This window comes from Protomyctophum parallelum (assembly GCF_964188405.1).
Source record: "Protomyctophum parallelum genome assembly, chromosome: 4".
Lineage (NCBI taxonomy): Eukaryota > Metazoa > Chordata > Actinopteri > Myctophiformes > Myctophidae > Protomyctophum > Protomyctophum parallelum.
Window position 1 is genome coordinate 57,824,318 of NC_139700.1, and position 72,089 is coordinate 57,896,406.

The 72,089-nt window shown below is 44.0% G+C and overlaps 3 protein-coding genes across 3 annotated transcripts; all 3 read left to right on the forward strand.

Annotated features, from left to right (window-relative positions):
- The first annotated feature begins 13,793 nt into the window (after positions 1 to 13,793).
- LOC310857308 (uncharacterized protein) lies at positions 13,794 to 18,317 on the forward strand. Its single transcript, XM_083762920.1, has 10 exons — positions 13,794 to 13,856; positions 13,948 to 14,208; positions 14,709 to 14,969; positions 15,109 to 15,401; positions 15,529 to 15,761; positions 15,993 to 16,059; positions 16,780 to 16,860; positions 17,279 to 17,322; positions 17,822 to 18,082; positions 18,222 to 18,317. The coding sequence occupies exons 2-6, from the start codon at positions 14,037 to 14,039 to the stop codon at positions 16,018 to 16,020; spliced, it is 987 nt and encodes a 328-aa protein (XP_083619046.1). The 5' UTR covers positions 13,794 to 13,856; positions 13,948 to 14,036; the 3' UTR covers positions 16,021 to 16,059; positions 16,780 to 16,860; positions 17,279 to 17,322; positions 17,822 to 18,082; positions 18,222 to 18,317.
- Positions 18,318 to 19,119: 802 nt separating this feature from the next.
- LOC310857709 (utrophin-like) lies at positions 19,120 to 34,305 on the forward strand. The gene is made up of 5 exons (XM_083763511.1): positions 19,120 to 19,187; positions 19,909 to 19,989; positions 20,469 to 20,537; positions 22,452 to 22,574; positions 34,152 to 34,305. Exons 1-4 carry the CDS (start codon positions 19,164 to 19,166, stop codon positions 22,518 to 22,520), a joined length of 243 nt encoding a protein of 80 aa, XP_083619637.1. The 5' UTR covers positions 19,120 to 19,163; the 3' UTR covers positions 22,521 to 22,574; positions 34,152 to 34,305.
- LOC310857309 (H(+)/Cl(-) exchange transporter 4-like) lies at positions 23,701 to 32,942 on the forward strand (the record flags this gene model as incomplete). The annotated part of the gene is made up of 6 exons (XM_083762921.1): positions 23,701 to 23,709; positions 26,389 to 26,511; positions 28,229 to 28,309; positions 31,470 to 31,606; positions 31,697 to 31,816; positions 32,645 to 32,942. The coding sequence occupies 6 exons, from the start codon at positions 23,701 to 23,703 to the stop codon at positions 32,940 to 32,942; spliced, it is 768 nt and encodes a 255-aa protein (XP_083619047.1).
- Positions 34,306 to 72,089: the final 37,784 nt, after the last annotated feature.

The window sequence follows — 72,089 nt, forward strand, 5'->3', positions numbered from 1 at the left end:
AGAGTCTGGGACGTGTGGAGCGTTGTCCAGGGTGTTTTAGAGAAGGGAGAAGAGTCTGGGATGTGTGGAGCGTTGTCCAGGGTGTTTTAGAGAAGGGTGAAGAGTCTAGGACGTGTGGAGCGTTGTCCAGGGTGTTTTAGAGAAGTGAGAAGAGTAGAGAGGACGTAGATCAAGGCAAGAAATAAATAAGAAGCTCGTTCCACACAGGTTTCTCTTAGTGGGTCTCTCTAATCTTATTACAATACAAATAAGGGTTTTGCAGATGTATACAAGCTTGTTTCACAAACGTGCTGAATTTGAAGTTTTTCCAGAAAACTTAGTTCAGTTTTTAGAAGGCGTTTTTAGAATTGGCCTCAGTCCAAAATGTGTTAAGTTAAATTCATATTTTTTTGTTTTATTTCATGGCCTTCCTGCCCTCAAAGAATGACATGATGAGATCTGCTATTTTCGGTAATTCGAAAGAGTATTTGAAGTGATCAAACTAGCAATAGAATACAAGTTTAGAAGCATCTTCCACAAACACGAATGGTCTCACCGTCCCCGGGACCGCATGGGGGGGCGGGTCTCTGGACCGTTGAGGCAATGCAATTCAGTGTGTCTGGATTTATTTGAGACAATGTCGCACAGTTGATGGTCAGTGTCCGTGCGCGCCAGCCATCAAGCACACCGTCATCAGGAGGATTAAAGTGTGTTATGTAAGTGTACCCGGGTGCGCTGTTGAATCTCGGGTAATGTGAATCATGGCCATCGGGGACCAGGCAACCGTATTCGGAAACGGTTCCAATGAAACGGATTCAGAATTTGAGCTACGGACCACCATTTGAGGACATTTAGCCTCTCAGACCCGAAACTAAACAATATTTTGTTATCGTTGGATAAGATGTTATCCACAATTCCAACTCACAGGTCCTGCACTGCACCTGGTGAGAGCAGGAGTGGACCTGGCGAGACGTAGGAGGGGCCCAGACAGGAGACATCCCACAGATTCTAGTCCTTCCACAGGCCAGACCTCCCAGTCCTGGCAGAGTGAGTAGTTCGGGAGCAGCGGAATGTGTGACCCTGTCTTTCCCTAATGGGACTGATCGAGGGTAGCTACTGGGACGTAAGTTGGGACTTGATCACCCCGGCTGGGTCACCTGAGTGATGTTGGGAGACCAGAAACCCTGATGACCTTGGGACACATCAATGAGCATACGTCCCAGGTGCATCCATGCCATGTTTTTTAGTCCATGCAGTATTGATGTTGGTACCATTAGGAGAGATAACAGGCAAATGTTGATCAAAATAATTATTCTACATTCTCTAATTGTTTAGACTTTCTGTAGAATTGTGTAAATTAACTCATGCAGATGTTTGACAATTTAACTCTTGAGAGCATCAAGTGAAACCAAATGGATCCGTACGGGTCCATTTGGTTTCATTTTATGGTCTTAAGAGTTAAATATCTAGTCCATTTTGTTAGCAACTATCCATCATTTAGCATGGAGACCACCTGGAACCCACCCAAGGACCACTGGTGGTCCCCGGACCACTGGTTGAAAACCACTGTCTTAGAGTAATTACTGTTTCTGTCTCACTCTAGTTATAATCTCACTAATAACTGTTAGGGTCTCTATCATGCAAAGGCTCAATTTATGTAACTAAGATAGCATTTTATGTAGACAATAGACATAGCACTATATTTATATGCATAGTTTCATTAGATAGATAATTCACTGTTAGGCTGGAACCAGCTGGAGAGAACAGCTCAAGACAGAGATGCTTGGAGATCGCTTGTTGACGGCCTATGCCCCAGAAGGGGCAGAAGGCGTAAGTAAGTAAGTCACTGTTAGGTTCTTAGCTTGTACTTATGGTTCATGTATGTGATGTATTACCATGATTGTGTTGTTGTTGTTGCTTACTGTGAATCGTTCTGGATTAAGAGCGTGATGAATGACGTGATGAATGACTAAATTGTCTCTCTGTCTCCCTCCCCAGGTGGACCCCAGCTTTACCTACGCCTACACTCTGCTCTGACACAAGTTTGTTTTGACGGAGGAGTTGGACAAAGCCTTATCCTGCTGCAGGAACGCTATTAGTCAACAGTAGACACTACAATGCCTGGTAATTATTATAATTATTATTAGAGTCCACATTAGACACTGTCTCCTATGGTAGGTACCCTCACATGTTCTCCCCGTGTCCCCTAGGGTAGGTACCCTCACATGTTCTCCCCGTGTCCCCTAGGGTAGGTACCCTCACATGTTCTCCCCGTGTCCCCTAGGGTAGGTACCCTCACATGTTCTCCCCGTGTCCCCTAGGGTAGGTACCCTCACATGTTATCCCCGTGTCCCCTAGGGTAGGTACCCTCACATGTTCTCCCCGTGTCCCCTAGGGTAGGTACCCTCACATGTTCTCCCCGTGTCCCCTAGGGTAGGTACCCTCACATGTTCTCCCCGTGTCCCCTAGGGTAGGTACCCTCACATGTTCTCCCCGTGTCCCCTAGACACGGGGAGACACGGGGACACTCATGGGGCGCTCTTATCATCGTACATCATCATGACGTAACATGTCGATTTGCTCAGACACACATGATGTAAATTCTCCTTTCTTTGTCAAGGGTTGTCAATGGCAAATGTGACACGAGTTGGGACATAAAGCAGTATATAGGAGGGGCTAGCACCCCTCAAAAACACGCAGTAAGAATTCTGTATTCTGTACTGCCTCCCCCTGGCCCGCCGGGATGCCTGATGGAGGGGAAAGGAACTGGTTGGAATAACGTGTTCCCTCCACACGCTACGTCCAACTGGGGAAACTCCCTGCTGTCGGGTGAAAAGAAGCGGCCTGCTCACTCATCATGCATTGAAGGAAGCATGATGGTAAATATGTCCACAAATGCCATAGCCTACTGAATACACTATTACACTGTGTGTGTGTCTCTCTTCTCTCTCTCTCTCTCTCTCTCTCTCTCTCTCTCTCGATCTCGCTCGCGCTCGCGCGCTCGCTCTCTCGCGCGCTCACTCTCTCGCGCTCTCGCGCTCTCGCTCGCTCTCTCTCGCTCTCTCTCGCTCTCTCTCGCTCGCTCTCGCTCGCTCTCTCTCGCTCGCTCTCGCTCGCTCTCTCTCTCTCTCTCTCTCTCTCTCTCTCTCTCTCTCTCTCTCTCTCTCTCTCTCTGTGTGTGTGATCTCTTCAGCTGGTCAGACTAAAACATCATTACATCTTTAGATTTAGTTAGTTATTCCATTTTCCATTCGGTTACCCCATAGCTTAATTAACGGTTGCTGATTTTATTTATTTTCTTTTAACCCAAAATGTATGTAATCTATCTAGTGTTCTCTTGGACATAGAAATATCTCTTGCACCTCCCTGAGTGTTTAGAATGATGACATCTCTCCATAACTAAATAACACCATCAGGAACATACATTTATTACTTTTAAAGTTAACCGTGAAGCCCATAAGTATATTCAGATTTGTTTTAACGGCTCTCCGGTTAGCCATTGACATCCCTAAGTGTGTATCGTCTATTTTCAGCATAGAGGGAAGAAAGAGCAGACCACGTACCAATAGTAGTATACAGGTCAATACAAAATCTACTGCTACGACGATAAAACCAGAAAAAACACTTGTTTACATCAGTGTTGATTTCGTTGACTCATACTCAGACTCATACTCCTATTTTACCGCTGTTTCGGCGCTGTAGTGCCGAAATGATTTCGACTCGTCAGAAATTTTCAGTAGCACCGAAGAGCCGACTTTAGGACGGTACCCGCCCCCCCCCCCCCCCCCCCCCCCCCGAACCTCAAATGAAGTCACATTGTAGGCTCTACAGAGCCCAATGATGTCACATTGTAGGCTCTACAAAGCCCAATGACGTCACATTGTAGGCTCTACAGCGCCGAACCGACTTTTATTCGGCTCTAAAATAGGAGTATGAATCGGCCCTAAGACGAAAAATGTTCATCGACTACCTTTTTTCACTGACGAAAACTAAATTAAAACTAAGCTATGATTACTAAAACTGATGACTATATACTAACAATTTTGTCAACAGATAAAAACTTTTAAATGCTATAGGAAGAGATCCAGTATTAGTCATTTTACACTTGATTGCATGCTGAAAATAGCTGAGATCTACAAACTTGTGTGTCGCAGCGCAACACGTGAACTTGTAGATCAGCTATTTTCAGCAAGTGTAAAATCAGTCATTACGACGGCATCACGGCTCACCAAAGTACATTTTAGTCTACTAAATCAACTGGATTTAGTCGACTAAAATCTTATGATATTTAGTCAACTAAAACTAGACTAACACTAAAACATTCCAGGTGACTACAATGTGCCTGAAACTAAATTAAAACTATTGAGAGAGTAAGAGACTTTGACTAAAACTAAAATCTGCTGCCAAAAACAACACTGGTTAACATCAGGGTCCATTGCAGCTGTCCATAGGTGCTCTTTTTGAGAGCGGGTTTGAAGGAGTCTAGGGATTCACACTTAACTTTATATGGCATAGGAGTGAAATGCATCACAGTTTTACAAGTAAAAAAAATGGGTGAAGTTTGTTTTTGTGCATAGTTCCAACATTGTCTGTCCACCTATCATTATTAATTAATTCATTTAAATTAAACAATTATGAATAATTCATATTATATTTTTAATGCTTATGACATATTCATAAGCATTAAAAATATAATATGACTATTTCTAGGCTATGTATTTTATGTATTACAATGTGTTGTTCTTGCATAATGTAAATCACTGGATAAAGCCTGATAAATGGATTCATGCCTGATAAATGCCTACATTGTAATATAAATACTAGTTTTGGTTTAAAGTTAAAGTAATATAAACTACTAGTTGTAGTTATATAGAATTTAACATACTAGTTTAATTCACAAACATTAATTTAAAGTTTGTAAATGCTGTCATTAAAATGCTTACTATAAAAATATACTAAAACAGCTAAAATACTAACATTCATGGTCATAAGCTCATAAAACAATGCATAGTGATTCCATGATTCATAATAAAGTAACAGAGCAGGCTCTGAATGAGAAGAGCCGCCGGGCGAATCCCCGTCATTAAGAACGGACGCAGAACGGATCGTTCACGGAAGTGACCGGATCGGTTTCGTTCACCAAAAAGAACTAGTTATTTTGATTCGTTCGTTCATGACCGACTCATCTCTGACTACACTCGACCATTGATTGATTGATTGAACACAGCTGGTGCAAACAATTCGTCTCACTCAGGAGTCTGTACACTACTATAATATATTACTACATTATCTACATAGCCTACATAGTTGCTGTACTATACTATAACTACACTTGCAGCTTATATTGTCAGTGTTTAGTTATTAATTAAATAATTATTATTATTATATTTCGCGGTGCTGTAGTGTGGAGCCATGGAAGGACAGACGCTCCAACATTCTGAGAACTTCAACAACTCCAGAAGAACAGAACGGGGTTTTCCACAACAAGAAGTAAATGTAAAGAACGAGAGGCCAAACGGGTAATAATAACAATAATAGCGGTCAACGTAACGAGGTATTTTATTTCAGAGTTCTCTGTGTTGTGTTTACTCTGACGAGTTCAGCTGCGCATTTCTATTTTCTATTTACATGTATGTGTGTTTGGTCAGTCTAATATTGGACCGTTCAGCTGCGCATTATTTCTACGTGTTTTTCTACTGTATCATACAGTAGAAGAGCCTATTAGCCTAATATACTGACATACATACAGTCTGTATGTATGTCAGTAATATTGGGCGCGTTCTGAAATGAGCAACAATACAAACTAATAGGCGAGTTAATGCTTTAGCTCCGAGAGGAGGGTCCGTGTCAGGATATCCCTGAGCAGGTAGAAATGGAGTCGAGCCGTACTTAACCAGTGGGTTAAATATCGTTTCCCTAAAGTAAAGGTATCAGAACCTGAAGTAAAGGTATCAGAACTAAAGTAAAGGTATCAGAACCGGGGATGAAACAACCTAACAAAGCTCATGAAGACAAACAGGACCATGTTTTCACAATGCAATCTTACGGAAGCAGAACTGCGCATGCGGACGAGGGTTGACTGGACTACATTTTCATTTAAGTCTGATTTAAGCGCTTGTTTCACCCCTGACTTAATATTTTACATTCCTGTGTGAAGTTTACCAACTCTATCTCTGTTCTGATATGTTTACTTTTAGATAACGATAATGTGAACCAGGTTTAATCCATTGTTTGTGGACGGCTCGACTACAGGAACCTCATCTCGGCTCGACTGTGTGTGTGTGTGTGTGTGTGTGTGTGTGTGTGTGTGTGTTTGCGCGTGCCTACACGTGCGCAGATGATAAGGTACAGTGTAAGAAAAGAGAGAAGTACTGTCACTTAATTTCAGCTCCATTTACAACATATAGAAGAAAATATAGGCTTTGCTGCCACCTAGTGGTGACAATGGACAATCACAGAATGATACATCAAGTGATGTATGCGGTCTGCAGATTGTGTGTATGGTCCTGAATAATTATGTTACATTTCAGCAATGAGAAATTCAGATCCTTCCTTCTTAGGATATCATCTTAAAGTGTACATTTTATCCTCAATAACAACACTCCCCCCACCTATCTCTCTCCCCAGCCCTGTGTGCCCCAGTGAGTGTTAGTGCCAGTCTGGTTTGTTCCAACTCAGCCAATGTGAACTGGCAAAGAAGTCCCAGTGCCACATCTTACAATGTGACTGCAGTGGGTCAGGATGGACACATACATGGCTGCTCCACCAACAGTACCAGCTGTCAGATACCCAACATGCACTGTGGCCAGAACTATACCATCACAGTGACACCATATACTGACTCATGTGCTGGGAATCCCAGCATTCCTCTTCACTTCAGTGCAGGTACACAGGGAGAACAAAATATGTACTAACTAGAAAGGTGTAATTTTGGGAAATTGAAAGTGTGGTTGCATTGACACAAGTCACGAGGAATCCACTGGGAACTGAATTCTGTCTTACCATTATATATTTAATACATAATATAATATTATATATTGCGATATCATGTGAAGCATGACAACAGTGACAACAGTCAGTGTGTGAAACATGAAAAAGAATTCCGGACCGAGAACAATAGTGTGTTTCCTCTAGCAACCACACTAATGCGACTAAAGACTATGTACTAATATGAACAGTCTCCAACAGACTAATTTGATAGACTAATTAAGATGCTCAGCATACGTTTTGTACTTTTGTTTGATCAATTGAAGCACAAATTAAAGAGAATAATCATTCTTTCTCTCCACTTCTTCCCTCCATCTCTCCAGGTCCCTGCGCCCCCAGTAATGTTTCTGTTTCTGCATCATGTGGGGCTAGCACAGTGTCCTGGTCCCCTGTTTCAGGGGCCAACATGCACATAGCAACAGCAACGGACACGAACACACCTGTAACTCAAGCACTGCAAACACCTGCTCTTTCACTGATTTACACTGTGGTGGAAACTACTCTGTCAGTGTTGTAGCTGTTGACAGAGGTTGTCACAGTGAACCAAGTTCAGCTGTGGAACTGAAATCAGGTGAGAAGATGTTCACGAAAAACACTAATGCTGCTTTTGACCTGTTAGGTTTATTCATGTTCTCTTCCGAAAGATTTATTTGGAATGAATGGATTCGAACCTAGGTTGGACTTAGTGACTTGATTGCTAAATTAATAAACAAATACATATTATAGTAGAACATTTGACTTGAAAACGTTTCTGAAAGTGTGTGATTTCCTTTCGAAATTCATTTAATTCCTTGAACATCATTATGATATAACAACATGTCAACATTGTGTTTTGCCTTTGTCTCTTTTCAGTTCCGTGTGCCCCAGTGAGTGTTAGTGCCAGTCTGGTTTGTTCCAACTCAGCCAATGTGAACTGGCAAAGAAGTCCCAGTGCCACATCTTACAATGTGACTGCAGTGGGTCAGGATGGACACATACATGGCTGCTCCACTAACAGTACCAGCTGTCAGATACCCAACATGCACTGTGGCCAGAACTATACCATCACAGTGACACCATATACTGACTCATGTGCTGGGAATCCCAGCATTCCTCTTCACTTCATTGCAGGTATTCAGAGAGAACAAGATTTAAAATCTTAAAGCTATGCATCTGAACAGTCTTCAACAGACTTTTGGAACATTGTTTTTAATCAGTTTTTTCTCTCCACTTCTTCCCTCCATCTCTCCAGGTCCCTGCCCCCCCAGTAATGTTCATGTTTCTACAGAATGTGGGGTTAGCACAGTGTCCTGGTCCAATGTTTCAGGAGCAGATATGTACATAGCAACAGCAGCAGCACATAATGGACACGAACACACCTGTAACTCAAGCGTTGGAACCTCCTGCTCTTTCACTGATCTACACTGTGGTGAAAATTACTCTGTCAGTGTTGTAGCTGTTGACAGAGGTTGTCACACAGAACCAAGTTCAGCTGTGGAACTAAAAACAGGTTAGAAGATGTTCACCACAAAACACTGCAGTGCTGCTTTTTACCTGTTGGGTCGTTTTAATTAGGTGTCGATTACATTATATTAAATGGCTTCAAATCTAGATATAGATGAATGCATGAAATTAAATGATTAAGTGGAGGAAGTCAAAAATAAATTAACTACCACACAATGTAAATTCATTTAAAATTATGTTTCCACTCAGAAAACAATCTTTTATTTTATAACACATTGCCATGTTTCCCCTTAATAATTTGCAGGTTCAAATCTTAATTTACAATTGTCTTAATGGTAGTCTGGAGCCCTGCTACATTTATTTTCTTGTTACTTCATTATTAATGCTGCTGTACAATGTTTAACTCTGTAGCCGTCCTCTCTTTGCAGTGCCATGTGTTCCTAACAACGTCTCAGTAGCACCTGACTGTATCAGGAACACTGATGTTGTGTCCTGGTCTGCCAGCAAGGGGGCAGTACAGTACTCTGTGTCTGCCTGGAGTAGTCAAGGCCATGCCTCGAATACCACCTGCATGTCCTCTGATCTCAACTGTACTCTTACAAACATCACCTGTGGCTCCAACTACACTGTAGATGTAAAGGCTATTGATGGAAACTGCTCCAGTGACCCGAGTCAGACCCTGACATTCAGCTCAGGTAAGACATGGAGAACATATACTGTATGTATGCACAACAAAGGCCAAAGGCAACGTAATGCTGCTTTTGGATAGTCTCCACTTAAGAAAGATTTAAGTCGAATCAATGGAAGTGAATGAATGAATGAATAATTATGTTACATTTCAGCAATGAGAAATTCAGATCCTTCCTCCTTAGGATATCATCTTAAAGTGTACATTTTATCCTCAATAACAACACTCCCCCCACCTATCTCTCTCCCCAGCCCTGTGTGCCCCAGTGAGTGTTAGTGCCAGTCTGGTTTGTTCCAACTCAGCCAATGTGAACTGGCAAAGAAGTCCCAGTGCCACATCTTACAATGTGACAGCAGTGGGTCAGGATGGACACATACATGGCTGCTCCACCAACAGTACCAGCTGTCAGATACCCAACATGCACTGTGGCCAGAATTGACACCATATGCTGACTCATGTGCTGGGAATCCCAGCATTCCTCTTCACTTCAGTGCAGGTACACAGGGAGAACAAAATATGTACTAACTAGAAAGGTGTAATTTTGGGAAATTGAAAGTGTGGTTGCATTGACACAAGTCACGAGGAATCCACTGGGAACTGAATTCTGTCTTACCATTATATATTTAATACATAATATTATATTATATATTGCGATATCATGTGAAGCATGACAACAGTGACAACAGTCAGTGTGTGAAACATGAAAAAGAATTTCTATGTACTAATATGAACAGTCTCCAACACTAATTTGATAGACTAATTAAGATGCTCAGCATACGTTTTGTACTTTTGTTTGATCAATTGAAGCACAAATTAAAGAGAATAATCGTTCTTTCTCTCCACTTCTTCCCTCCATCTCTCCAGGTCCCTGCGCCCCCAGTAATGTTTCTGTTTCTGCATCATGTGGGGCTAGCACAGTGTCCTGGTCCCCTGTTTCAGGGGCCAACATGCACATAGCAACAGCAACGGACACAAATGATGGACACGAACACACCTGTAACTCAAGCACTGCAAACACCTGCTCTTTCACTGATCTACACTGTGGTGGAAACTACTCTGTCAGTGTTGTAGCTGTTGACAGAGGTTGTCACAGTGAACCAAGTTCAGCTGTGGAACTGAAATCAGGTGAGAAGATGTTCACGAAAAACACTAATGCTGCTTTTGACCTGTTAGGTTTATTCATATTCTCTTCCGAAAGATTTATTTGGAATGAATGGATTCGAACCTAGGTTGGACTTAGTGACTTGATTGCTAAATGAATAAACAAATACATAATATAGTAGACCATTTTACTTGAAAACGTTTCTGAAAGTGTGTGATTTCCTTTCGAAATTAATTTAATTCCTTGAACATCATTATGATATAACAACATGTCAACATTGTGTTTTGCCTTTGTCTCTTCTCAGTTCCGTGTGCCCCAGTGAATGTTAATGCCAGTCTGGCGTGTCCCAACTCAGCCCATGTGACCTGGGTAGGAAGCTCCAGTGCCACATCTTACAATGTGACGGCAGTGGCTCAGGATGGACACATACATTACTGCTCCACTAACAGTACCGGCTGTCAGATACCCAACAACATGCACTGTGGCCAGAACTATACCATCACAGTGACACCATATACTGACTCATGTGCTGGGAATCCCAGCACTCATCATCACTTCATTGCAGGTATTCAGAGAGAACAAGATTTAAAATCTTAAAGCTATGCATCTGAACAGTCTTCAACAGACTTTTGGAACATTGTTTTTAATCAGTTTTTTCTCTCCACTTCTTCCCTCCATCTCTCCAGGTCCCTGCCCCCCCAGTAATGTTCATGTTTCTACAGAATGTGGGGTTAGCACAGTGTCCTGGTCCAATGTTTCAGGAGCAGATATGTACATAGCAACAGCAGCAGCACATAATGGACACGAACACACCTGTAACTCAAGCGTTGGAACCTCCTGCTCTTTCACTGATCTACACTGTGGTGAAAATTACTCTGTCAGTGTTGTAGCTGTTGACAGAGGTTGTCACACAGAACCAAGTTCAGCTGTGGAACTAAAAACAGGTTAGAAGATGTTCACCACAAAACACTGCAGTGCTGCTTTTTACCTGTTGGGTCGTTTTAATTAGGTGTCGATTACTTTATATTAAATGGCTTCAAATCTAGATATAGATGAATGCATGAAATTAAATGATTAAGTGGAGGAAGTCAAAAATAAATTAACTACCACACAATGTAAATTCATTTAAAATTATGTTTCCACTCAGAAAACAATCTTTTATTTTATAACACATTGCCATGTTTCCCCTTAATAATTTGCAGGTTCAAATCTTAATTTACAATTGTCTTAATGGTAGTCTGGAGCCCTGCTACATTTATTTTCTTGTTACTTCATTATTAATGCTGCTGTACAATGTTTAACTCTGTAGCCGTCCTCTCTTTGCAGTGCCATGTGTTCCTAACAACGTCTCAGTAGCACCTGACTGTATCAGGAACACTGATGTTGTGTCCTGGTCTGCCAGCAAGGGGGCAGTACAGTACTCTGCCTGGAGTAGTCAAGGCCATGCCTCGAATACCACCTGCATGTCCTCTGATCTCAACTGTACTCTTACAAACATCACCTGTGGCTCCAACTACACTGTAGATGTAAAGGCTATTGATGGAAACTGCTCCAGTGACCCGAGTCAGACCCTGACATTCAGCTCAGGTAAGACATGGAGAACATATACTGTATGTATGCACAACAAAGGCCAAAGGCAACGTAATGCTGCTTTTGGATAGTCTCCACTTAAGAAAGATTTAAGTCGAATCAATGGAAGTGAATGAATGAATGAATAATTATGTTACATTTCAGCAATGAGAAATTCAGATCCTTCCTCCTTAGGATATCATCTTAAAGTGTACATTTTATCCTCAATAACAACACTCCCCCCACCTATCTCTCTCCCCAGCCCTGTGTGCCCCAGTGAGTGTTAGTGCCAGTCTGGTTTGTTCCAACTCAGCCAATGTGAACTGGCAAAGAAGTCCCAGTGCCACATCTTACAATGTGACAGCAGTGGGTCAGGATGGACACATACATGGCTGCTCCACCAACAGTACCAGCTGTCAGATACCCAACATGCACTGTGGCCAGAATTGACACCATATGCTGACTCATGTGCTGGGAATCCCAGCATTCCTCTTCACTTCAGTGCAGGTACACAGGGAGAACAAAATATGTACTAACTAGAAAGGTGTAATTTTGGGAAATTGAAAGTGTGGTTGCATTGACACAAGTCACGAGGAATCCACTGGGAACTGAATTCTGTCTTACCATTATATATTTAATACATAATATTATATTATATATTGCGATATCATGTGAAGCATGACAACAGTGACAACAGTCAGTGTGTGAAACATGAAAAAGAATTTCTATGTACTAATATGAACAGTCTCCAACACTAATTTGATAGACTAATTAAGATGCTCAGCATACGTTTTGTACTTTTGTTTGATCAATTGAAGCACAAATTAAAGAGAATAATCGTTCTTTCTCTCCACTTCTTCCCTCCATCTCTCCAGGTCCCTGCGCCCCCAGTAATGTTTCTGTTTCTGCATCATGTGGGGCTAGCACAGTGTCCTGGTCCCCTGTTTCAGGGGCCAACATGCACATAGCAACAGCAACGGACACGAATGATGGACACGAACACACCTGTAACTCAAGCACTGCAAACACCTGCTCTTTCACTGATCTACACTGTGGTGTTGTAGCTGTTGACAGAGGTTGTCACAGTGAACCAAGTTCAGCTGTGGAACTTGAAACAGGTGAGACACTCACCAAAGACACTGATATTTAGCATATATCTCTGGGAGATTACTTGGGCTACAATCTAGACATGGATGAGTGTAAGAAACGAGTAAAGGGGGAGGAATGAATCATTTAGCCACCCCACAATGCAATCTCATGAGAACTCAAAATAAACAACATACTGTACGTATAGCATGTCCACTCATCATAATACTGATTTTAGATCTTAATTGTTACAATTAGTTACATTTCTTTCTTGTTCCGATCAGTTCTAATCATTTACTATACAGAATATCTTTGAGCCCAGTTATATTGTGTAATGTTTAACGCTGTATTCCATCGTCTCTTTGCAGTGCCATGTGTTCCTACCAGCGTCTCGGTAGCTCCTGACTGTATCAGGAACACTGCTGTTGTGTCCTGGTCTGCCAGCAGGGGGGCAGTACAGTACTCTGTGTCTGCCTGGAGTAGTCCTATGAATGCCACCTGCCTGTCCTCTGAACTCAACTGTACCCTTAGAAACTTCACGTGTGGCACCAACTACACTGTAGCTGTCAAGGCTATTAACGGCAACTCCTCCAGTGATCCGAGTCAGACCCTGACATTCAGCTCGGGTAAGAGATGGAGAATTTACGTGCACGAGAACACTTTTACTCTATACACTGACTGACTGCATGCTGCCACCTGTAGATTATTCATCTAATTAAAACAATCCATCATTTTCCCCAGTCCCTTGCCCGCCCCAGAATATAAGCGCCAGGGTCAACTGTTCCTCTAACACCGCGGCCATCTCCTGGAATCCCAGCACCGATGCCCTCAACTACACAGCTTTCGTCACTGGTGGTGACGGAACAGTTCTCCCGTGCACGTCTTCCGACAATACGTGTTCCGTCGAGGGTCTGCCCTGCGGAATTACCTTCTCTGTTCAAGTCAGGGCTCACAAAGCATACTGTGACAGCCAGCTCAGTCCACCAGTCAACATCTCATCAGGTACTGTATGGGTGGCCAACAACAACAACTTGCATTTCTTAAACCCTCGATCATCCGACCAACCAAATTCCCTCTCATGTGTATTCTCCAGCTCCATGCGAACCCCAAGGCATCAACGGCTCCTTGGACTGTCTGTCCAATGAAGCAACCATATCGTGGAACGCAACGTTAGGGGCAGAGATGTACACGGTGACGGCGGTGGGTGGAGGCCACGCGACAAACTGCACTGCTTCCACCAGCACCACGTGTATGGTGGATGACCTTGCCTGTGGCGTCCTCTATACGTTCTCTGTCACCGCCGCCAACAGCCTGTGTGACAGTCGTCCCAGCGCCACCATCCAGTTGCAAACAGGTAACGCATGTTTAAAAACGCAGCTCAGAGACACAGAAACACATGTACACGTATTTTTTTCCCCTGTAATGTCTGTGCGAACCCCGGGGTCTGTTGAGGGGTTTCTTTAAAACATAAAAATTTAAGTTGGTCACAAAAATTAAAAACATGTACACATACAAGCACCAATACAATGCTTTCTTTACTATCCTCAACCTACGTTTTAACAGCGGGCGAACAGCGGCGACTCTGGGTGATACAAATCTCCTAGAGGGAGTTCCGTATCACCATTCATGGAGGGTAAACAAAGAAACATTATTTTCATGTTTTCGAATGACGTTCCACCGCCCACTTTTCGACTATCGCTGGGTCCCATAGACAAATAACGCACTTCCGGAAAATACGCCAGGCTGTGTCACCTGCTGTTAGAACGTACCGTTAGCTTTATAATGTAGAATGCCCATTTAAGTGCTTCACTCAGAAAAGCATCTTCAAAACTCTGAATCCCCCAACCCCTTAAGCCCCATGCCGACCAGTCGACCTCTCAGTTGAGTACAACTGTGCCAACCAGTCGGCACTGCTGTCCTGGACTCCCGCCAGTGGTGCAGTGGAATACTTCGGCTGCGCCCAGGACGACAGTGGCGCCAGGCTGTGCTGTGACAGCTTGGACACAAACTGCACCATAGAGGGCCTTCGGTGTGGAGTCCAGTACAACGTCACTGTACTGGCCTCAGATGGGACATGCAACAGTTCTGTCAGTGACACAGTACGCATTGGAGCTGGTAAGAAATCTCACAGTTGTTACAAGAAACGGATGTTTTGCGATTATTTAAAACCTATTCTATACGATAGTTTCTGTATTCACGTCGCACCACAATGACAGTTGATGTATTAATGACCAGTCCAACTCTCTCCTTTTAGCTCCCTGTGCTCCAGACAACGTGCAGGTTCGGCTGTTGCCGCAACACACAACACGCAGCACAACACGAACACGCCAGGTGTTGCGTTTCAGCTGGACACAGGTCCCCTGTTCACATGTCCAGTACATGCTGACCATGACGGGTAGTCTCCTCGGGGACAACCAGACCTTGTTCGACCTCTCTCGACTGCCTACGAGATGCCCCTGCCCTGTGGTTCATCTTACGTCGCCAGTGTGGAAAGCAGGAACTGTGGTGGAAGCAGTGGCCAATCAGTGGCTCGCAGTGGAAATACAGGTACACTGAGACTGAGACTGATATATATTGTTCAAAAGTCACGTTGGTGCATGTATGTGATTGTGCCGTTCGGGCAGTTCTTATCACAATCAATACTAACGATAAACCCTCCCCTCCACCTCCACAGCTCCTTGTCCTCCCAACAGGAGTGACGTACAGCGGTGTCTTCTCCTCGGCCACAGTCTCATGGAATGCTTCCGTACATGCCGTCACGTACACAGTGTATGACGACAGCGTCTCGCCAAAGTCCCAGGTGTGCAGCACAGGCAGCCTGTCCTGCTCCGTAGTCAACGTCCAGTCACCTGGTCGTCACAGCCAGCAACGAAGGAGGGGAGAGTGGAGAAACACGTGTCACATCAGGTACGCGCTTCAGTGCACATTGATGTTAAGAATGCTTCATAGCACTGGCCCTCTAGTCCTGCATGGGGGCCCGGACAATTGCTAGTTTTCTGGTTTGCCATCTAGAGTACCAGGTCTGAATTAGTCCCTGAGCAGACAGAGGAGATCAGCTGCTTCACAACATATAATTTAAACAAAATCATAGATAGCAAATAGCAAAACTTACGTGTTGCTTTTTCCTTTACACTCAAGGATGAAGGAGATGTCACTTGAGAAATGACTGTTGACGTTGGCCATGGACATCACCTGTAAATCTCAGGTACTGACTGTGGAAGGAAAGAGCTTCATCATCACTGACCTGAACCCAGGAACCTACTTCAATACTTAACGTGTTAGGGGGGGTCTGGAGATCATCTCTGTAGAATAGGAGACCCGCAGACACTAGTTGGACAGGATCATTTCTTTCAGTTTTGCACTGTCTCTGTCAAACATGGCATGGCACTGAACAGCAGGTCTGTAATATGATATAAACTGCTTTTATTTTATATTCTTTGAGAAAACAGATGTCAACGACGCATTTGTTACTCTGAACATTCACTGCGTGTCAGTTGATTTTAATCTTTATCAATGCATAAACGAAAGCACACAACACAATACATCTTCACTTGGTAGTGACTACGTATGTGTTGTGATCTAATTGTTTAAGTATGTATAGGCAGGCCAATTAATTTGTTATTAAAAATGATAAGTCAACAACCTTTTTATGGTTACAAATAAATGCTTCTACATAATATTTCATATTGCCTTTTGAATGCAGACGTGAGCCGATGCTGATTTAAAAAAATGCCAGTTATCTCTCTATTAGTCCATCTCTGTCTTATCTTATCTCTATTAGTCCATCTCTGTCTTATCTTATCTCTCTATTAGTCATCTTAGTATATATATATACATATATCGTACATTAGTCTCTATTAGACCATCTCTGTCTTATATTGAATTAATCTTCTTATGTTGTTTTGTTTGTTTTTCCCCCAATAAGACGGGGAAGACATCAATCAGCGACATGTTTTCTGACCTGAGGGACGGACGCAAGCTGGAGGGACTAACAGGCAGCACCCTGGTAAGAGAGAGTGTGTGTGTGTGTGTGTGTGTGTGTGTGTGTGTGCGTGTGTGTGTGTGTGTGTGTGGGTGTGCGCGTGTGCGTGCGTGCGTGCGTGCGTGTATTATTTCATAATACATTTCGATTTCAGCTCTGACATTACTTTTATATTCAGACATGCTCTAGAATGTGAAGAGTCTGCCTGTGCTATTAACTCATTTTGGCTTAAAAAAATCATGAAAATGTGTGCAAATCATTGAATATATATTTTCTTTGACACCGAACGCTTTTAACTTAAATCTTTGCTTCTGGAGGTCCTTGGAATAACATATTTTCGGCGGCCACTAAATCGAAACATAGGTTTCTCAGAAAACTCATGATTTAGAAAGCATTTTGTAAAATCTGGTCTCAGTCCTAAATGGTTTTACGCCGCCAACAGCCTGTGTGACAGTCGTCCCAGCGCCACCATCCAGTTGCAAACAGGTAACGCATATTTAAAAACGCAGCTCAGAGACACAGAAACACATGTACACGTATTTTTTCCCCTGTAATGTCTGTGCGAACCCCGGGGTCTGTTGAGGGGTTTCTTTAAAACATAAAATTTTAAGTTGGTCACAAAAATGAAAAACATGTACACATACAAGCACCAATACAATGCTTTCTTTACTATCCTCAACCTACGTTTTAACAGCGGGCGAACAGCGGCGACTCTGGGTGATACAAATCTCCTAGAGGGAGTTCCGTATCACCATTCATGGAGGGTAAACAAAGAAACATTATTTTCATGTTTTCGAATGACGTTCCACCGCCCACTTTTCGACTATCGCTGGGTCCCATAGACAAATAACGCACTTCCGGAAAATACGCCAGGCTGTGTCACCTGCTGTTAGAACGTACCGTTAGCTTTATAATGTAGAATGCCCATTTAAGTGCTTCACTCAGAAAAGCATCTTCAAAACTCTGAATCCCCCAACCCCTTAAGCCCCATGCCGACCAGTCGACCTCTCAGTTGAGTACAACTGTGCCAACCAGTCGGCACTGCTGTCCTGGACTCCCGCCAGTGGTGCAGTGGAATACTTCGGCTGCGCCCAGGACGACAGTGGCGCCAGGCTGTGCTGTGACAGCTTGGACACAAACTGCACCATAGAGGGCCTTCGGTGTGGAGTCCAGTACAACGTCACTGTACTGGCCTCAGATGGGACATGCAACAGTTCTGTCAGTGACACAGTACGCATTGGAGCTGGTAAGAAATCTCACAGTTGTTACAAGAAACGGATGTTTTGCGATTATTTAAAACCTATTCTATACGATAGTTTCTGTATTCACGTCGCACCACGATGACAGTTGATGTATTAATGACCAGTCCAACTCTCTCCTTTTAGCTCCCTGTGCTCCAGACAACGTGCAGGTTCGGCTGTTGCCGCAACACACAACACGCAGCACAACACGAACACGCCAGGTGTTGCGTTTCAGCTGGACACAGGTCCCCTGTTCACATGTCCAGTACATGCTGACCATGACGGGTAGTCTCCTCGGGGACAACCAGACCTTGTTCGACCTCTCTCTTGGACAAACTCGACTGCCTACGAGATGCCCCTGCCCTGTGGTTCATCTTACGTCGCCAGTGTGGAAAGCAGGAACTGTGGTGGAAGCAGTGGCCAATCAGTGGCTCGCAGTGGAAATACAGGTACACTGAGACTGATACATATTGTTCAAAAGTCACGTTGGTGTATGTATGTGATTGTGCCGTTCGGGCAGTTCTTATCACAATCAATACTAACGATAAACCCTCCCCTCCACCTCCACAGCTCCTTGTCCTCCCAACAGGAGTGACGTACAGCGGTGTCTTCTCCTCGGCCACAGTCTCATGGAATGCTTCCGTACATGCCGTCACGACGGTCACGTACACAGTGTATGACGACAGCGTCTCGCCAAAGTCCCAGGTGTGCAGCACAGGCAGCCTGTCCTGCTCCGTAGTCAACGTCCAGTCACCTGGTCGTCACAGCCAGCAACGAAGGAGGGGAGAGTGGAGAAACACGTGTCACATCAGGTACGCGCTTCAGTGCACATTGATGTTAAGAATGCTTCATAGCACTGGCCCTCTAGTCCTGCATGGGGGCCCGGACAATTGCTAGTTTTCTGGTTTGCCATCTAGAGTACCAGGTCTGAATTAGTCCCTGAGCAGACAGAGGAGATCAGCTGCTTCACAACATATAATTTAAACAAAATCATAGATAGCAAATAGCAAAACTTACGTGTTGCTTTTTCCTTTACACTCAAGGATGAAGGAGATGTCACTTGAGAAATGACTGTTGACGTTTGCCATGGACATCACCTGTAAATCTCAGGTACTGACTGTGGAAGGAAAGAGCTTCATCATCACTGACCTGAACCCAGGAACCTACTTCAATACTTTAACGTGTTAGGGGGGGTCTGGAGATCATCTCTGTAGAATAGGAGACCCGCAGACACTAGTTGGACAGGATCATTTCTTTCAGTTTTGCACTGTCTCTGTCAAACATGGCATGGCACTGAACAGCAGGTCTGTAATATGATATAAACTGCTTTTATTTTATATTCTTTGAGAAAACAGATGTCAACGACGCATTTGTTACTCTGAACATTCACTGCGTGTCAGTTGATTTTAATCTTTATCAATGCATAAACGAAAGCACACAACACAATACATCTTCACTTGGTAGTGACTACGTATGTGTTGTGATCTAATTGTTTAAGTATGTATAGGCAGGCCAATTAATTTGTTATTAAAAATGATAAGTCAACAACCTTTTTATGGTTACAAATAAATGCTTCTACATAATATTTCATATTGCCTTTTGAATGCAGACGTGAGCCGATGCTGATTTAAAAAAATGCCAGTTATCTCTCTATTAGTCCATCTCTGTCTTATCTTATCTCTATTAGTCCATCTCTGTCTTATCTTATCTCTCTATTAGTCATCTTAGTATATATATATACATATATCATACATTAGTCTCTATTAGTCCATCTCTGTCTTATATTGAATTAATCTTCTTATGTTGTTTTGTTTGTTTTTCCCCCAATAAGACGGGGAAGACATCAATCAGCGACATGTTTTCTGACCTGAGGGACGGACGCAAGCTGGAGGGACTAACAGGCAGCACCCTGGTAAGAGAGAGTGTGTGTGTGTGTGTGTGTGTGTGTGTGTGTGTGTGTGTGGGTGTGTGGGTGTGCGCGTGTGCGTGCGTGCGTGCGTGTATTATTTCATAATACATTTCGATTTCAGCTCTGACATTACTTTTATATTCAGACATGCTCTAGAATGTGAAGAGTCTGCCTGTGCTATTAACTCATTTTGGCTTAAAAAAATCATGAAAATGTGTGCAAATCATTGAATATATATTTTCTTTGACACCGAACGCTTTTAACTTAAATCTTTGCTTCTGGAGGTCCCTGGAATAACATATTTTCGGCGGCCACTAAATCGAAACATAGGTTTCTCAGAAAACTCATGATTTAGAAGGCATTTTGTAAAATCTGGTCTCAGTCCTAAATGGTTTTACCGCCATTTGCTGCTATCCTTCTGCATACAAGTAATTTCCTTCCAAAATGCAAAAGCTAAAATTGTCCTTTCCCTTTCTCCACAGACCAAAGAGCGCGGCTCCACCAGAGTTCACGCTCTGAACAACATCAACAAAGTCCTGCATCAAAACAACGTGAGTGCACTGATCACATCTCTGGCCTGTTTGTTTCATCTTCTGTCTCATTTCATTCAGTCAACAGATGCTGTAATCTAATTTATATGTTATTAACATATGCTGGATTCAGCACGCACGCACGCACACACACATTTACTTTGTAGATTTTGATTATTATTGCAAAACATACCTTTACCACTTCAGCACTATACACATTTTGGCCATTTGCAAATAGCCGATCTACAAGTTCACAATGCATCGCGATGCGACGCTTTCTCCACCAGCGATATTGGGCTGCTGGTGTTTAAGAGGGAAGAGTATTATTTTGGGTTAGGGTTATTTAGGGTTTTTAAATCACACCCGTGTGAAGTGAGGGGCGCTCTTATCATACGTCATCATACATCATCTCATTCTGACCAATCACAATTTGCGTCCTCAGTTTTGTCATCAAGGTTTTTGTTGAGTGCACAGGGGTTAGGGTTACACACACAGGCTAAACACTAAAAAATAGTCATAGGAAACAGTAGCAAAACAATGTGTGTGTTTTCACAAACCCTCATAGACATAGAAGGGGCTAGCGCCCCTCAAACCTAAATATTGATGGGATATTTGGTGTGTGTGCCAGCCTTCCAGGAATTGATGACCTTTTCCCTAAGCTCCTTGCACAGAGAGCCTTTTCAGCCCTTGAAAAACAAAGGTCCATTTGACTCGTGGCAAACGGAAGATCTATTTACATTTCTCTCCTCTGTTTAAGAGTTTAATTAAATTCAACGTTTCTATCAGATAAATGGAAAAGATGATGAAATCTGTGTCGTTTTCAGAATACCATGGATTGAGATTTAGTTCAAGGAGCAAGCTGGGTGGCTCCTTTCAATGATTGTTGGATGAAGGTTAAAAAAAAGTTGTTCCAAGCCCACAGCACTTGGAGTACATCAACGTTTTAGGTTTATGGCAAACAAGGCCTCCCCAGGCTCCGTTCAGCTTGCTTGGATAATACTACTTCCGATAGACTGGAAATGTGGCTTTTCAAAATAAGAACTCTAGCGCTGTAAGTGTTAATACAACTTGAATCTGACCTCGCAAGTGGAAAAGTAATGTTTACATTGACAGATGATTGCCTGGACTAATGGTGGATGACTATGAGTCATCACACACTCACTTCACAGCTGTCTAAAGAGTATACTTTTTTTCTTTAAGATGGCGTCGGCTCCTGAGTGGAGCCATCTGGTGGTGGTACATTTTATTCAACCAAATCAACTAACAGACTAATAATCTCATGACATTTAGTCGACTCGACACACAAACATTTCAGGTGACTAAAAAGTGCAAAAAGTGACATTTTGTGAGCTTGTAGATCTGCTGTTTTCACTAGTTTGGGTACCAGGCAAACAATGACTTTCTCTTTTGCGACTTGAGCTAAAACGCTTTCGGAATGCATATTTATAAAAGTCATTCATCCTGACAGGTTACATGATTTATCCCCCCTCCCCAATGCAACACAGTGATGGTATTTTGCACGCACACAGACAAGTGCTTGACTTAAACATGGACCAACGAGTCTTGCTCAAATGTAGAAATGAGATGGCATAGTTGTCTGAATCTAGAACTCGAGATATTTTTTTTTATTTAGTTTGCAGCATTGCCCATCCCTACTCTCTTAACCCATTCTGACCGGGCACCCATTTTGGTGTCAGCATCATGTTATGCTTTAGCTATTGAAAAATAGCAGATCTACAAGCTCGTATCGCGCCACCGAGTGGCGCGATACGAGCTTGTAGGTCTGCTATTTTTTGAAAAATCGAAGAGCGACTGACATTTTTTAGAATCTGATCTCAGGTCAGAATGGGTTCATCAGACCAGTGTGTGTCCGGCGGAAACCTCGTATGAATCTGATCTCAGGTCAGAATGGGTTAACTCTCAACCTCCCCCCAGGCCCCCATGATGGAGCTGACAGCACACCAGAGCAGCGTGGGTAATGTGCTGCAAGCAGGGAACAGCTGATGGCCCAGGGCAACCTCACAGAGGAGGAGGGAGAGGCATGGACCGACAGGCCAGGTACACGCACACACACACGCACACACACACACGCACACACGCACACACACAGAGCGTCAAGTGGCTGCTGGCTGATCTGCTGTTTGTGCTCCGAAAACAGCTGATCTGCACCAGGTTTCAAAATGAACCCCAAAAACATGGTAATTGTGCTTACCAATGCTTACCAATGTCTCTGTGAGCTTGCTGGCTGCAGTGTAGCTTGTTCGTTAGCTGTCACTCGTTCATTAATTTGTTTCACCTGTGTACTCTCAGAAGCGCATTGAAGTGAAGTGGGCATAGTGTGTGTGTGTCACTGTGTTAGTCTCTTCTGCCGTCATGCAGGACTTTCAAATTATTGTAGACACAACATGTGTGTGTGTGTGTGTGTGTGTGTGTGTGTGTGTGTGTGTGTGTGTGTGTGTGTGTGTGTGTGTGTGTGTGTGTGTGTGTGTGTGTGTGTGTGTGTGTGTGTGTGTGTGTGTGTGTGTGTGTGTGTGTGTGTGTGTGTGTGTGTGTGTGTGTGTGTGTGTGTGTGTGTGTGTGTGTGTGTATGCCTCAGAATATTTTGATAGTACTTTGGAATGCATCAGTGTCACTTGCACTATACTTGCCGTGTTCTTGTTCAGTCTACAGTACACCAAGTCGCTTCAACAAATATAGCAAATCTACAAGCTCACAACGCGTCAGAATTTGTTATTTTTGGTGATTGTTCCTCCCAAAATAGTGACTGTTTACTGCTGTAGGCCTAGTTTATGACTTTCAGCACCAGAGACAGCTCCCCCATGGCTGTGGGACTAGTTTATGACTTTCAGCACCAGAGACAGCTCCCCCATGGCTGTGGGACTAGTTTATGACTTTCAGCACCAGAGACAGCTCCCCCATGGCTGTGGGACTAGTTTATGACTTTCAGCACCAGAGACAGCTCCCCCATGGCTGTGGGACTAGTTTATGACTCTCAGCACCAGAGACAGATCCCCCATGGCTGTGGGACTAGTTTATGACTTTCAGCACCAGAGACAGCTCCCCCATGGCTGTGGGACTAGTTTATGACTTTCAGCACCAGAGACAGCTCCCCCATGGCTGTGGGACTAGTTTATGACTTTCAGCACCAGAGACAGATCCCCCATGGCTGTGGGACTACTAGATTATGCAGACTGTGAGACTAGTTTATGACTTCAGGACCACAGACAGCTCCCCTCACTGCTGTGGCATTAGGCTCTATTTGTAAATAACTCTTCATACTTATCCGGGCCTCTTCCGACTTCCTTCACAGGCCAGATTAACCCTTTGTGGTGCCCGGTATTACGACCAGGGCTTGGCGCTTAGCATTTTTCCAAGTAGCACGTGTGCGACTAAGTTGAAAAATCTAGTAGCACACAAATTATTTTAGGAGCACGATGAAAAGTTATCAAATAATGTGTTTTTGAGGGGCGCTAGCCCCTCATATGTATACCGGTATACCTAGCTTTAGTCCCCACACATCTCATGATTTGCCATTGACGATAAACTAAATATGACGTAAATTAAACATCAAAACATTAAATGCCATTGACATTGAAAGGAAAATGTACATAATATGCAAACCAGCTATTAAACCAATCACAGCTAGGTATTCTGATGTACGAGATGATTCATGATGATGTATGATGATAAAGAGTGTCCCTCACTTCACCCAGGTGTGATTTTTATTAAGTGGTGCAAACCACTTCTACATCCAGCTTACAATGCCCGGTACGTGTTTGTGTGTGTCTGTGTGACGTGTTTGTGTGTGTGTCTGTGTGAGCATGGAACGAGAGGAGTATGTGACATGGCTGCCACCTGCTGGACGCACGGGAGTTGCACCACTTGGTTCACACTGGTGTGATTTTTCTTTAATAAAGTGATATGAGGTAGGGACGGGCAATATGGCAAAATATTATATCACAATATCTTTTCAGCAATTATCAAAATATTGATATTCATCAGGATATAATTTTTATGTTTATTTTTATACAATCTATATAACCAATTTGTTTTTATGCTGATAGACTTTTTTTTAATGCAGATAGATAGATAGATAGATTAATTTAATTAAATTATTATCTATAGCTATCTATCTATGTTGCTCATGGATGCATGGATGGATAGACAGACTATCCGTTTTTATCCTGCTGTTCTATCATGTGATATTCGATGCTGGGCAAGATGATCGATTGTGAATTAAATTGTAACATTCTCCTTGGCTTTGACTGCTTCAGACAGAACATCTGACACACAGCTACGGTAGACTATTAATTTACTAAGCTGGTAACTTACTCGGCTGCCTACCGCTGCTCGTTAAGCAGGTTACACAATGGATGGACCACTGATATTTATCCAGCCAGGTCGGTGATTACTAATATCATTCATGCTGTGCAACACATGCTTTTGTAAGCTAAGGATTGTTTTGACCGATAATAATCCGTCATGTGCGTGCGCACGTGCACTCTTTATTTGTGCGTGCAGCCGTGAACAGTGTTTCTCCCGCATTTGGTTAAAAGTTGGCGTTCGAACTTTACAAATAAGTTTAGTATTAAACGTGTCGGGGATGCTATCATGCTGCGTTCACTCTGACGCTCTAGTCTGTGCTGCCTGCGAGGGAACAACAGACACACACGGCATATGAGCACAGAGTGCTAAAAGGGGGAGGGCCGAGGGCGGTGCGGTAGAAGCAAGGGGAACAGATCTTCAAGCTAAAATGCATCGAGCCTCGACACGTTGTTAGCTTGTAGATCTGCTCTTTTTGGCGAACGACACCGCCGTACTACAAATATAAATGTAGGTATAGAACTGAACCAGCTCAGTGGCCTTGTGGTTAGAGTGTCCGTCCTGAGACTGGGAGGTCGGGGTTTAATCCCCGGCCGGGTCATACCAAAGACTCTAAAAATGGGACCCAGTGCCTCCCTGCTTGACACTCAAGGGTCTGATTGGGGGGGGTTAGTCCCTGCTTGACACTCAAGGGTCTGATTGGGGGGGGTTAGTCCCTGCTTGACACTCAAGGGTTGGATTGGGGGGTCAGTCCCTGCTTGACACTCAAGGGTTGGATTGGGGGGTCAGTCCCTGCTTGACGCTCAGCATCAAGGGCTGGATTGGGCGGTCAGTCCCTGCTTGACGCTCAGCATCAAGGGTTGGATTGGGGGGTCAGTCCCTGCTTGACACTCAGCATCAAGGGTTGGATTGGGGGGTCAGTCCCTGCTTGACGCTCAGCATCAAGGGCTGGATTGGGCGGTCAGTCCCTGCTTGACGCTCAGCATCAAGGGTTGGATTGGGGGGTCAGTCCCTGCTTGACACTCAGCATCAAGGGTTGGATTGGGGGGTCAGTCCCTGCTTGACGCTCAGCATCAAGGGTTGGATTGGGGGGGGTTAGTCCCTGCGACATACTAGCGTCATGTCCAGAAGGTAAGCTAACCCAGCTCGCAGCAACACAGTCAGCAGCATTCTGTACCCACATGTTTGGGAGTTTAAGCCATTTTGGGGCGGGAACCCCTTTTGGTGTTTATAGCATTATGTTATGCTTTAGCTATTGAAAAAAATAGCAGATCTACAAGCTTGTAGTTCTGCTATTTTTTTAAAATCTTGGAAACGTGGAACAAATCTTTGAATATATATTCTTTCAGGGCGAATGTTTTTAACTCAAATCTTTGCTTCTGGTGGTGGGGGGGGGGGTCCCTGGAACTACATGTTTTCAGATGGGGCGTCATAACCATAACCCCCCCCTGGTGGGGGGGGGGGTCCCTGGAACTACATGTTTTCAGATGGGGGGTCATAACCATAACCATAACCACATCATTCTGTATTCTGTATCTTCCTCCTCCAGGGAGCCGGGTCGTACCTCCTCAACTACTTCCTGTACATCCTGTGGGCTCTGCTGTTCTCCTTCCTGGCCGTGTCCTTAGTGAGAGTGTTCGCTCCGTACGCCTGTGGCTCCGGGATCCCTGAGGTGAGCAGAGGTCCAGACGGGTCACTGGTGAACTGGGTTTCTGACCTGCCCACAGCCCTCCTATGAGACACAGACTGGTTTCTGACCTGCCCACAGCCCTCCTATGAGACACAGACTGGTTTCTGACCTGCCCACAGCCCTCCTATGAGACACAGACTGGTTTCTGACCTGCCCACAGCCCTCCTATGAGACACAGACTGGTTTCTGTCCTGCCCACAGCCCTCCTATGAGACACAGACTGGTTTCTGACCTGCCCACAGCCCTCCTATGAGACACAGACTGGTTTCTGACCTGCCCACAGCCCTCCTATGAGACACAGACTGGTTTCTGACCTGCCCACAGCCCTCCTATGAGACACAGACTGGTTTCTGACCTGCCCACAGCCCTCCTATGAGACACAGACTGGTTTCTGACCTGCCCACAGCCCTCCTATGAGACACAGACTGGTTTCTGTCCTGCCCACAGCCCTCCTATGAGACACAGACTGGTTTCTGACCTGCCCACAGCCCTCCTATGAGACACAGACTGGTTTCTGACCTGCCCACAGCCCTCCTATGAGACACAGACTGGTTTCTGAACCGCCCACAGCCCTCCTATGAGACACAGACTGGTTGTAACCAAACATGAACGGTGTATGTGTCTCTGACCAGGTCCAATCATTAAGGGTGCATGTTTCTCTGACCAGGTCCAATCATTAAGGGTGCATGTTTCTCTGACCAGGTCCAATCATTAAGGGTGCATGTTTCTCTGACCAGGTCCAATCATTAAGGGTGCATGTTTCTCTGACCAGGTCCAATCATTAAGGGTGTATGTGTCTCTGACCAGGTCCAATCATTAAGGGTGTATGTGTCTCTGACCAGGTCCAATCATTAAGGGTGTATGTGTCTCTGACCAGGTCCAATCATTAAGGGTGCATGTGTCTCTGACCAGGTCCAATCATTAAGGGTGTATGTGTCTCTGACCAGGTCCAATCATTAAGGGTGCATGTTTCTCTGACCAGGTCCAATCATTAAGGGTGCATGTGTCTCTGACCAGGTCCAATCATTAAGGGTGTATGTGTCTCTGACCAGGTCCAATCATTAAGGGTGTATGTGTCTCTGACCAGGTCCAATCATTAAGGGTGTATGTTTCTCTGACCAGGTCCAATCATTAAGGGTGTATGTTTCTCTGACCAGGTCCAATCATTAAGGGTGCATGTTTCTCTGACCAGGTCCAATCATTAAGGGTGCATGTTTCTCTGACCAGGTCCAATCATTAAGGGTGCATGTTTCTCTGACCAGGTCCAATCATTAAGGGTGCATGTGTCTCTGACCAGGTCCAATCATTAAGGGTGCATGTTTCTCTGACCAGGTCCAATCATTAAGGGTGCATGTTTCTCTGACCAGGTCCAATCATTAAGGGTGCATGTTTCTCTGACCAGGTCCAATCATTAAGGGTGCATGTTTCTCTGACCAGGTCCAATCATTAAGGGTGCATGTGTCTCTGACCAGGTCCAATCATTAAGGGTGCATGTTTCTCTGACCAGGTCCAATCATTAAGGGTGCATGTTTCTCTGACCAGGTCCAATCATTAAGGGTGTATGTTTCTCTGACCAGGTCCAATCATTAAGGGTGTATGTTTCTCTGACCAGGTCCAATCATTAAGGGTGTATGTGTCTCTGACCAGGTCCAATCAGAAGCAGCCAAAACGTTAAACCGCTGTATGCGTCTCTGACCAGGTCCTATCAGCAGCAGCGGCCCCTGGGGTGTCGGTGGCGTTCGGAGCTCCTATTGGAGGAGTTCTCTTCAGTCTGGAAGAGGTGGGTTCAAATTAACAGTTTGACTGCCCTAATTTATCCCAGTCATTCTTCTCATTTGCCGGAAATTGAACTTTGAAGACCCATTGCATATTATTTCATAATGTGACAATATCATCTCAAATGAAAGAGGAATCTTTCCTCTTTACTCAGAATTTTTTATTATGTTTGTAGCATGTTGCGTTCTTTAGATACAGGCAGTTTTATACAGCTCGGTTTCACCCTAAACAGGCCTCTCGGAAAATGCTTTGGTATTTCGTTTCATTTGTTTGCAGAACACTTCTATTATGCCCATAACATATTCCCTATTATAGTGACAGAGACATACCATATATCAAATGAAAGCTGTAACACTCTACTTTCACCAGGAACAGACATACAATTTATATCATGTTTACTTTTCAAAATGTAGCCATTTGAATGAGTCTAGCACTTTTTAGTCTAGCACTTTTCAGTCTCTCGTTTTTGATCATTCATATTACAAGACACATATCATTATGCTGTGTTATATAATGCAATACCATGTCAGACATCAAATGAAAGCTAGAATCCTCTACTTTCACCAGGAAAAGAGATAAATTTTCTATCCTTTTCAGTTTTCAAAATATAGGCTTTTGAATGAGTCCAACACTTTAGAAAAACATCTCAAAGTTTTGACCAGTCACATTTATATACCCATAGCATATTTTTGTAATAATGTGAACATGTCACGGAATATACCAATTGAAAGAGGAGCATTTCCTCTTTACCCAGAAAAAACAATTATGTTTGTAGCATGTTGCATTCTTTAGATACAGGCAGTTTTATACAGCTCGGTTTCACCCTAAACAGGCCTCTAGGAAAATCCTTTGGTAGTTATCTTCATTTGTTTGTACACAGCACACTTCTATTATGCCCATAACATATTCTCTATTATAGTGACAGAGACATACCATATATATAACGCTCTACTTTCACCAGGAACAGACATACAATTTCTATTTCTATTTAATAGAAATACAATATATGCATTTACAATAGGCCTACATGTACTTAGATAAAATGCAATACTGTTGTGACATCTGGTGGAGCTGTTGCCCCCGAGTACAGATAAGCGGTCTACACATGCCTACATGTATTTAAAATAATTAAGTAAAATAAATAATGTGCTGATGTATCCACACAGAAAACATTTAGGCAAACATAACGAACATGTAGTCCGATGAACAACCACTAGATGGCAATGATGCTCTTATGCTGGCAATTCTGATGAATGAAGTCACATGTGATGTGTAAAAGTTTTAGAAATAAAGCAAAACAAATGTATTTTCTCTTACACTTGCCTTTGCCTTTGGCTTTTCCAGGCCTTGCTGGACTGGATCTGGGGGGTGAGGGTTGAGGCTGGCTGATCTCAGCACCTAGAAACATCAAATAAATAGATATATTTATTTATATGATGTGCAAAAAAAATACATTTACACAGTACGCCAACTTGAATGTAACAAGTCTCACCAATTACAACAGGCCTAATGTATTTAGAATTAGTAAATAATACAAGTAAAATAAATAATCTTACCTCCAGACACAACACCTGCACCAGCGTCGTCCTAAATGCAAAAATATGATTTATTTACGTATAATCACACACACACACACACACACACAACCACAAAATAAGCTTTATTGACATATAATCGTTCAACATGCGTGTATAGAAACATACTCATTCAATGATTAGCTTTATCACACACACACACTCCCGTTCTCTCTGTGTGGCGGTGGCGAGCGACACGACTTTACGATGATCCTCGTTCCACTGCGTCGTGGTTCCCTCGCTCGAGCAGTTTTGGTTTGGGGGCCGCTAACCCCCAAACGGTGAGAGATCTACCCATTATCACAAATTCCACACGCACTCCAGAGGGCCACTATAGTTCCACACGCACTCCAGAGGGCCACTATAGTTCCACACTCACTCCAGAGGGCCACTATAGTTCCACACTCACTCCAGAGGGCCACTATAGTTCCACGCTCACTCCAGAGGGCCACTATAGTTCCACACTCACTCCAGAGGGCCACTATAGTTCCACACTCACTCCAGAGGGCCACTATAGTTCCACACTCACTCCAGAGGGCCACTATAGTTCCACGCTCACTCCAGAGGGCCACTATAGTTCCACACTCACTCCAGAGGGCCACTATAGTTCCACACTCACTCCAGAGGGCCACTATAGTTCCACACTCACTCCACACTCACTGTAAATATAGAATGAGTTTATCAAATAACATTTCTTGGAGTGATACTAGACCACAAAATCAGCTGGAAACCCCATATTTCATATGTACGAGCTAAGATGGCAAGAATTGTCTCTATACTGGGGAAATCAAAACTAATTCTAATTCAAGGGGCACTGTACATTCCGTATTATTCCAGGTTTTACCATATCTTAATTATTGTGTGGAGATCTGGGGTAATACCTATAAAAGTAACTTAAAACATTGGTCATATTACAAAAGAGAGCAATAAGGATTGTGAAAAATGTCACATCACGGCCACTATAGTTCCACGCTCACTCCAGAGGGCCACTATAGTTCCACACTCACTCCAGAGGGCCACTATAGTTCCACACTCACTCCGAAGGGCCACTATAGTTCCACACTCACTCCGGAGGGCCACTATAGTTCCACACTCACTCCGGAGGGCCACATTGCATATTACTTTCATAGCAAAAATAGCAGATCTACAAGCTTGTAGATCAGCTATTTTTGGAATCCTGAAAAGTTACATTTTAATTTAATTTCAAATGCCTTCAATTATAGTTACTCTATGAACTAAATATACATACATCGGACATAAAAAAGGTCAATAACAATTTTATACTATTCATTAAGCTACTAATTTAGACTGAAGTAATTAAACTCCGATATTAACCTGAGGGCCACACAGAGCATATCAACAGTGGGACTACTTACTTAGTAGTTGTCCATCCTCTTAACAGTTTGACGGCCACATTTTCACGGATCTAAAGCACAAATTATTTCCGCGTATGCTGCAAAGGTAATAAAACAATCTTGCCAGCGTAGAATATTTGATTAAAATGTGGGTAAAGCGTTTTATGGAGTCAAACTGTGAAGATGAATATCCTTAAATAAAGATTATTATTAAACCCTGTCTTTTCCTCCTCAGGTGAGCTACTACTTCCCTCTGAAGACGTTGTGGCGGTCCTTCTTCGCCGCCCTGGTGGCGGCGTTCACCCTGCGCTCCATCAACCCGTTCGGGAACAGCCGTCTGGTGCTGTTCTACGTGGAGTACCACACGCCCTGGTAGGAATAATAACGGTTCCATTTGTACCCTCTCAGAGTTAAATTAACATTGACTTTACATGGTTACATGGTTCTGTCCAATATAAACAGGTACATGGCAGAGCTGGTTCCGTTCATCCTGCTGGGCGTGTTCGGCGGGCTGTGGGGGACCCTCTTCATCCGCGCCAACATCGCCTGGTGCCGACGGCGCAAGACCACCCAGCTGGGCAGGTAGGAACCTCTAAGACCACCTCTAAGACCACCTCTAAGACCACCTCTAAACCCACCTCTAAGACCGCCTCTAAGACCGCCTCTAAGACCGCCTCTAAGACCACCTCTAAGACCGCCTCTAAGACCGCCTCTAAGACCACCTCTAAGACCACCTCTAAGACCACCCAGCTGGGCAGGTAGGAACCTCTAAGACCGCCTCTAAGACCACCTCTAAACCCACCTCTAAGACCACCTCTAAGACCACCTCTAAGACCGCCTCTAAGACCACCTCTAAGACCACCTCTAAACCCACCTCTAAGACCACCTCTAAGACCACCTCTAAGACCACCCAGCTGGGCAGGTAACCACCGTTAACCTGTTCAAAACAGGAACCCCTTTTGGTGTTCCAAGCATTATGTTATACTTTAACTGTTGAAAAATAGCAGATCTACAAGCTATTTTTTAAAAGTCGTGAAACTGTGCCTCAAATCTTTGTTATATGTATTTGGTCCGCAACCACCAGGTACCCGGTTCTGGAGGTGGTTCTGGAGGTACACTAAACCCTGTTCCCTCCCCCAGGTACCCGGTTCTGGAGGTGGTTCTGGAGGTACACTAAACCCTGTTCCCTCCCCCAGGTACCCGGTTCTGGAGGTGGTTCTGGAGGTACACTAAACCCTGTTCCCTCCACCAGGTACCTGGTTCTGGAGGTGGTTATGGAGGTACACTAAACCCTGTTCCCTCCTCCAGGTACCCGGTTCTGGAGGTGACACTAAACCCTGTTCCCTCCCCCAGGTACCCGGTTCTGGAGGTGGTTCTGGAGGTGACACTAAACCCTGCTCCCTCCCCCAGGTACCCGGTTCTGGAGGTGATGGCGGTGACTTGCATCACGGCCCTGGTGGCGTTCCCTAACCCGTACACGCGGCGCAGCACGTCGGAGCTGATCTCGGAGCTGTTCAACGACTGCGGCGCCCTGGAGTCCTCGCAGCTGTGCGACTACGTCAACAACCCCAACATGTCGCGGCCCGTGGACGACATCCCCGACAGGCCCGCGGGCCCCGGGGTCTACAGCGCCCTCTGGCAGCTGGCGCTGGCGCTGGTCTTCAAGATCGTCATCACCATCTTCACGTTCGGCATGAAGATATATTAATAATATTATTATTATTATTATATTATTATTATTATTATTATTCACGTTCGGCATGAAGGTATATTAATAATAAATATTATTATATTATTATTATTATTCACGTTCGGCATGAAGGTATACCGTCTCTTAAACCCCATTTAGGCCTCAGAATTAGACCTCAAAATTAAAAACAAATATTCTAAATCCTCTTCACTATTTTTGAAAGTTCATAGCGCGCCACTCGGTGGCGTGCTATGAGCTTGTAGATCTGCTATTTTTCAATAGCTAAATAATAACATATTTACAATAATAATATTTAAAACACCAAAAGGGGTTCCTGCGGTTAAATTAGGGTTAAATAACTAAGCCCATTTAAAAAGAAAAAAGGCTTCTAAACTGTTTCTACAGCTCCATCTCAATGAATTAGAATATTTTGTAAAAGTTAATTTTCATCTGTAATATAATTCAAAAAGTGAAACTTCCATTCCATTATTCTCAACTCATAAAGTGAAGTATTTAAAACATTTTTTTGTTTTAATCTTGATGAGCTACAGAGTACAGCTCATGAAAATAAAATCATCATCATTCATCTCAATGAATTAGAATATTTTACGAGACCACTAAAAAAATGATTTTTTTAAAACGAGAAATGTGAAATCTGAAAAGTATATTAATGTATGCAGTTACTACTTGGTCTGGGCTACTTTTGAACACATTATTTCACACATTTTCACACCCCCCCCCCCCTTTCCCCTCACTGTAGTGTATATGTTTCTTTTCCCTTTTTGCTTCCTTTATGATGAATTCCTGTTCTGTTCTTTAACTACATAGAAGTGTCTATTTGTATGTCTCTAAATGTTTTGATGAATTGAACATGGACCCTGTTGTATTAGTGTAATGCTTAATTGGGTCGTCCACTCACAGTTAACAGTCTTTGTATTGAGTTTGTGCTTGAAATGTACTGTAATTCTACAAACTGTTAATAAATATTTCAATCAATCAATCAATCAATGGGGCGTGGCATGGAGGTGATCAGCCTGTGGCACTGTTGAGGTGTTATGGAAGCCCAGGTCTGCTTTGATAACAGCCGTAAATAAATTTTAGTCAGACAGTCAGTGTGTGTCCAGTGGAAACCTCTATGAATCTGATCTCAGGTCAGAATGGGTTAATTGTTCAGTCTCATGACTCACATGTCTCCCCCTCCCCCATGTGCCCCTCCCCCTCCCCCAGATCCCGTCGGGCCTGTTCATCCCCAGCATGGCGGTGGGCGCCATCGCCGGGCGCATGGTGGGCATCGCCGTGGAGCAGATGGCGTTCCACCACCACGACTGGATCATCTTCAAGAACTGGTGCCGCCCGGGAGCCGACTGCGTCACCCCCGGACTCTACGCCATGGTGGGGGGGGGGGGGGGGGGGGGGGGCTGTCTGGGTGAGTGTTAAGGCTCATACATAGTCTGGATTTACGGGGGTGGGGTGACCACCGAACTACAACATGACGTCACTGAGGTGAGCACCGAACTACAACATGACGTCACTGAGCCGCGGTGAAGAGCAAACCACCGCCACCGCTCCAGCCCTTCTCTCTGTTTTTACTCACCACCGCTCAACGTTATTTCAGCTCCGGTGGTCACCTCACCACCGGAGCGGTGCTCACCTCACCACCGGAGCGGTGGTCAGCTCACCACCGGAGCGGTGCTCACCTCACCACCGGAGCGGTGGTCAGCTCACCACCGGAGCGGTGCTCACCTCACCACCGGAGCGGTGCTCACCTCACCACCGGAGCGGTGGTCAGCTCACCACCGGAGCGGTGGTGAGCTCACCACCGCCGCTCGCCGTGCTCACGCAGGTGAGAGAGAGGGAGACAGACGCCGTCGGTTGGTTTTGGTCGCAGGAAAATTAACCCATTCTGACCTGAGATCAGATTCTAAAATATGTCTTCTACATCCTGACAGTTTCATTATTAACCCATTCTGACCTGAGATCAGATTCTAAAATATGTCTTCTACATCCTGACAGTTTCATTATTAACCCATTCTGACCTGAGATCAGATTCTAAAAGTGTCTTCGATTTTTCAAAAATAGCAGACCTACAAGCTCATAGCGCGCCACTCGGTGTCGCGCTATGAGTTTGTAGATCTGCTATTTTTCAATAGCTAAAGCACGACATGATGCTAACACCAAATGTGGGTCAAAAAATGGGTTAACCCGTTTTGACCTGAGATCAGATTCTAAAAATGTCGTCTACATCCTGACAGTTTTCTGAAAAAGCTATGTTTCTATGTCAGTCGTTCTTCGATTTTTTTCAAAAATAGCAGACCTACAAGCTCGTAGCGCGCCACTCGGTGGCGCGCTATGAGCTTGTAGATCTGCTATTTTTCAATAGCTAAAGCATAACATAATGCTAACGCCAAAAGGGGTTCCCGCCCCAAAATGGGTTAAATGATTTTTAGTTTTAGACGTTTTTTGTCTCTCGAATGTATAGTTTTCGTTTAGTTTTTAGTCACATTTTAGTCGACCCGGAATGTCTTGGTGTTAAGTCTAGTTTTAGTCGACTAAATGTCATAAGATTTCAGTCGACTAAATCTATGGTTGATTTAGTCGACTAAAATGTATTTTGGCGGGCCTTGATGCCGTCGTAATGGCTGATTTTACACTCAAAAACATTGTTTAATAACTGTCCTCCTGTAGGACAGCGCCACCTAGAGGGTTAGGCTCTTCATCTGGTCAAACTCAAGATGTCAGTGATCCACCCACTTAAATAGACACCCACGGCCACGGGTTTGATTGATTGATTGAAATATTTATTAACAGTTTGTAGAATTACAGTACATTTCAAGTACAAACTCAATACAAAGACTGTTAACTGTGAGTGGACGACCCAATTAAGCATTACACTTGTTTACAACAGGGTCCACATTGTTCAATTCATCAAAACATTAAGAGACATACAAATAGACATTTCTATGTAGTTAAAGAACAGAACAGGAATTCATCATATAGGAAGCAAAAGGGAAAAGATACATATACAGTGAGGGGAAAGGGGGGGGGGGGGTAGGGGGATTCAGATTTTACAGAGGCCAGTTTCGAATTGCAGCCATCCGTAGGTGCCCTTTGAGAGCGGTTTTGAAGGAGTCAAGGGATTCACATGTCTTAATGACTGTTGGTAGGGCGTTTCACATTTTGGTGGCATAGGAGCGAAAAGAATTTAGTCCCTTGTTTGTGCCGAATCTGGGTTGTACATGGTTTGTTGCACTCCCTCTGGTGTTGTGGGTGTGGACTTCGTTTACATTAAGGAAGTATTTAGACAGGTACATGGGTATCTTGGTGGTGTATCGAATCTTGTGGACCAGACCCATTGCAAGATGCTGTACTCACGTTAGTAGTCAGTGGGTGGAACCAACACAACATGGTCATTAGATCAATTAATGAAATATCATTAAATACAGTACAAATACACATTTCTCAAATCCACAACAGTGGAATAAGCAAAAGGACATTGTGAAGTTGCCTGAGGGCCAAGGCTCCAAAAACGTCAGCGATGCTTTTTGTGGATTTTATTTCTCCCAACTTCAGCTCCGGTGCAGATATTCACAATGAAAGAATATCAAACTGCAAAAACAATACTGGCCAAAAGTACAAAATGAAGAACTCAAGAATACCTAATGCAAAACTTAGGACAATGGAAAAATAACCAAACTGCACTAGGCTATGCCCCTGGACTGGGCCCTAGCAGCTCTCTCACTGGGCTGTCAGCATGATGCCTGCCCGAGCATCACTGACTAGCTCTGCCTGCAGTCTCCCCTTTATAGGGGAGGATCCTACCACCCACAGAGAAGCAATTAACCATACACAGCTTACCTTAATCAGTGTGTGTGTGTGTATAGGGCACGGGCTGCCCCGTGGAATGCACTTCCCATTGCAGTCAGAACTGTAGCATCACTCCCAGTCTTTGATACAGACTTATAGCATGTTATGTAGACAGCACTATAATTGCATTGTATGTAGTCATAGCACGGCATAGTACATATGTATAGCATAGTAGTATATATGTATAGTTTATATGTATAGTTTCATTATATAGATATTTTACCGTCCCCGGGACGTCGGGACGCCGTTAATCTCGAGCCCTGATATGTATAGTTTATATGTAATGTTTCATTATATAGATATTCCACCGTTACTTTCATAGCTTACGCATGTTTCTTGATAAATGTTTTTATGTGATGTATTCCCATGCTTTTTTTGTTCTTGCTTAATGTAAGTCACTCTGGATTAAGAGAGTCTGCTAAATGCCTAAATTGTAAAATGTGACAGACATCATGATTATTATAGAATCTAAGACCGTGATTCACATAATCAGGTATTATTACTTTGGCAACAATTCAAATATATACAGCATACGATAAATAAATTATTTAAAAAAATGGCTGATGGGGAAGTCCTCGTTCATTCCCTTTGGGGACATTGTATTTAAAGTGTAAATCCAAAAGGATTCACGTTGTAGCAACAATCTATTCAGATCCCCTCCTCGCCTGCATGGGGGGGGTGTGTGTGTGTGTGTGTGTGTGTGAGCGCGCGTGTGCGTGTGCGCGTCGTGCGCACATGCAACCATTCGGGTGTGATTGACCATGAACATGTTTACTGCACCCCCGGCTTCTAAAGGTCACAGCCTTTGGATACATAATAACCCATGAGTGTGTGTCTCTGGGTGCGCTCAACTGCTCTGAAGAAGATTAGTAGTAAACAGAGAGCAGCCACAGATGTGCAACGCTCGCTCACACACACACACACACACACACACACACACACAAACCTGTCCTCTCCTCAGAGGCTCAGGTGTGTAGCCTGAAGCCCAATCTCAAAGACAGTTGATCAACAAGGTTAAATCAGGCTCTCTCATTTTAACCTCCTCTCTCTGTCTCTCTCTCCCCCCATGCAGTCCACGGCTTCGTCGTCCCTGCTCTCCATGAGGCCCCAGACCCCCCGCGGGGACGACGAGGAGGAGGACGGCGTGGACGTGCCTGACGGACAGGCGGCGTGGAAAAAGGCCCCGCCCCCCCTGCCCACCCCGGAGGAGAAGATGAGGCAGGTGGCCAAGAACGTGCCCACAGACATTGTCCCTATCAACGTCACAGGTAGGACACCACCAACCGCCCTCCTCCAGTCATCTGATTAGCTCTTTTGGACATCTAGTTTTCCTTTCGCCCTTTGGACATCTAGTGACCAGACCCTGTGAGCGGTGCCGTCATTCATCATAAAATATATTAGTTCCGTGTCATGTTCTAGCGCCGCCCCACACCACCCACCTAGTCTCATTAGCGTGACCTTCCTATTTGAGGCTGGTTTGGCCTCATCCAATCTAATGTTCTCACCTACTACTACTACATTATTAACCTTTTCACTGTCCGTTGATGTTTCTGTGCTTTGAGTGGATACATTGTATCTGCCCAGCCACAGTGAATGAAGCTGTATGTCTGCCAGCCTCGTCTCCTTTACTATTCCGTTTTTATCTCCCCTCCCACAAACTGACTGTGTGTGTGTGTGTTTGTGTGTGTGTGTGTGTGTGTGTGTGTGTGTGTGTGTGTGTGTGTGTGTGTGTGTGTGTGTGTGTGTGTGTGTGTGTGTGTGTGTGTGTGTGTGTGTGTGTGTGTGTGTGTGTGTGTGTGTGTGTGTGTGTGTGTGTGTGTGTGTGTGTGTGTGTGTGTGTGTGTGTGTGTGTGATGCGTGTGTGATGCGGATCCTGAAAAGGTTTCCTCTCAGCCGCCCCCTCCCAGAGGCTCTGAGTCAATCTACCGCTGCGGAATGGATCGAGGGGCAATTGTGTTACGTACGTGACATAATTCAGCCCCAGCTCAGCTCCAGTACAACCCGGGTGCGCCACAAACGTGTGAGTAGGAACAAACTTTCCTTCTTGTGGCAGCACAGACGATCGAAAGCGATTCAGATCATTCTAAATGACAGCGAGTACCCCGACCCGCCTCCCTGCCCCAGTGACGCCACGATGGTTAAAAACCACTATGAAAATAAATGTCGCAGCCAGACAATGATCAGTGATCCACTCCCATTACCACCGTGGGAAAATAGCCTACAACCAGTACGGCCCGCTGCCTTTCCCATCACCTCCCACTTTACACCTGATGAAGTAGGGTCTGTTTTGCACAGCCTACCAAATGACAGGGCTAGTGGCATAGATGGGGTAACCTATGAAAGTCTTAAGACTGCACAGTCATGTGAGAAATTAACATCCATCTTTAATGTCTGCCTGGACAATAAGAGAGTGCCCGAATCCTGGAAAGGAGCCATGATTCACCGTATCCCAAAAAAAGACAATGTACCTGATGATCCATCTACATGGAGAGACATTCCCCTCCTCCCCACCATCTATAAAGTGTTCATGAAATGTATCCTGTCTCGTGTGCTTCCCTGGCTGACAGACAATGGCATCTTGTCACCTAAGCAGAAAGCATACATAAATAGACAGGGGATGAATGAACATGTTTTCTGTCTTAAAACTGGGATCGATGATTTTAAACATGAATCCTGTAAATTATACTCTGTATTCCTGGATTTCCTTGATGCTTTTGGTTCTCTGACCCATAATGTAATGATTAATGCCTTAGAATCAATACATCTACCTGGGGTATTTATTGACATTATTAGGGATGTGTATGAAACATCATTCATACAAGTCATCTGTGGGAAACAGCTGACAGACCCAATACCTCTCCAAGTAGGCATTACAACAGGCTGCCCATGGAGTGCCATTAACTTTGTTCTTGCCATCAATGGGTGGATTAAGTGGTTGTGTGACTGTGCCCCACCCAATGTGCTGTCCCCAAACCCCATCCAGGGTTATGAGGACCACGTACAGTTAGCCTCTCGGGAAGAGAGTGTTATTAAAAACATGCTCGCTAGAACAGATAGATTTCTGGACTGGTCCGGTCTAGAGGCAAAACACACTAAGTGTGCTGTTCTCTACCAGAGGCCTAGTGGTGGCAACCGCTGGTATAAGTCTAAGGCTGACAAAACCCCTGAGTTCACCATCAACTCACAGCCCATACGTGTGTATGACCTACATGAGTCATACAACTACCTAGGGCATAGGTTTAATATTGCAGGGGAATGGAAAGAACAGGTTGAGTACATTACATCTGAGTTTACAGCTAGGCTGAACCTGATTGACGCTTCACCACTACCACTGCTGATGAAGTTGGAGGCTATCAGGCAGGTTGCCCTGACTAGAGTACAACACCTCTTCTCCAACGTTCATCTGGCATGTAAAACACTTAGTGATCTAAATGACAGTGTAGTTCACTCTGTGAGGAAGTGGTTCGGGCTCAACACCCACACCACCAGAGACATTATTTTCCAGTCCAAACAGGACGTTGGGTTTGGCGTGCCGAACGTGGAGTGGATATATAACGCCACAAGGCTGGCTCACTTGATAAACATGCTAAACAGTGATGACACGACTGTCAGGGAACTTTCTAGATCTTCTCTGTTTCTAGATATGAAACGGCGTAAAGTGCCACTGGCAGCATAGGACGAGCCAAGTTTCCTGGGGTTTAGAAGAAAGCCCAACCTTAAAATGGACTCACATGCTACTGGGTTTGGGGTGTCGTCAGATTGGCCTGACCTCAATGACCTCTGTGTGAGAACTGGAGTATCTCTGTGCTGGGTTCGACCTGACTCTGAATCTGTAGACGTTTCTGAGGACATTATTACCAACTGTTCGATCGCAGTAAGGAGTACTGTAATTGATACAGAACACCATGTATCACCAGTCAATGCACGGAGGTACCTTATAATGCTACAACAGCAAAAACAACAACAACACTGGACTGGTTTAAAACTACAAGGGAAGCTAGCTTGCCTTCCAGATGCAGACCACACCGTATCTCATACAATATTCAAGAATTATGCAGTCGATGAGGACATAGTCACCTTTACAGTCAAAGCCAGATTACAGGTCCTTCCAACCAGACTCAATCTCTCTCTGTGGTACCCTAACACGTTTTCCTCCTCATTGTCTGCACCATGACCACACTCCACTTACAGAAACACTGTCACATATTCTTAATGGCTGCTATGTATATAAGGGAATGTACATTGCTCGGCACGACAGAATTGTTGACCTATTAGCTAAGGACATAAGTTCATCTGTTTCATCATCTGCCAAAATGTATAAGCACTCACGTGTCTCAACTGCCATGTTCATGCACAATAATGAAAATTATGCTTTTTCAGATGTCACAGCTAATACACCAGATATTGTTGTTGTTGATGAGGACAGTAGAGAAGTGACCATTTTGGAAGTGGCATGTACATTTGACCACAGTATGGAAGAGGCATTCCTTACCAAGGTGCTTAAGTACCAGCGTCTTAAGGATGCTATTATGCAGCTTGGCTACAGATGTAAACTACTTGTGTTCATATTTGGAAGCCTCGGTAATGTCCACAAATCAGTCGTGAGGGGCCTGCAGATTGCAGGCATGCCCAAGCCGAGAGCTGATCAGGCATCGGCAAAATTCTGTTCAGTGTCTGCAATATTTGGCAGTCGCCATATATGGAGAAGGCGATGCTTTCTGTACCCGTGATCTGTATCTGAAGCACTTGTTATAGAGTTTTCTCAAGTTTGCGCATCCACTACTGTTTGTGTTCAAGAAGTTTCTTGTAAAATGTGAATACAAATAAAGATGTTAAGTGTGTGTGTGTGTGTGTGTGTGTGTGTGTGTGTGTGTGTGTGTGTGTGTGTGTGTGTGTGTGTGTGTGTGTGTGTGTGTGTGTGTGCGCGCGTCTCAGGGAGCAGATCCTGCGTGTGAAGGGGGAGGAGGAGGGAATTCCTCTCCTGCTCGTGGGGAACAAGTCGGACCTGGAGGATCGGCGCCAGGTGTCGGCCGACGAGGTGACGAGCCGAGCCGCCGAATGGGGCGTCCAGTACGTGGAGACGTCGGCCAAGACGCGGAGGCGCGCCCTTTCATATTTACATGTCTATTTCAGCTCTGACACTTATTTCAGACATACTCTAGTATGTGAAGAGTCTGCCTGTGCTATTAACTTTTTTTTTTTTAAATAAGCTTTTCTCCATTGGTGAAAAGCTGGAGTTTGCGCGATGGCAGCAGGCTCTCAGTCAAATCTGGTCACATATATTATAATTATATAATGTATACCATATATTATGATATACATAATGCATATTATGCCAATCACTGTGTTGAGTCAAACTATTTCACCTTTCTATGTTGCCGTATACAGTTCAGCGCTACAATGGCACTGCTTTAAGCACAATCTGTACTTCATAATATATGTATAAAACAGTGGTTCCCAAACTTATTCATGTCCTCAAATTGACACAATTTTTTCCCGTGGACCCCCATTTGAAAAGATATGCCAGGGACCCCCATAAGAGAAGATTATTTAAAAGATATGCCAGAGACCCCCATAAGAGAAGATTATTTAAAAGATATGCCAGAGACCCCCATAAGAGATTTTATTCGCAACCCGTTTAATGTCAAGGACCCCCAGTTTGACATGCATTAGTCTACGGACCCCCGTTTAATGGGGTTTCTCTCTCTGGGACCCCCAATTTATATTGTAAAATCAATGTTAATTTAACTCTGAGAGTGTACAAATTTGATGATGTGTCGAGTTGCTTTGCACAATTAGAGAGTACCATTTAGTTCCATGTGTTACACTCTCAGAGTTACAGACCCATAAGGGTTCCATTTGGTTCCTAACTATCATTTAGCTGGGGACCCCCTGGAACTCCCCCAAGGACCCCTGGGGGTCCCCGGACCCCACTTTGGGAACCACAGATTTAAAAGATGGATTTTTGGACGAAACAAAAGTATTTATTGTAAACCAAAAAGTGTAAAGCTTTACATTGCAATGATAGTAATGATTGCTATAGATGTTCAGTTAAAATCTATAGGCTATGTAGTCGGCCACCAACCAACCCCCCATCTGAACATCTGAACCCCCCCCCCCCCCCCCCCCCCCAGAAGCAAAGATATGAGTTAAAAACATTCGCTCTGAAAGGATATATATTCAAAGATTTGCACCACATTTTCTCGATTTATTTTTTCTCCAAAAATAGCAGATCTACAAGCACCGAGTGCCTATGAGCTTGTAGATCTGCTATTTTTCAATAGCTAAAGTGTAACATGATGCTTAAAACACCAAAAGGGGTTCCCGCCCAGAATGGGCCAACCTTAAGTCCAAAGTGTGTAATGAAAAGTGAAGTGTGAGTGAACATCTGTCCACTCTTTGTTGGTGTTAATTTAACCAAAATTGGACCCATCAGGGTTCATTTGGTTCCATTACTACACTCTTCAGAGTTCAAGTAGTTGACTGTGAATGTACTGGTGTTTTATTTTTGTATTAGTTGCCAGTGTTTAAATTTCAAAGAAAAGGTTGAACATAAAATGTGTAGTATTGAGTTGTAATTCTGCATAGAATTGGTCTCGACCCAGGATTGTACTTTTTGCTCACGTTGTGCAATATTTATCGTATTGTATTGATGAGAAATCTACCCTGACCATGTTTAGGTCTAATATTGTAATAATAATAATATAGAGTGTATAATGAAAGATGTTCCATAATCATTCATAGCATTAAGGGCCCTTAATGCGTCTAAAGGTGTTTTCAAACGAGCAGTGATTTAAGGCGCCTATACTTCATTTTCAATGAGAACTGCGTTTTTTTGCTTTTTCCTGTACACGCGGAGAAGTCAACGACAAGCGCATTGACGCGGCCGCGGTCCCTACACTTTTTACATGAGGGTCCACCATGTTCAATTCATCATAACATTTAGAGGAGGTAAAAAGGAAAAAACATACTCTAGTCTATAGTGAGGGGAAAAAGGGGGTGGGTGGGTCAGGGTCCATTTTGTTCAACAAATAGCAGATCTACAAACCCCCCAATGCGTTGCATCCGCGACGCCTTGTGGGCTTGTAGATCTGCTATTTTCTACACCGTCATACCACGGTTCATAAATGTACCGATGGAAAGCGTGAAATAATATTATTAAATGTATAAATAAATAATGAATAATATTTTTAATTAGTTGGTTTATAGTTATTTGTTTTCGTTAATTCGTTATTTTTAGTTAGTCAGTTATTTTGCATGTGTTTAATATTATATATAGATAAAACTAATAGGGGAGATAACAGATAATGTATGATGAGACATCTAGATATGTGATATAATGCTCCCGGACTAATAAGAGAGATAACAGATCTACATCTAGATGGATGCTATGTATGTAAATCTAGATAAAATGTGTAGAATGTGATAAAGCTCAAGGACCAATAAGATAATAGAGGGTATATATGCACGTGACATCATCATCATCATAACTGTAAGTTATACAGGAATGCCCACTGCCCCACTGAGTGGCAAAAAACTACTTTCTGGCCTTGACAGCCCATACATCCAAACAGAAAAGTCCTATTTGATTGCATTAAATTACTTTAAACAACATTAAATTAACTTTGTCACTCAGTCTTCCACTCGATTTGCCATTCACTTTATGCATGTGCATACCCTCTATAAGAGATAACGGGCAAACTTTGATCAATACAATATGGGTCCATTTGGACACACGCACGCACACGTTGCTTCGCCACAACAATGACTGTAACATTTAGAACATACACGCAAAATATTTGCCGCCTTGTGGTGACCATGGACACATGCAGAATACACAACTATGCATTCTAGCTGCTGGTGTTTATAACGATACTAATTATATAGCCTAACTATGAAGTTTATAACGATAATAATTATAAAACTATGAATTCTACTGGTGTTTATTTGGGGGTCCTTGACATGAAAAGGTTTGGGAACCACTGCTTTATGGTGTCGTCCACAGTTAACAGTTTTGTTTTGAGTTGTGCTTGAAATGTAGGCTACTGTAATTCTGCAATATGTCAATGTCAAACAATCAATCAGACAGGTCCATTTGGTTCCATTTGTACACTCTCAGAGTTAAATGAACATTGATATTACAATGTAAATGGGGGTCTCAGAGATATAAATGCCATTAAATGGGGGTCCGTAGACTAACGCATGTAAAACCGGGGGTCCTTGAAATGAAACGGGTTGAGAATCACTGCTATAGAGCCGTAAATATGGAACCAGTGCTTTGAGCCGCGTGTGTTGCAGAATGCATGGAAAAGTGGGTATTAACGCCATCTGGTGGTGGAATTTTACTGACAGATGTAGAATTATACTTCTTCCGTACAACAGTGTTTTACAGTCAGTCCGTCAAGTCTGTGTTTAGTCAATTTATCTATCTTCATGGGTATTAATACGTGTTTAAGTGTTTTATTGTTGTTCTAAAAAATAGAAGATTATTTAACATAAACTGTCGATTCAAATAAAGAAAGTTTTACAACAAATAAAGTGTCTTTTTTACGTCATGAAGAGACACAGCTACTAGCTAGCTGCTCAGCTAGCGGCTAGCTGGCTAGCTAGTCTTCTGTGACTCGGCACTGCGGCTGCGCAGTCGTCGAAAACAGCCGATGTGTATTTCATCCGTACGACAGTGACGCGCGTCGAAAACAGCATGTGTATTTCATCCGTAGGACGGTGACGCGCGTCGAAAACAGCATGTGTATTTCATCCGTACGACGGTGACGCGTGTCGAAAACAGCCGATGTGTATTTCATCCGTACGACGGTGACACGCGTCGAAAACAGCCGATGTGTATTTCATCCGTACGACGGTGACGCGCGTCGAAAACAGCATGTGTATTTCATCCGTACGACGGTGACGCGCGTCGAAAACAGCCGATGTTTAGGGTTCGTACTTCGGCTGTTTTCGACGACTGCGCAGCCGCAGTGCCGACCCACATATGGTGTATGGGAAATGTAGTGTTTGAATGTAGTTCTATGGTCCATCCACATGTTTTACAGATCTAATTGGTCAATCCACATGTTTTACAGATCTATTGGTATTCATATGGGAAATGTAGTCCTGAAATGTAGTTCTTCCATCCACCCACATATGGTGTATGGGAAATGTAGTGTTTGAATGTAGTTCTATGGTCCATCCACATGTTTTACAGATCTAATTGGTCAATCCACATGTTTTACAGATCTATTGGTATTCATATGGGAAATGTAGTCCTGAAATGTAGTTCTTCCATCCACCCACATATGGTGTGGCGGGAGGGGTGCAGGACGCCATCCCATTGGCGGGAGGGGTGCCGGACGCCATCCCATTGGCGGGAGGGGTGCCGGATGCCATCCCATTGGCGGGAGGGCTGCAGGATGCCATCCCATTGGGGGGAGGGGTGCAGGATGCCATCCCATTGGCGGCAGGGGTGCAGGATGCCGTCCCATTGGGGGGGAGGGGTGCCGGATGCCATCCCATTGGGGGGAGGGGTGCCGGACGCCATCCCATTTGCGGGAGGGGTGCAGGATGCCATCCCATTGCCGGAGGGGTGCAGGATGCCATCCCATTGGCGGGAGGGCTGCAGGACGCCATCCCATTGGCGGGAGGGGTGCAGGATGCCATCCCATTGGCGGCAGGGGTGCAGGATGCCATCCCATTGGGGGGAGGGGTGCCGGATGCCATCCCATTGGGGGGAGGGGTGCCGGACGCCATCCCATTGGTGGAAGGGGTGCCGGATGCCATCCCATTGGCAGGAGGGCTGCAGGATGCCATCCCATTGGCGGCAGGGCTGCAGGATGCCATCCCATTGGCGGGAGGGGTGCAGGATGCCATCCCATTGGCGGGAGGGGTGCCGGATGCCATCCCATTGGGGGGAGGGGTGCAGGATGCCATCCCATTGGCGGGAGGGGTGCAGGATGCCATCCCATAGGCGGGAGGGGTGCCGGATGCCATCCCATTGGGGGGAGGGGTGCAGGATGCCATCCCATTGCCGGAGGGGTGCAGGATGCCATCCCATTGGCGGGAGGGGTGCCGGATGCCATCCCATTGGCGGGAGGGCTGCAGGACGCCATCCCATTGGCGGCAGGGGTGCAGGATGCCATCCCATTGGCGGGAGGGGTGCCGGATGCCATCCCATTGCCGGAGGGGTGCAGGATGCCATCCCATTGGCGGCAGGGGTGCAGGATGCCATCCCATTGGCGGCAGGGGTGCAGGATGCCATCCCATTGGCGGCAGGGCTGCAGGATGCCATCCCATTGGCGGGAGGGGTGCAGGATGCCATCCCATTGGCGGGAGGGGTGCCAGACGCCATCCCATTGGCGGGAGGGGTGCAGGATGCCATCCCATAGGCGGGAGGGGTGCCGGATGCCATCCCATTGCCGGAGGGGTGCAGGATGCCATCCCATTGGCGGGAGGGGTGCAGGATGCCTTCCCATTGGGGGGAGGGGTGCCGGACGCCATCCCATTGGCGGGAGGGGTGCAGGATGCCGTCCCATAGGCGGGAGGGGTGCCGGATGCCATCCCATTGCCGGAGGGGTGCAGGATGCCATCCCATTGGCGGGAGGGGTGCAGGATGCCATCCCATTGGCGGCAGGGGTGCAGGATGCCATCCCATTGGGGGGAGGGGTGCCGGACGCCATCCCATTGGCGGGAGGGGTGCCGGACGCCATCCCATTGGCGGGAGGGGTGCAGGACGCCGTCCCATAGGCGGGAGGGGTGCCGGAAGCCATCCCATTGCCGGAGGGCTGCAGGATGCCATCCCATTGGCGGGAGGGGTGCAGGATGCCATCCCATTGGCGGGAGGGGTGCCGGATGCCATCCCATTGCCGGAGGGGTGCAGGATGCCATCCCATTGGCGGCAGGGGGTGCAGGATGCCATCCCATTGGCGGGAGGGGTGCATAGAATAGACAGAGTTACCACATCGAGACCAGAGCCATAGAGTAGACAGAGTTACCACATCGAGACCAGAGCCATAGAGTAGACAGAGTCAAACTGAACAACCAATGTTTCCATTTGAAGATATGATTCCCTGCTTTCACATGACATGAAAAAAACGAGAATCGTCCTCAGGACAGGTTCTAAATGGGATGATGTTGTTTCTCCTCAGAGAGTGGTGCCACTACCAGAGCCCACAGCTCCATGAAGACCCCAGAACCTCCTCCTGGAGCCCACAGCTCCATGAAGACCCCAGAACCTCCTCCTGGAGCCCACAGCTCCATGAAGACCCCAGAACCTCCTCCTGGAGCCCACACCTCCATGAAGACCCCAGAACCTCCTCCTGGAGCCCACACCTCCATGAAGAGTCCAGAACCTCCTCCTGGAGCCCACACCTCCATGAAGACCCCAGAACCTCCAGAACCGTGTAAACCTGGAGCTCTCCCAAACCCCCTCCCTCCCCATATTTGAACCAGAGACGGGTGGAAACCTTTTTCTGTGGTAACACTTTTCTGTGTAGCTTTCCGTTTTTTTAAACAGCTTTTGTCCCCACTCAAGATTTGCCATTGACAATGAACGGAGAAATGACGTCAGAATTCCTCTAAATATGACGTAAATTAAACATTAAACGCCGTTGACGTTGAAGGGAAAATGTACGTCATGTGTAAAAGCAAATCAGCAAACCAATCACAGGCAACAGGCATTTTGATTGGCCAGTATGAGATGATGCATTATGATGTACGATGATAAGAGCGCCCCTCACTTCACACGGGTGTGATTTTTTTTTTTTTTTTAACCAGAGACTGTAAGAACAATACGTCACTGAGGGGTGTGGCTTCTCTCAGCACAGCCAATAGGAGCCCTAGAGAGGGGCGGTGCTTCTCTCACTACAGCCAATAGGAGCCCTAGAACTTTATCATCAATTTAAACATTTGTGGGACCATAATTTACAAAACCACATATCCTAACCCTTTACATATTAAAACACATTCATCGCCTGGGGGGTATTAAGGACTACAAAATCAGAGGAGGTAGGGTTAAGGACTACTAAATCAGAGCGCCCAGCGATTTACAGAACGGAGCACATTTAGCGACGCACCAGGCGCTATCCCAGATGAAGCTGAAGTAGCTTGATGTAGCCAAAATACACCCGAGGTGATCGACAACAACGGGAGATATGAATCATTGTACTGCGACTAGCAACTCGACCGCGGTGGGCCACATAATCTTTGCTTAGAATTGGACGGAATGATTTAGATCAAGAGTTATTCATGTTTTAAGATTTTCGATCTCGTCGGCTAAAATGGGTGGAACATTTGCGATGATGTCCCAACTGGAAAATAACATTGAATGTTGTGCAACAGACGCTCCCAGCCTGTGGAACGATGCGATCGGTTTTGATATCAATAAATCTTCGTCCTTTTATTAATCTCCGTTCTGAGCACTGGGCGTTACTAATTGATAGTATCGATTGATATGTGATATGATATGATATGATATGATTGATATGTATCGTATATAGTCATAGCACGCCATAGTACATATGTATAGCATAGTAGTAAATATGTATAGTTTATATGTATAGTGTATGTATAGTTTCATTATATAGATATTCCACTGTTACTTTCTTAGCTTACGCATGTTTCATGATATTGATAAATGCTTTTATGTGATGTATTCCCATGCTTTTGTTCTTGCTTAAATGTAAGTCGCTCTGGATTAAGAGCGTCTGCTAAATGCCTAAATTGTAAATTGATAGAACGGAGAACTCCGTCCTTGCGACCATGAGACCAGTTTCTGAATCGGTCTATACCGATATGGTATTTCTAGGGTTAAGGTTTCATACAGGGTTACATTTCTACGACATTCTGAACACACCGCTGGGCAAAATGCTAGCATTCCGCATGTGTAGCTTTTTTCGTACTTTTCACACATGTTGTTTTATACGTGAAACATGTCAGTTGTATATTTACATGTGCATATCAGGCATTGTATTGTGCATTGTTTGCATAACTTTTCAGAATGAAAATTGGATAAAGCCAGAAGTCATCATTCTTTATCTATAATACAGATATATTATAGATACAATAATCATTCTTATTTCATTTTGTTTGCATGTTTAAAACGAGGAAATATTCAATATCTATAGGCTATGTGAACACGTTTTAAATGCCAAATTCTGGTTTTATTTTTTATTTGTTGTACCTTTTGTTGGGGGTCCCCCAGGTCAAATATGATCATTTTGGGGGCCCCCAGGTCAAATATGATCATTGTGGGGGTCCCCAGGTTAAAGGTCAAATATGCCTATGGTTAAGTGAGAAATGAATACTTTTGCAATAAAATAAATAGAATTCAACATGTTTCCTTGTTGTTGTTTTTTTACCCAGGGAAGTAGCTGAGCACAGGTGCTCATTTTCAGCAACGCCCTGCACACACACACACACACACACACACACACACACACACACACACACACACACACACACACACACACACACACACACACACACACACACACACACACACACACACACACACACACACACACACACACACACACACACAGCAGTTGGGGGTTCAGTGCCTTGCTCAAGGGCACTTCAGCGGTGTTGGGTGAGTGATGACAATCACTTCCCAAACCCAGATTTCTCCTGCCTGTCTGGGGAATCAAACCGGCAACCTTTCGGCAACAAGGGCGCTCCTCTAACCAGTGCTCTAACTAACATAATGTCATGTAATGTAATGAGCACATGCACCCACAGGGCGTCGCTGTTTTACCGTAAACCTCCGCAGACAGACAGAAGCGCACAGTGGAGTAGGAACTGTAGAGACGGAACCGATCTGTTCAAAGTGTTTGTTTCCGCCCGGGCGGCCTCTTATACGCTCCACACCGGATGTTTTCATTCTGAGCATGCTGACCGCCCATAGAGTATACTCTAAGGCTCCGTCTATTATTATTGTGGTAATTTTGCTGCTCATAATAAATGATACAGTAGCAGGAACTATGTTACATATATTGAACCGAGCCGTCTTGTCTGAACGAGCGGGTCCATTTGGTTCCATTGCCAAAGTTAAATTACGTTACATGTCTGAGTGTCTCTACAGCCGCAGCGAAACGGACCAACCAACCAACTGTTCTGAGACTGGAACAACTTAAGGTCAGTTTACACCTTTTTGATGAATTGAAAAATGTGGACCCTCTTGTAAACAAGTGTAATGCTTTATTACACTAAGGTGAACTTATATAGGTGATGATGGTGAGATGGCGATGTTAAAAACAAATCTGTAGGCTTATTAAACAGCCGTTTTGGAAATCGGTGTGATGAATGAGATTTCAAGTTGATCTATATACACCGGTACTTAAATCAATCAAAAACAATACAAAACTGAGAAATTCATTCACACACACACACACACACACACCCTCACACACACACACACACACACACACACACACACACACACACACACACACACACACACACACACACACACACACAGACCATTCCGTTCAGTTTACACCAAAATACTCCACTTTATCTCTGAATGAGTCACATGTTCAGTCAGTGGCTTTGGCAATGTAAATGTATGTTGTCTCATGGCAATAAAGCCCTTTGAATTGAATTGAATTGACTGAATGAACAGTGATTGAATTATCTATCATCTCTGAGTGTGAAATGAATACAGTATGTTCTGTCAACAATGAGTAGTAGCCTATGAATGATTATACAGACTATATATATATATATGTGTGTGTGTATGACTATGCGTTACCTCAGTCTGAGCAAGTAGGGCATTTTATTTATATACCACCTTTCACACATTCAAACAAAGTACAGTACAGCTCATTTAAAGCCCAGATTATATCAGGCTATCTATCAAGCCTAGTTGATACTAGACTAGCAGCAATTTGCAACTCTAGATTTTTTTATAATGGGATGAATCTAGAGTTGCAATACCTTCCATTGACTCCCCATTCATCCAATTTGCGTTTGCGATCTGCTTGTATTAAACGACGTTAAACTCACTAACATTGCAGCTGTAGGGAAAGCTTGAATTATCCTCTTTCAATCTGCTGAGCTATTGTTTAAAGGACCTATAACATTAAATTAAACTTTTTCAATTCATTTTGTGTTTTTGGGGCTCCCATATGTGTTTTCTATCCCCACAAATAACCAATTTTGAACAATCAGGCTTTCATATCATATTGGTGCTTTAATGGAAATTGCTCTCAGGAACAGCTCAACTGATTTTGTCCTCATTGTGATGTCATCAATGTCACCCTACTTTGTATAATTCCTCCTCTTCTTCAGTCTTCAGTTCCAAATTTGCATTTCCACTTTGTTTACAATGTCCACCATTGTTGATTTTCCAAGCTAGCATGGAATGGAAACAAGCCTGGTTTTATCTAGCATCAGTATTATAATGACTCAAATATTAAATAATCTGCATATCAGCACCCCCACCATCTCAGGACATTACTGTACTGCAGCTAAAACTGCTTTCAAAGTCCAGAAAGAAATGACAAGGACTGTTTATATCAGAGTGGTGATTGAGGCTCAAACCATTAGAAATAACTTTGAGGGACATAGACAATATGATATTAAATATTAAAAGCGGTTTTAAAATGCATGTTATTTGCGCTTTAATAAAAATCCACCCGTAGACATGTTGTTATGAGCTACTTTCTGTCAAGACATTCTTTGCAGGTGATTATTTTTGTGTTGCAGTTTGGAAACACTCGTTTTTTTGTAACGGGTTGCGCTGCTGCCTCCTGCATTATGTGCAAATTCGAAACAGGTGGTACGCAAGGGTGACTTTGACGTGCGCTTCCAAACTCCTGCACAGAATTTCTTGACGGAAAGTATTTTTGTACAGAGTACACTGTCTTACTGTCCTGCTGTCTCTCCTCCTGCAGATAAACCAAGATGGGAGCGTACAAATACATGCAGGAGTTGTGGCGCAAGAAGCAGTCGGACGTGATGCGTTTCCTGCTGCAGTACCGCCAGTACTCTACAGAGATCCCCGACCCACCAGGCCCGACAAGGACCGCTGGGCTACAATGCCTAGCAGGGTGAGTGTTTACTGGGTCTGTAGGCTGGGCTACAATGCCTAGCAGGGTGAGTGTTTACTGGGTCTGTAGTCTGGGCTACAATGCCTAGCAGGGTGAGTGTTTACTGTGTACTTAAGGACTGTAGGCTGGACACTTACAGCTCCTTTGAACCCATTAATGACGGGAACCCCTTTTGGTGTTTTAAGGATTATATTATAATTTAGCTATTGAAAAATAGCAGATCTACAAGCTCATAGCGCTATGAGGTTGGGGTCCCTGGAGCGACATATTTTCAGATCGGGGTCTGAAAGACTCACCGCTGAGGTGAGTCTGACCCTAACCTGGGATAGTGTACAGTAGTAGTGTGGACGTACACACAGCCTGCAGTCCACCGCTGAGGTGAGTCTGACCCTAACCTGGGATAGTGTACAGTAGTAGTGTGGACGTACACACAGCCTGCAGTCCACCGCTGAGGTGAGTCTGACCCTAACCTGGGATAGTGTACAGTAGTAGTGTGGACGTACACACAGCCTGCAGTCCACCGCTGAGGTGAGTCTGACCCTAACCTGGGATAGTGTACAGTAGTAGTGTGGACGTACACACAGCCTGCAGTCCACCGCTGAGGTGAGTCTGACCCTAACCTGGGATAGTGTACAGTAGTAGTGTGGACGTACACACAGCCTGCAGTCCACCGCTGAGGTGAGTCTGACCCTAACCTGGGATAGTGTACAGTAGTAGTGTGGACGTACACACAGCCTGCAGTCCACCGCTGAGGTGAGTCTGACCCTAACCTGGGATAGTGTACAGTAGTAGTGTGGACGTAATAATAATAATAGCTCAAATTTATATAGCGCTTTTCTAGATACCCAAAGCGCTTTACATAGGAACACTAGGAACAGACTTTATTAAGAAAAAGAAAAAAACAAAGCAAAACATAACAGATACGACAACAGTACAGGGTTTAAAAAAAAGAGACCTCAGCTGGGGAAAGCTATCCTGAAGAGGTGGGTTTTGAGTGAGGTTTTGAAAGAGAGGAGAGAGGGAGCAACTCTGTACACACAGCCTGCAGTCCACCGCTGAGGTGAGTCGGATCAAAGTTAAATCTGTACATCGAAATGGGAAAGAGACTTTGGACACTCCCACTGCAAGATTTGGCCATTAAAACATTTTTCTCATACTCTGGTTTTGTGAGGAAACTAGACAAGACAAACTGAAGGTTTTATTATAGTTATTTTATCAGTATGTGACGTATCAATGATTACATCTATCTAGAACACTCTAATCCATGCCAAAGCTTTTTCCTGCAGGAAACACTGATAGTATAGTATAGTATAGTAGTATAGTATAATATAGTATAGCTCAGCTCTAATGCCTTCATTAGAGCTATGGGTGGGTCTTCCTGCGCTCGCATGAAATGCAGACCAGCCTCTCCTCTGTTGCGGAAATATAAATACGTACCTATACTTACCAATACAAAGGCGGCTTGTGTTATTACTAGAAAGCCTACTTTCCACTCTGAGCTCCCCACCACATGTATAAAATGCATTATTTTGGCCAGAAAGGGATTCATTTTTATATCTGCAGGGGCGCAGTGGAGTAACAAAGTATTTTTAATCTTTTTCTGGTAGGAAAAAGATTCCTTTCTGGCCAAAACATGCATTTTCTACGTGTGTTGAGGGGCTGATCCAAACGATATCCTCTCCCTAAAGACGGGGAGGAACTGTGATCATCTCCGTGCAATCAGTACATTGGCCCCCTTCAGTCTGCATACCAGGTGGACATTGGGTTTGATGATGTCATATATTCTACATGCTAAACAATGCATTCACACACTTTGACACCCAGGGCAATACAGTTAGAATCATGCTTTTTTTAAACTTCTCCAGTGTCTTCAAAACTATCCGGTCACAACTGCTTGCAGAAGCTTGTGTTGAAGGGGGGGGGCATGGTTTGGTGGCATGGATCTAAGAATCTCTGGGGCAGACTGCAGTATGTATGTCTGCAGGGTTGTCTGTTCGGAGGTGCTGGTGTACATCACAGGCACTACCCAGGGCTCAGTGCTGTCACCTTTCCTGCTCACCCTATATACATCTGACATCCACTTCAACTACAAGACATGCAGTGGTCAGCTGCATCCCTCCATCTCAGGTCACAGCACTGTGTGTATGTTTCAGTGTGCTGGGTGCCATTTACGTTAGTTGAAGAGTTTTCTTTTACAAATGTGCTACATTGCATGATCTAGATTAACGTATGAGTAAACTAAGGCACCAGTACTTGTTTTAGATGTTAGGTATATGTATTTATGACATTTGAGAAATATTTTGTGTTGCCGAAATCAATAACACATTTTACAAGCAAAAACAGCAGCACTGTGTTCTATTCCAACAGGCTACGTCATTAGCGTATGTTTACGTCATTAGCATATCTTTTTTTGTTTCAACAGGCTACATCATCTATCGTATCCGTGTGTGCCGTGATGGTCGTGAACGCCCCGTACCGAAGGGAGCCACCTACGGCAAGCCCGTTCACCCTGTTCGCCCTGCAGCCTGCAGTCCACCGCTGAGGTGAGTCTGACCCTAACCTGGGATAGTGTACAGTAGTAGTGTGGACGTACACACAGCCTGCAGTCCACCGCTGAGGTGAGTCTGACCCTAACCTGGGATAGTGTACAGTAGTAGTGTGGACGTACACACAGCCTGCAGTCCACCGCTGAGGTGAGTCGGATCAAAGTTAAATCTGTACATCGAAATGGGAAAGAGACTTTGGACACTCCCACTGCAAGCTTTGGTCATTAAAACATTTTTCTCATACTCTATTTTGTGAGGAAACTAGACAAGACAAACTGAAAGTTTTATTATGGTTATTTTATCAGTATGTGACATAAAGCCTGTTGTAGTCGATTCAATGTTAATGTTGTGCATGGGAAGGTGTTGTAGGGCACAGCCTGTTGTTTCACCTGGGCATAGGCAGGGAAATGGGGCACAGCCTATTTGGGGATACCACTCTGTCTCAGGTGCACAGCTGCAGGGAAATGGGGACGCCAAGGGAAGCCAACTCTATAACATTGGAAGGATTAGACCCTTCCTCACCCAGGAGTCAGCCCAGCTCCTCATCCAGACATCAGTCAGGTCAAAACCTGACTATTGTAACGCCCTCCTTACTGGCCTACCGGCATGCACACTTAAGCCTCTCCAATTGATCCAGAATGCCACAACACGCTTGGTCTTCAACGAGCCAGAATTCTCACATGTCACTCCCTTTCTCCGCTCCCTCCATTGGCTCCCGGTCGCTGCCCCTCCCCCTTCTCCGCTCCCTCCATTGGCTCCCGGTCGCTGCCCCTCCCCCTTCTCCTCTCCCTCCATTGGCTCCCGGTCGCTGCCATCAACATAATGCATAATGTGATTTCTAGGTTGTCCATCATGGGAACGGACCAGATCCCTGCGAGGATCAGATAGCTGAGAGAGGAAGGTAACTATTACCCTAAACACTAACCCCTAAACCTAACCCTAACCTCTTTTTATTGAATCTTTCACTGATGGACATCTCAGGGGTAGGTACTGTAGACACAGTAATGATCATCATCTCAGATCCCATTCCTTAAGTAACATGACATATTAAAGCTAATACAAAAGATTCTATTTTTGAGGGGCGCTGGCCCCTCCTATGTTTAATTTAATTAAGTTTGTCTTGTCTAGACAAACATTCAAAACGCCATTGACAATGGACAGAGTTTAATGTTTGTCTTGTCCATTGACAATGGACAGAGTTTAATGTTTGTCTTGTCCATTGACAATGGACAGAGTTTAATGTTTGTTTTGTCACTAACACAAACATTAAATGCCATTAACACCCGAGCGGCAAGAGTTCTCCGTCCTATCAATTAGTAACACTCGTCGCCCAGGACTGAGATGAATAAAAGGACGGTGATGTATTGATATCAAAACCGATCGCATCGCTCCACAGGCTGGCGTGAATCTAAATCTAAATAATTCCGTCCAATTCCAAGCAAAGATTATGTGTTAGACGGCCCACCGCTAGTCGCGTTAGAATTAATCATACCTCCCGTTGTTGTCGATCTACAGTATGTCAATGGTGCTCAACTTTTTTCATGTCAAGGACCTCCAGAATTATCTGTATTTGGCCGCGGGACCCCTATCTGTTCCAGAGACCCCCCAGAAGCAAAGATTGAAGTTAAAAACGTCCACTGGGAAAGAATATATATTCAAAGATTCACGCCACATTTTCACGATTTTTCTACAAGCTCGTATTGCGGCACTTGCCACACTATGAGCTTGTAGATCTGCTATTTTTCAATAGCTAAAGTATAACATAATCCCAAAAGGGGTTTCCGTCCTGAATGGGTTAATGGAATAAATACCCCTGGGCGTTTAACTTAACAATGAACAGTGTCTGTTTTGTCTGTCACTGAGCAAATCGGCATATACATTTTATGTTATGATAAACATTGCGATGCTGCCTTATCAGAGTTGGTGTTGTGACTTTATATATTGTCAGTTACTTGCATTAGAGGGGGAGAGGTGGAGTTAGCTGCTTTAGCAGACAGTTTGAGAGGGGGAGAGGTGGAGTTAGCTGCTTTAGCAGACAGTTTGAGAGGGGGAGAGGTGGAGTTAGCTGCTTTAGCAGACAGTTTGAGAGGGGGAGAGGTGGAGTTAGCTGCTTTAGCAGACAGTTTGAGAGGGGGAGAGGTGGAGTTAGCTGCTTTAGCAGACAGTTTGAGAGGGGGAGAGGTGGAGCTAACTTTCTGTTTCTATATCTCAGACACGAGGAGCTGCCATGTGGATGAAACAGCAGACGCAGGACATCGACTCTGCTTCGGACACAGAGAGCAAAGACCTGCAGCCGCCGTCTGCGTCTGTGAGCCATCACCAACACCACTGAGGGGAGGAGATTGTGTTTTCAGCCAGGTTGGCATTTAATGCTCCTCCCACCTCCGGTGAACTCACATTTCTGACGATGAGGCACAAGAACACTTTGTTCACTATATGAGTATATTTATTGGTTTTACACTTGGGTGACTTTGTGAGTGTGTGTTGGTGTTTCTTGCTTATCAAATCAAGGAGACAACAAGAGAAACAAGACAGATGTAGTAATGCCCCATTTAGACTGCAGTCACATCCAGTCAAATCTGATCGACCGTTCACTGCATCTGCAAGTGACCAGATGGGATCTGTCACAGATCTGTGTTCAGATTGGCAGCTGAATCCAGTCTGAATCAGATCTGTGCCAGATTCAGATTGGAATGCGATCTGTTTAAATAAGTGACTCTAAACACAAACAAGTCACATGGAATCAGATTTATTTTGCGTTCAGACTGAGACTGATCTCCTGAATGAGATTTGAATCAGACCACCTCTGAATGTGGCTCAAGTCGCATTTGTAAAAATTGGATTCCACTTGTTTGTGTTTAGACTTAATGTAATCTAATCGGATTCCAGTCTGGATGTTTCACAGATCTGATTCAGATTTGTTTCTTCTCAAAAACGTTTGAAGCGCAATTTGAAGCGCCTCTTTGTTAGAGGTTTGGCTTGTGTTAACAACCTCATGATGTTAACTCCAAGTGTTGATGAGATTCATACCTCCAAATATAGTTGCTCTGTAGATTTATTTTTTAATTCTCTCAGTGCTCAATATTTCATGTCAAGGACCCCCAGAATTATGAGTATTTGGCCGCCGACCCCCATCTGAAAATATGTTGTTCCAGAGACCTCCCCAGAATTGATTGATTGAAATATTTATTAACAGTTTGCAGAATTACAGTACATTTCAAGCACAAACTCAAGACAAAGACTGTTAACTGTGAGTGGATGACCCAATTAAGCATTACGCTTGTTTACAACAGGGTCCACCATGTTCAATTCATCAAAACATTTAGAGACGTACAAATAGACACTTCTATTTCAGCTATGAACATTTGTTATTTTAAATAATAAATGTTTTATTTATTTAAATTAAATAAATATTTTATTGTTGAATTAAAGAATATAACATTATTTAAATAAATAATGAGCATTTCTAAGCATAAGATAAATTGGGCTACAGTACCGTTCAGTGACAAGCACTTTGTTATTCTATTTTGCTTTCCATTCAGTCTTTTGTCGAAGCACTTCAATCTATATTTGCTTCATATTTAATATTGTAAGGCAGTGATGGTCCCCAGCTAACCCTAATGGGACTGGTCGAGGGTAGCTACTGGGACGTAAGTCGGGACTTGATCACCCCGGCTGGGTCACCTGAGTGATGTGATCAAACTAGCAATAGAATACTAGCAATAGAATCTCAGTTAAATGTAATAAAAGCAACCTTAATGCCTCAAATCTGTGATCTCTTCAGCTGGTCGGCCTAAAACATCATTACATCTTTAGATTTAGTTATGCTTTATTGAAACCCCGACTTCACTTCCTGCTGTCTTCTTCTGTGGTGTTAAATAAATGGTAAATGGTGCATTTATATAGTGCCTTTATCCAAGGCGCTTAAATATCCTGACCGTTGTTCTAATGTTCTATGTTGTGATTAGGGATGTCTCTAACGGATCATTTTCCATTCGGTTACCCCATAGCTAATTAACGATTTTATTTATTTTCTTTTAACCCAAAATGTATGTAATCTTATCTAGTGTTCTCTTGCACCTCCCTGAGTGTTTAGAATGATGACATCTCTCCATAACTAAATAACACCATCAGTAACATACATTTATTATTTTTAAAGTTAACCGTGAAGCCCATCATTATATTCAGATTTGTTTTAACTGCTATCCGGTTAGCCATTGACATCCCTAAGTGTGTATCGTCTATTTTCAGCATAGAGGGAAGAAAGAGCAGACCACGTACCAAACAATGCATTGCACTGTGAGCTTGTAGATCTGTTGTTTTGGCTGAATGTTTATCAGAGCTTGTAGCTCGGTTATTTTGGCAGAATGTTCACACTGAGGAGATGTTCTACACACTTCAGCCAGCCAGAGAAGAAGGCCTCGTCTGTGATCAACAGGTACAGCATTTATGATTGATTGATTGAAATGTTTATTTCACAGTATGTAGGTACATTTCAAACAAAAGTATACAGGTCAATACAAAATCTACTGCTACGACGATAAAACCAGAAAAAACACTTGTTTACATTAGTGTTGATTTCGTTGACTAAAACTAAGACGAAAAATGTTCGTCGACTACCTTTTTTCACTGATGGAAACTAAATGAAAACTAAGCTATGATTACTAAAACTGATGACTATATATACTAACAATTTTGTCAACAGATAAAAACTTTTAAATGCTATAGGAAGAGATCCAGTATAAGTCATTTTACACTTGATTGCATGCTGAAAATAGCTGAGATCTACAAACTCGTGTGTCGCAGCGCAACACGTGAGCTTGTAGATCAGCTATTTTCAGCAAGTGTAAAATCAGTCATTACGACGGCATCACGGCTCACCAAAGTACATTTTAGTCTACTAAATCAACTGTGGATTTAGTCGACTAAAATCTTATGATATTTAGTCAACTAAAACTAGACTAACACTAAAACATTCCAGGTGACTAAAATGTGCCTGAAACTAAATTAAACTATTGAGAGAGTAAGAGACTTTGACTAAAACTAAAATCAAAATTTGCTGCCAAAAACAATACTGGTTAACATCAGGGTCCATTGCAGCTGTCCGTAGGTGCTCTTTTTGAGAGCGGGTTTGAAGGAGTCTAGGGATTCACACCTAACTTTATATGGCATAGGAGTGAAATGCATCACAGTTTTACAAGTAAATGGGTGAAGTTTGTTTTTGTGCATAGTTCCAACATTGTCTGTCCACCTATCATTAATTCATTCATTTAAATGAAACATTTATGAATATTCATATATTTTTAATGCTTATGAATATGATCACTGGATAAAGCCTGATAAATGGATTAATGCCTGATAAATGCCTACATTGTAATATAAAGTAATAATAATAATAATAGTTGTAGTTATATATAATTTAATATTATACTAGTTTAATTCACAAACATTAATTTAAAGTTTGTAAATGCTGTCATTAAAATGCTTACTATAAAAAAATACTAAAACAGCTAAAATACTAACATTCATGGTCATAAGCTCATAAAACAATGCATAGTGATTCCATGATTCATAATAAAGTAACAGAGCAGGCTCTGAATGAGAAGAGCCGCCGGGCGAATCCCCGTCATTAAGAACGGACGCAGAACGGATCGTTCACGGAAGTGACCGGATTGGTTTCGTTCACCAAAAAGAACTAGTTCTTTTGATTCGTTCGTTCATGACCGACTCATCTCTGACTACACTCGACCATTGATTGATTGATTGAACACAGCTGGTGCAAACAATTCGTCTCACTCAGGAGTCTGTACACTACTATAATATATTACTACATAGCCTACATAGTTACTGTACTATACTATAACTCTACACTTGCAGCTTATATTGTTAGTGTTTAGTTGTTATTTATAATAATAATAATAGTTATTATATATCGCGGTGCTAACTGCTAAAGACGTGTGGAGCCATGATGGAAGGACAGTCGACGCTCAGAACAAGAAGTAAATGTAAAGAACGTATTTTCCACAACGAGAGGCCAGACAGGTAATAATAATAATAACAATAGCGGTCAATGTAACGAGGTCTTTTATTTTAGAGTTCTGTGTTGTGTTTACTTTGAGGGACGAGTTCAGCTTCTACATGTTTTCTATTTACACATGTGTGTTTGGTCAGTCTAATATTGGACCGTTCAGCTGCGCATTATACATGTTTTATCAATTTACACTTTTCTACTGTATGTATGTCAGTAATATTGGGCGCGTTCTGAAATGAGTAACAATACAAACTAATAGGCGAGTTAATGCTTTAGCTCCGAGAGGAGGGTCCGTCAGGATATCCCTGAGCAGATGATAATGACCTGGCTTATTAATATTTATGCTGACAATCTCCCAGAACAGAGCCATGCCTCCAAACATGAATGTTGAATATTGTAATTAAATTACTGTATGCAAATTAAATTGTATTAAAGCTTGTGTTGAACTGTGCTTTCTACAAACTGTTAATGACTGTGACTTTTAGGCCAACACTTCCCTCTAGTGGTTACTCAGAGTAATGACAGCCTTACGCGTTTCACCACGCAGAACAAATAATGTAATAAAATATCATTTAACAATCTAATTAATATATTTATTATTAGGAAAAACGAGTTATTAGATAATACAATAAATAATAGACAATGTGTTTATTTTCTTAAATAAATAAATATCATTTAAAATGTATTAATTAATAGAACTAGTTTGAACTTAATAGAACAACTAGTTAATACAATAAATAATACTAGACAATATGTTTATTTTCTTAAACCAGGCAGAACAAATGTAATAAAATATTAATTAATGGATCTATTTTATTAATAGGACAGACGGAAGGCAATTGATCTTTTGAAAATTAATATGGAAGAAACTGTTTAATGTGTGTACCGTCACTTTATTACCATTTCTTTAAAGACAGGCAGCGCTGGTTGGCAGGTATAAATACATATATAAAGTCCAACATATTTGTGCCAACATTGTGATTAGATTGATTTTATTTTTCTAAACAGTCTACAAAGTAATTTGAGCTAAAGTTGTCAAATAATTGTCTGAGCTTGTAGATCTGCTATTTTTGAAAAGTCAAGAAAATGTGGCGCAGCTCTTTGAATATATATTCTTTTAACTCATATCTTTGCTTCTGGGGGTCCCTGGAACAACATCTTTTCAGATGGGGGTCGGCCGCCATCATTTTTGTCACAGGCCTGCTGCCGCTCGCCGTCTACCACTTCAGAGTGACCGCGGTCAACCTGCCCACCTCTCTGACCCCGTGGTCTGCACTGACCCCATCGGTGACCTCTGACCCATGGTCTGACTGCAGAGACCCTATCGGTAAGTCAGTCGACGCTCGTTGAATCGATAAATGACTAAACTGTTGAAGATGGAGTGTAAGTGATGTGTTTAAAGCCAGTCTTCATTTTGACAGCAAATTTCATAGTCCTTTGAATAAAAAAATTGTCATATTTTTGTCATCTAAAATGTTTTAGTGTGTCTACTGAATATCAAGATTTTAGTTGATTTCATTCTGCAGTACAATTTTCGTCTACAGTTTAATTTGTTGACAAAATTATATTTTGGCGGGCCTGACAATTTAAGCTCTGAAAAGAGTTGTGCCACATTTTCATGATTTTTCAAAAATAGCAGACCTACAAGCTCGTAGCGCGTGCTTGATTCCAACTCATGAACTGTTTTGCAACGTGATTCTCTCTGCAGGACTACATGGTGCACGTGACAGATGGAAGGTGCCTTGGCCATAGAAGTGTGAGGTCATCTCTGTGCCGGGAACTGACGGTCCCCCTGGGAGCTGGACGGCAGTGGACGCACTGCAGGCAAGACGCACACGCTCCAAGACAGGTGTGTGTTTATCAGGCAGCCTTATCAATAATATCTCTCAATTTTACAAGTGGGAAAAGTACTAAAATAACGAGTAAAAGTATCAATACCGGCCGCTATGTAGAAATACAAGTAAAAGTCCAGAATTCAAAATGTACTTGAGTAAAATGTATGCACAATGTCCCAATTCACAAATCTTCAAAGGTTTTGAAAATAGCAGATCTACAAGCTCTCTCTACTATTTTCAACTGGCTAAAATGTATAGGGCTGACGGGGTTATTGTATGTTTTGTAATATTAATCTACAAAGTAAACATTCCTAATAATTGTAGTGGAGTAAAAAGTACAATATTTGCCTCTGTGATATAGTGGAGTAGAAGTAAAGGTATCGAAAATTGGAATTGGAATTGTACTTAACCCATTTTGGCCTGACGTCGAAATTTAAAAAATGTCTTCTAAATTCTGACAGTTTTCTGAAAACCCATGTTTTTATGTCAGTCGTTCTCAAAATGGGGTGACCCGCCCTGGCCGCTGTGCAATAATTGTTGATCAAAATCTTGACCCGTCTGCCCACAAGGCAACGGGCCGGCCGCGCACCACTACTACCTAGCATTGTGTTTGTACACCAGCAGGTGTTGATGTATATATATGTATATATTGTGTGTTTTACAGATGGTCTACTCAGCGTAAGGGATCTGGGTAAAAGCTCTTTGTACAACAGCAGAGAAGTGGTCAGCGTTCTCTCCTCTCTGCCTTCTCACCATTACAACACAGGCTGGGTGTTGAGTTACATCGCTACAGCACACTATGAGCTGGATGAATACTTACAGGTATGCACGCACGCACAGACAGACCGTTGAGTCACATCGCTACAGCACACTATGAGCTGGATGAATACTTACAGGTATGCACGCACGCACAGACAGACCGTTGAGTCACATCGCTACAGCACACTATGAGCTGGATGAATGCTTACAGGTATGCACGCACGCACAGACAGACCGTTGAGTCACATCGCTACAGCACACTATTAGCTGGCCGAATATGTACAGGTGTATACACACACGCACACACACACTACAACACACACAATACCAGTAAGACACCTGAAGGCGAGAAGCGACCTCGAGATTGCGTGCACACATCCACCTGGGTGACAGCATATCTTAATTTTCGGGCCTGTTGAGAACTAGTTTTCGCCGGCTGCCGGGCGCGGCTGCACTAATAACTTTTGGGCAGGCCCGTCTAGAGTTTAAATGGACAGGTATCAGTCAACAGGCCCGTCTAGAGTTTAAATGGACAGGTATCAGTCAACAGGCCCGTCTAGAGTTTAAATGGACAGGTATCAGTCAACAGGCCCGTCTAGAGTTTAAATGGACAGGTATCAGTCAACAGGCCCGTCTAGAGTTTAAATGGACAGATATCAGTCAACAGGCCCGTCTAGAGTTTAAATGCACAGGTATCAGTCAACAGTCCCGTCTAGAGTTTAAATGGACAGGTATCAGTCAACAGGCCCGTCTAGAGTTTAAATGGACAGGTATCAGTCAACAGGCCCGTCTAGAGTTTAAATGGACACTGTAACGGTTTGTTATAGATCATGGATCTGGGGTGCCAGCCAGGCAGTTGTATCCTGACAAAATGTTAGTTAATAGGGTAACCGTTGCATAAGGCTGTGCAGCATACCGTGGTCCGCACCACACTGCACACCCTGTAGAGTCACTTGTAAACACAATAAACACAGACACGGTAGAGTTGCAGTTAATAAGTTGTATAATGAAATGTTCACAGCACATAGGTTCACAGTTCACAGTTCAGTTCAGTATTCCGTCCTTGGCCCAAACGCAAAACCCGACAGTATGTTTCCTGTACCCGCACGGTATCCGTTAGGTTGTAACCCTGTTCTGTCTGTTCTGTTGTGTCTCTTCGTTTGTTACTCACTGACGTACAAATGTGGTGTTAAATCCCCACGGTTCCAAGGTGTCCGATCCAAACGACCGCCGGGACATCCTCCTCTGTGTGATCCTCTCCACAATGTATGTCCAAAACGACAACGCTTTGAGCGCACAACGATTCATAAACGTAAAGGGTTACTGGCTAAAACAACCGTAACAGCGAGTTGCAAACAAAACACCTCCAGCCTCCGCGGCTGCCACAGCACTTCCTCCTGCCGCTAGCCAGGTGCGTGACGTCAGGGCATAAAAAGACGTATCAGTCTGGAGTGTAACTGACGGCACAAATGGGCGTGCGTGCGTGTGCGTGTGGCGACACTAATCGCCACAACACGTATCAGTCAACAGGCCCGTCTAGAGTTTAAATGGACAGGTATCAGTCAACAGGCCCGTCTAGAGTTTAAATGAACAGGTATCAGCCAAAAAGGAGACATCGAAGAGGAAGGATGGATGGGGAAGGATCAACATGTGGAATGTCAGAACAGGTCAGCTCCATATATGGAGATCTAAGAGTATGAGTTTTGAGGTCAGATGTAGAGTTGTTGGCCAATATTGATGACATCAGCGATCTCCATACATGGGCTTAATATTGATGACATCTGGGATCTCCATCCCTGATGATGAAACGTGATGTCACATGCTCTCTCACCCTGGGTGTGACTAACACACACTGACGGGAAATGCACAATTCCATACTTAACTGCGACCGACACACACACACACACACGCGTCCTATCATTCATTGGAAGGACAATATCAGTCACCAGAAGCAGAGACGTGTGTTTTCAAAATGCAGTTTGAAGTTGAATGGCCTTTGGCTTTAATATATCAAATGAATATTAAATACTTAATCAAGCAACTTCACTGCAATTATATATTGTATTTTCTTTCGGGCAGAGAGGCTGTTCAGTGAGGTGCGTCGAATCGAGCCGTGCAGAGTCGAAGGAATGGAGATTTATTCCACGACATCTGGCATCTGCAGAGAGACATCTGTCTACGCTGTCCAAAGACCTGACCGACATCGACAAGAACTGTCCTGAGGTGAGGAACTACAGACATAGCAGGGCGTTTTAGAGAAGGGAGAAGAGTCTGGGACGTGTGGAGCATTGTCCAGGGTATTTTAGATAAGTGAGAAGAGTCTGGGACGTGTGGAGCGTTGTCCAGGGTGTTTTAGATAAGTGAGAAGAGTCTGGGACGTGTGGAGCGTTGTCCAGGGTGTTTTAGATAAGTGAGAAGAGTCTGGTACGTGTGGAGCGTTGTCCAGGGTGTTTTAGAGAATGGAGAAGAGTCTGGGACGTGTGGAGCGTTGTCCAGTGTGTTTTAGAGAAGTGAGAAGAGTCTAGGATGTGTGGAGCGTTGTCCAGGGTGTTTTAGATAAGTGAGAAGAGTCTGGGACGTGTGGAGCGTTGTCCAGGGTGTTTTAGAGAATGGAGAAGAGTCTGGGACGTGTGGAGCGTTGTCCAGTGTGTTTTAGAGAAGTGAGAAGAGTCTAGGATGTGTGGAGCGTTGTCCAGGGTGTTTTAGAGAAGGGAGAAGAGTCTGGGACGTGTGGAGCATTGTCCAGGGTGTTTTAGAGAAGGGAGAAGAGTCTGGGACGTGTGGAGCGTTGTCCAGTGTGTTTTAGAGAAGGGAGAAGAGTCTGGGACGTGTGGTGCGTTGTCCAGGCTGTTTTAGAGAAGGGAGAAGAGTCTAGGATGTGTGGAGCGTTGTCCAGGGTGTTTTAGAGAAGGGATAAGAGTCTTGGACGTGTGGAGCGTTGTCCAGGGTGTTTTAGAGAAGGGATAAGAGTCTAGGATGTGTGGAGCGTTGTCCAGGGTGTTTCAGAGAAGAGTCTGGGACGTGTGGTGCGTTGTCCAGGGTGTTTTAGAGAAGGGAGAAGAGTCTAGGATGTGTGGAGCGTTGACCAGGGTGTTTTAGAGAAGTGAGAAGAGTAGAGAGGACGTAGATCAAGGCAAGAAATAAATAAGAAGCTCGTTCCACACACGGGTTTCTCTTAGTGGGTCTCTCTAATCTTATTACAATACAAATAAGGGTTTTCCAGATGTATACAAGCTTGTTTCACAAACGTGCTGAATTTGAAGTTTTTCCAGAAAACTTAGTTCAGTTTTTAGAAGGCGTTTTTAGAATTGGCCTCGGTCCAAAATGTGTTAAGTTAAATTCATATTCTTTTGTTTCATTTCATGGCCTTCCTGCCCTCAAAGAATGACGTGACGAGATCTGCTATTTTCGGTAATTCGAAAGAGTATTTGAAGTGATCAAACTAGCAATAGAAGTTTAGAAGCATCTTCCACAAACACGAATGGTCTCAGTTAACAGTTCTACTGCGTTAACCGCTATTTAAGCCGTTCGGCCTAAAATATCATCTTTGCATTTTCAGTCTTGAGATTTTATTTAGCTTTCATACACTGTCTTAGAATAATTACTAAGAATCACCCTAAAACTAAGTTAATGTTGTGTGAACTCAGCCATCCACTGTCTTATAGGCAATTCACACTATGGTCCCGGGTGCGCACTCGGGACCACTTGGCAGATGTTGTGGTTGTGTGAATGATGCGTACTGTTCCCGGGAGCGGATTGCCCAACCGTCCCCGGGACCGCATGGGGGGGCGGGTCTCTGGACCGTTGAGGCAATGCAATTCAGTGTGTCTGGATTTATTTGAGACAATGTCGCACAGTTGAGGGTCAGTGTCCGTGCGCGCCAGCCATCAAGCACACCGTCATCAGGAGGATTAAATTGTGTTATGCAAGTGTACCCGGGTGCGCTGTTGAATCTCGGGTAATGTGAATCATGGCCATCAGGGTTCCAATTAAACGGATTCAGTCCGTCTCAGTGTGAATTGCCTATTAGACCAGTGGTTTTCAACCCTTTTCACATCAAGGTCCATTATTTATTTAATTATTCAGAATTTGAGCTACGGACCACCATTTGAGGACATTTAGCCTCTCAGACCCGAAACTAAACAATATTTTGTTATCGTTGGATAAGATGTTATCCACAATTCCAACTCACAGGTCCTGCACTGCACCTGGTGAGAGCAGGAGTGGACCTGGCGAGACTTAGGAGGGGCCCGGACAGGAGACATCCCACAGATTCTAGTCCTTCCACAGGCCAGACCTCCCAGTCCTGGCAGAGTGAGTAGTTCGGGAGCAGCGGACTGTGTGACCCTGTCTTTCCCTAATGGGACTGATCGAGGGTAGCTACTGGGACGTAAGTTGGGACTTGATCACCCCGGCTGGGTCACCTGAGTGATGTTGGGAGACCAGAAACCCTGATGACCTTGGGACACATCAATGAGCATACGTCCCAGGTGTATCCATGCCATGTTTTTTAGTTCATGCAGTATTGATGTTGGTACCATTAGGAGAGATAACAGGCAAATGTTGATCAAAATAATTATTCTACATTCTCTAATTGTTTAGACTTTCTGTACAATTGTGTAAATTAACTGATGCAGATGTTTGACAATTTAACTCTTGAGAGCATCAAGTGAAACAAAATGGATCCGTACGGGTCCATTTGGTTTCATTTTATGGTCTTAAGAGTTAAATATCTAGTCCATTTTGTTAGCAACTATCCATCATTTAGCATGGAGACCACCTGGAACCCACCCAAGGACCACTGGTGGTCCCCGGACCACTGGTTGAAAACCACTGTCTTAGAGTAATTACTGTTTCTGTCTCACTCTAGTTATAATCTCACTAATAACTGTTAGGGTCTCTATCATGCAAAGACTCAACTTATGTAACTAAGGAAGCATTTTATGTAGACAATAGACATAGCACTATATTTAACCCATTCTGACCTGAGATCAGATTCTATAAACGTCTTCTACATCCTGACAGTTTTCTTAAAAAGCTATGTTTCTATGTCAGTCGTTCTTCGATTTTTCAAAAATAGCAGACCTACAAGCTCGTATCGCGCCACTCGGTGGCGCGATATGAGCTTGTAGATCTGCTATTTTTCAATAGCTAAAGCATAACATGATGCCAACACCAAAATGGGTGCCCGTTCAGAATGGGTTATATGCATAGTTTCATTATATAGATATTTCACTGTTAGGTTCTTAGCTTGCTTATGGTGCTTATGGTTCATGTAAGTGATGTATTACCATGTGTTGTTGTTGTTGTTGCTTACTGTGAATCGTTCTGGATTAAGAGCGTCTGATGAATGACTAAATTGTCTCTCTGGCTCCCTTCCCAGGGGGACCCCAGCTTTGCCTACGCCTACACTCTGCTCTGACACAAGTTTGTTTTGACGGAGGAGTTGGACAAAGCCTTATCCTGCTGCAGGAACGCTATTAGTCAACAGTAGACACTACAATGCCTGGTAATTATTACAATTATTATTAGAGTCCACATTAGACACTGTCCCCTAGGGTAGGTAGTGGTACCCTCACATGTTCTCCCGTGTCCCCTAGGGTAGGTACCCTCACATGTTCTCCCTGTGTCCCCTAGGGTAGGTACCCTCACATGTTCTCCCCGTGTCCCCTAGGGTAGGTACCCTCACATGTTCTCCCTGTGTCCCCTAGGGTAGGTACCCTCACATGTTCTCCCCGTGTCCCCTAGGGTAGGTACCCTCACATGTTCTCCCCGTGTCCCCTAGGGTACGTACCCTCACATGTTCTCCCCGTGTCTCCTAGGGTAGGTACCCTCACATGTTCTCCCCGTGTTCTCCCCGTGTCCCCTAGGGTAGGTACCCTCACATGTTCTCCCCGTGTCCCCTAGGGTAGGTACCCTCACATGTTCTCCCTGTGTCCCCTAGGGTAGGTACCCTCACATGTTCTCCCTGTGTCCCCTATAGGGTAGGTACCCTCACATGTTCTCCCCGTGTCCCTAGGGTAGGTACCCTCACATGTTCTCCCCGTGTCTCCTAGGGTAGGTACTCTCACATGTTCTCCCTGTGTCCCCTAGGGTAGGTACCCTCACATGTTCTCCCCGTGTCCCCTAGGGTAGGTACCCTCACATGTTCTCCCTGTGTCCCCTAGGGTAGGTACCCTCACATGTTCTCCCTGTGTGCCCTAGGGTAGGTACCCTCACATGTTCTCCCCGTGTCCCCTAGGGTAGGTACCCTCACATGTACTCCCTGTGTCCCCTAGGGTAGGTACCCTCACATGTACTCCCTGTGTCCCCTAGGGTAGGTACCCTCACATGTTCTCCCCGTGTCCCCTAGGGTAGGTACCCTCACATGTTCTCCCTGTGTCCCCTAGGGTAGGTACCCTCACATGTTCTCCCTGTGTCCCCTATCGGGTAGGTACCCTCACATGTTCTCCCCGTGTCCCTAGGGTAGGTACCCTCACATGTTCTCCCCGTGTCTCCTAGGGTAGGTACTCTCACATGTTCTCCCTGTGTCCCCTAGGGTAGGTACCCTCACATGTTCTCCCCGTGTCCCCTAGGGTAGGTAGTAGGTACCCTCACATGTTCTCCCCGTGTCCCCTAGGGTAGGTACCCTCACATGTTCTCCCTGTGTCCCCTAGGGTAGGTACCCTCACATGTTCTCCCCGTGTCCCCTAGGGTAGGTACCCTCACATGTTCTCCCTGTGTCCCCTAGGGTAGGTACCCTCACATGTACTCCCCGTAGAAATTGGGTTACAAAAATAAAAAATAAAGGAATCATAGTTACACAATGCCTGGTAAATATGTCCACAAATGCCATAGCCTACTGAATACACTATTTGTGTGTGTGTGTGTGTGTGTGTGTGTGTGTGTGTGTGTGTGTGTCTCTCTCTCTCTCTCTCTCTCTCTCTCTCTCTCTCTCTCTCTCTCTCTCTCTCTCTCTGTGCGTCCGTGCGTGTATGGGTGTGCGTGCGCTATAGGTATGGATTAGGGATGATCTAAGCAGGAGAAGTTCAACTTCGCAGAAATTCACTTCAAGAAAGCTCTGAGTATCAACCCTCAGTCGTCAGTGCTTCTGTCATATTGGCGTGGTATGTATGATAATTATAATGACTAGTCCTTATACCTGTTTGAATATATCAACACGCACACATGCACGCACATGCACACATACGCACATACGCACACGTGCGAGTCCGTGACCTGTCGTTGCAAGACACACAAGCAATGTGTGTGCAGACGTTCGCTGCATCACGGTCAGTACAGGAGAGTCTGGGGGTTTTTAGGTCGGAGGAGTTGAAACAAATCGTTCCCAAAGAGTCTCTGGTTTACTTCCTCATCGGCAAGGTAACATGACCTTTGAACTCTAACCTATTCAGGACGGGAACTAGTGCTGCACCATTCTTGCCTCTTTTGTTGTTGTTTTAATAATCTGTATATGTTATATGTTATGTGTTATGTTATGTTTCTCCAGATAGGGTAAATGCTGAATATTGGCTGATCACTGATCAGTGGCCGATTATTGGAGCATCTCTAATTTGAAGTGATCAAACTAGCAATAGAATACAAGTTTAGAAGCAGCTTTAACTGAATGGTCTCAGTTAAATGTAATAAAAGCAACCTTAATGATCTCTTCAGCTGGTCGGACTAAAACATCATTACATCTTTAGATTTAGTTATGCTTTATTCCATACACCTGGCCCTGATGACCTTTGATCTCTGACCTTTACAGGTGTATAAGAAGCTTTGCCACACCCACCTGTCCCTGACGACCTTTGACATGGTAACGAATTCTAAATCAATAAAATGTCTGAAACCCTGACTTCACTTCCTGCTGTCTTCTTCTGTGGTGTTAAATAAATGGTAAATGGTGCATTTCTATAGTGCCTTTCTCCAAGGCGCTTAAATATCCTGACCGTTGTTCTAATTCTCTATGTTGTGATTAGGGATGTCGCTAACGGATCATTTTCCATTCGGTTACCCCATAGCTTAATTAACGGTTGCTGATTTTATTTATTTTCTTTTAACCCAAAATGTATGTAATCTATCTAGTGTTCTCTTGGACATAGAAAACT

What these genes read in the sequence shown, in the direction of transcription:
- LOC310857308 (XM_083762920.1), top strand. Translation starts at nt 14,037, where the DNA reads ATGTACACGGTGACGGCGGTGGGTGGAGGCCACGCGACAAACTGCACT. An exon ending in CACCATCCAGTTGCAAACAG is followed by an intron (nt 14,209 to 14,708) that starts GTAACGCATGTT and finishes CAACCCCTTAAG; the next exon opens with CCCCATGCCGACCAGTCGAC. An exon ending in AGAAACACGTGTCACATCAG is followed by an intron (nt 15,762 to 15,992) that starts GTACGCGCTTCA and finishes TTTACACTCAAG; the next exon opens with GATGAAGGAGATGTCACTTG.
- LOC310857709 (XM_083763511.1), top strand. Translation starts at nt 19,164, where the DNA reads ATGGACATCACCTGTAAATCTCAG. An exon ending in GACTAACAGGCAGCACCCTG is followed by an intron (nt 19,990 to 20,468) that starts GTAAGAGAGAGT and finishes CTTTCTCCACAG; the next exon opens with ACCAAAGAGCGCGGCTCCAC. An exon ending in AAGTCCTGCATCAAAACAAC is followed by an intron (nt 20,538 to 22,451) that starts GTGAGTGCACTG and finishes ACCTCCCCCCAG; the next exon opens with GCCCCCATGATGGAGCTGAC.